Source organism: Nansenia antarctica (genome assembly GCF_963989245.1).
Source record: "Nansenia antarctica genome assembly, chromosome: 1".
Classification (NCBI taxonomy): domain Eukaryota; kingdom Metazoa; phylum Chordata; class Actinopteri; order Argentiniformes; family Microstomatidae; genus Nansenia; species Nansenia antarctica.
The window spans coordinates 90,634,139-90,706,227 of NC_137674.1; the positions used below are offsets into that span (position 1 = coordinate 90,634,139).

Genomic DNA, 72,089 nt, shown 5'->3' on the forward strand with positions numbered 1-72,089 from the left:
TTTCCAGACATTTTTTATAGTGACATTATATTGTGGGCGGCACTATTTCACCCTTCAACCAGCCAATAGTTGATTTGTGTGAGGATTTAATAATGAAGTCGCTGCCATCTTTTCTGCCCCAGCAGTCAATTTGCTTCTGCTTGACAAGCAATGTGCTACTTCACTTAATATATTTCGGCCACGTAAGCATTGATGGTAGACAAGACATAGTTGCTCATTTGATCTAACTGCTATATGCACCACAATACCTCAAACGTGCCGCAAGGGCAGCTGAGTGAGTCAGTCCATCTACTACTTAATAAGATAAAATAAAAATCAAGGTAAACATTTCTCATCCAAATTGTGCTTGAAAAGGCATGTAGCTAACTTTTAATTAGGCTTGACAGTCCACCATTAATTCTAATAATTTAAATTCACCAAGTGCATGCCTCATGCATAAAAAAACAAGTTGTATCTTAAAAGAAAGCACTGCAGTGAAAAACAACCTCACAATTGATTCTAATAAATGCAATAGCTACACTTCTTCAACCTTACCTATGATAATTGTGCAAGCGCTTAAAAGTCCTATTTCTTTTTTCAGTGTCACTCTATCGGGGATATCGTCACGCGTGTTGTTCCCGTCTTTCAAGGACTTCTCTCCGGCCACCTGCTCTTGCCGTGACCAGATACTTCTTTTCCGCTTTTCTCCATCCATGTCTGCGACCATATCAAAGGCTCTCTCGAATCCCTCTCTTTTTCTAAAATTTTGTTTTTCAGATTTTATCCCTTTTTCACCCAATTTGGTAGCCAATTGAACCCAATCTAGCATCCAATTATCCCCTGCCTATTGCGAAGGATCCGCCGCACGACCCCGTGGCCGGCAGTCCCAGAGGAGGCCGCCAGGCAGACTAGCTGACTGGCTCCTCGAGCCCAGCACCGTTATTCCGGCACCCCGGGGGCGCTGTTGCGCGACGGATCCTTGTCCGGAAATACTCCTATACCGCCCTCGGGAGCGGCCGCCCAATATGCCGCTCCCCGTGTGTGCCCCAGCCATATCCGGATCTGGCGAGCTGGGATTCGATCCCAGTCCCCGGTGGGCAGCTTGCACTAGTGGCCAGTGCTTAGACCGCTACACCACCGCGGGGCACCACGAATCCCTCTCTTGAACTCACACACGGCATTGATGCACACTGAATAGCGTGCGCATGCGCAATAATCTGTCGCTGTCCAGGGTAGAATGCTAACTACCCTGCTCTCGTGCCATCAACTACTTGAGCATCACTGCTTTCGAAGGACCCACTGTCGGAGACCCCCTCAATCGGATTTGTTCGAAGTGCGTCGTTTTTCTCTTTTCTCTCAACCGGTTATTGGGATTTTGGAATGCCTTTGAGACTTGCTTGATAGGTTACTCTCCTACTTCTTGTGAATAGATGTCGCCCTCTTGAGAAATTACTTAATAAACAGGTCTGTCAATAGTGTTTGAGATTCATAAAGAGCTTCATCATGCTGTATAGGGTAAGGCCTACAGTATAAACATATCATATACATATCAAACCAAATCACATTTACCTATTGTTGAGGTAGTGGCGGTTGAGGTGAATCAGTTGCGATTTCTAATGGCCTGCGCATAGAAACTGTTCCGGAGCCTGTTGGACCGGGTCTGGATGCTCCGGTACCATTCGCCAGAAGGCAACAGAGAACAGGGAGTGGCTGGGGTCTCTGATGATCTTACCACCTTCCTCTTGCACCTCGAGTAAATGTCCTGAACGGCAGGTAGTTTGCAGCCCATGACATTTCACAACTTAAATATACAACTATTCAAACTGATAAGAGCGGTCTTTAAATTGTGTGAAATAAAGTTTATTGCTTAGACTTTTCATTGAACAACACAATACATATATTGTATGTAGGAAAAAGTAATTTACATGAGAACAGTTTAGCCAAAATGTTCTTGGTTCACCATATATTTCATGTCAGATACACGCAATCACACAACACTGCCCTCTGACTCCTCTTGTATCTAAAATAAATAAGTCCCAGGCAGTCATGTTATATTGATACACCTCTACAGTCTCCCGAGGAGAGGCCGGCCGCATTTGAACTGTTGGGATGGGATCCGAAAGAGAGGAGTGCTCCGTGCATGCATCCAAAAGAGGGCCTTCTTCATGCTTCCCTTCCCTTCTAAAGGACCCTAGTGTGGAATTTAGGAAGTCAAGTTGTGCAGTCGCACCAGGGCTTTTCTTCCCCTCTCTCGCTAACGCCAGACTACACAATAAAGGGCCTGGATTCAGCTGATCCTGTTAGAAGGCCAATAAAACGGGGAGCTGCTTTGTCCTGCGGGCAGGAAAGCTGAACACTGCCAGCAGTGTGCGACACTTTAAAGGAGGAAGCAGAGCAGAAAACCAATACATCACAGGAGGAGCCACTCTGGGTGAGGGGAAGGTGGACACTGGACAGTGTCAGAGGCCGAGAGAAAACCCCATTCGGTGTCTTTTCACTGCAAAGAAGCCATTAGATCATGGTGCAAGTGCGAAAGTTCACACAAGGGTCAAAGGTTTCGATGCGCTGTACCTCCAAAATGAAAACAAAACGACAACAACAGGGAAGACTGTCCCCTCAAATGTAAACACTAATCCCAAAGGAGTCAAGTCAGCACGTCTGAGGTCTCATCCCGTTCACCCTACAGTTTGTAACAATTCGGTTGTTAAGTCTGACGTCAAACGTGACGTTTAGCAATTTCCGGGTCCAAACCAGAACTTTGGACCCGGAAACACGTCACGATTTAACAACCGAATAGGCAAGGTGAGAATGATGTCTAAACATTCCCTCACCCCATGAGAGTTCATGTAGTCAATTCATACTTGGCCAGCATGCCATTATCACTGTCTGTTGTGTTGAGTGTGGAGGGGAAGGGATGTCACAGAGACAGGTCACTACCAGGGTAAACTCCATGCAGCCAGGTCACATGGTACACACTGGTATAAAAGGCAGTCCTGACTGTGGTTGGGGGGAAAAGGGGACTTCAACAGGCTGCCAAGAAAGTGTTCCTTCACTGACAAAATGCTAATTAGTGCAAATGGAATGGATTTAGAAGGATCTGCTGTTTGAATCCCAGGCAGTGAAAATGTACTTAATAGTCCTTTACCAGGAAAAGCCTCTTCTACTCTATCTAGTGGTTAGCAACTGATCCTGTGTACCTCTCCAAAGTCTACACTAGACAGACTTATAGGCCATGATATGGATCTATTGGATTTCTTCCAACTCATGAACAGCATGTAATCTTTGTACATCTCATTTGTGGCCCTCTGTAGCTCAGTTGGTAGAGAATGGCGATAACAACACTTATGTTGTGGGTTCAATTCCCCTTTGGGACCATATATACTGAAAATGTATGCACTCACCGCAATGTAAGTCACTTTGGATAAAAGTGTCAGCTAAACGGCATATATATTTAGGAAGAACTTAAACACAGCTTGTTGTAATGTAACATTTTAAATATCACAATCGCTATTCCTTTCAGACCTTCAACAACTCCCAACTTTTGGGTCCTCTTTAACAGCATTGACACTCGGCTGTACCGTAAAATCAAACCAACGGATTGTGGAAGAAGTTGTGGATGTGCTGGGCTGCAGCCTGGCCCACCAGGGGCTCTAGTTCATGGGTCCCAGCGTTGCACAGCTGGTGGACGTTGGAGAAGTTCTGGAGCAGAGCCATGGCTTTGACCTTCCCCACCCCCGGGATCTGCTGCACCAGGGCCAGGACCACAGGGTCCAACAACCGAGACACACTCTTCCTGCGGAACGGGTTCTCTTTACTCTCTCCATGCACCTGCAGAAAACACCCGCGGAAGTAACCAAAATCACCAATTATTCAGCCACTGAAAGTCATTGATTATTACTCTTTACTTGTTTTCTTATATGGGGTAAAAAAAAAAAAGAGTATGACTTACTATCTGAGAAATGAGTTGGGAGGCTTCTGTTTGACTGCCAACAGGTAGCAGTGTCAGACCGAGTTCAAACACCACAAACTTCTGCATGGCAGGGAAGTACTGCTCACTGATTCTGGTCTTCTCCACTAACACAATCCCCTGGAGACTGCTGTTGGCCTTCAAAACAGGGCAAGAGACACGAGAGAGGCATAATAAGAACACCACTAATGAAAAGTAGGAGTGTAAACAAACCTTTAAAATAGTAGTAGTAGACAACACAACATTGAATTTAAACTTACATTTCTAAACCGAACAAGTTTTCTTTTGTAGTTATTTCCAGCCACAATGTCACACTCAGAGACGTACAGGATACAGCTTTTATTGGACAGATGAAAGTCAACCACGCCAAGCTCATTCTCGAAGATGATTTTCACACTTCCTAGAGTCAAAAAGTCAATGAAAGGTACAATTCTATAGGAAGAAGTTTAGTCTGCAATACATGCTACCCCATAGGCTTATTCTGTCGTTTGTGTTGTCAGGGTCATTTGTGTCCTCCCCCCCAAAAATGTAAAGGCTAAAAAAAGTGCTTCAACAAATGAGTAGTGTTGTCTACCCACAGATCAGACAGTTGTTGTCTTATCCGACTCCATGGCACTTTACCAGTCAGACAACCTTCCCAACTCACTCATCAGTTTAACTTGGATCAAAAGGACATCATTTGAGGTGTTTTTCATCACCTTTGGTCCTGCGTTACTCCGAACTGCTGGGGGATGTTTTATTTATTTAATTTAACCAGATATCAATTGAGACTCAATTGATTGAACATCAAAAGTTCAAAGTTGATGGGTGAGTTGAGAAGGCAAGTACCACCATGCAGTCGTATCACGTGGCTGTTTGTTTTGACTAGGTTGCTTAGCGAGTTTAACTTACCCTTCCAACTTTGCACGAGTACTGTGCCCCTCCACTTCTCATTGGCAATGATGTGTCCATAAGGGGGGACAGCATTTACAAGCACTGCCCTTTTTGTCTCCATTTGGAATTACGAACAGGACGAGTTTCCTGGGATTTGTTTGCCTCCAGAATTGCATCTGTGTTCCGTGAACGACAACAGACAGTCCGACTCTGCCTGTCCACCTCCCTCCTGATACCTGATGTTTTGTTGTATTGTTCTTCCCATGATGGATGTATTTTTATCTTGTAGATAGTAATAGTTATTTGTCTGTATTATCTTGTAGATAGTACTAGTTTTTTTTTTCTCTGTCTGTCTTACATGTAACGATGAATTGAGAATCAAGGACCCCAATTGAAATAAGCCAGTGGCTTTCTTGGGTTTTTATCCTGTTAGTTGACCTTGTATGTAATATGTACTGTCATGTACCTACTTCTGCAAATCTTCTAATAAAGTTTTCAATCAATCAATCAATCCTCGCTTCAAAATAAAAGCGCCAACGTTAAACTTGTTTTTAGCATTTAGTATAGAAATAGTTAATATGGATAAAGGAACGACACATTATATTTAACTTGTCTATGGAAATAAACATCTCAATTATTACTTTTAAGGGTTTGTAATTCTATTTCTAATATCCTAATTAATTTGGTGAAAAACGGCAGGGACTGAAAGTGAAGTTTCTGACGGACGTGAATACATCTATACCGCCATCTGGTGGGCAGCGGAGGGAATACATCTACACCGCCACCTGGTGGCAGTAGAGAGCATTACACATTACCTACCCGAGCTAATTCCGTTGGTTGATTCTACCTGGACGACAAACACACACACAAAAAACTAAAACTAATCCATATACACTTATACTTACACTTCAACTAAAACAGGTACGAAATTCATACAAGTGTCGACAGGGAAGCAGTGGCAACGGGTAAACTACAGCAAGTAGCAGCTCGCTGTGATTGACCAATCACATTGCAGGTGATCCAGTCAGGTCTGTGATTGACCAATCACATTGCAGGTGATCCAGTCAGGTCTGCGTTAGGCGCGTTGGACTTCTTGCTCAGCGAACTAGCAAGCTACTAGCAAAGGTACAAAACTAGTGAAATTGCTAAGCTATCACGATTCAAAGGCATGTGCAAGCGAATATCTGCTAGCTGAAATTATAATTAGACAAGAAAATCTCCGTTTACCATATGAGTTTATTACCAGACTGCGTTTCTCGTGAAGTCATTAGCTAAGCAGGCTAAACGCAGGTGCTTATTTTATTGAGCAAAATCATAAAATGCACGACTATAACTAACTATTTTAACCATTATTATATAGCTTATAGATTTGAAGAACACACCAAGTTGAGTTTGTTGCTGTGTTGTGGAAGCTAGCTCATAGATAAAGCAAGTTTCAATGATATGTAATACAGCCATGTTCTTTGTTTTAACTTGCAGTTGGCCAAGCTGTTGGAGGTTGGAACGATGGTTGACATATCCATTCTGAAGGTAATTATTTCATCATTGCATAAATGTGTAGTATTAATAGTGGCTGATGTCGGTTCAAGTTCTGACCTTGTTAGAAGAAGAATGAATGTTTTATTTGCCATGCAATCAACTTGTCAATCAATTGTTGGAATGTGGTATTTTTTGCTCTAGGCACAGGGTCATCAATAGTCGGCTCCCCTGGAGCAATTAGGGGTTAAGTGCCTTGCTCAAGAGCACATGCAGCTCCCTCATGAGGCGGGGATCGAACCAGTGACCTTCCGATTGCTAGCCGGCCTCTCTAACCACTAGGCTACCGCCTCCCCCATACCATATACCTTGCATCTTTGAGACCTAACCTGTATAGTTGACTTGACATGCTCTCTATCGAAGGCTGAGAATCCGTTCTGTCTCTGGGGCCGGATCGTGAAGGGACCAGGGATCGAACCAGAGAGTCCAAAAGCGTATGAAGACCTGCAGGTGAAGATGAACCTCTTCTATCATGAGGTCAACCAGGATGTGCAGAAGATAAAGCCTTCATCTATACACGAAGGGCAGGTAATGACTGTGAACTGTTGTGCACACATTCTCCATCTACCTGTTCTGGAGACATTTTCATGGTATAAGAAACACATTTTGTAGTTTCTAGTAAAAGTATGCCTGCATTTCTACATGGCTTAGCTCAGTGGTTCTCAAGCCTCTCCTCGGGGACCCCACAACCGCTCCACATATTTGGTCTGTTCCACCACCAGCACACCTGATGAAACTAATCAAGTACAAAGCAATTCTGGTTTGTACTTGATTAGTTGAATCAGGTGTGCTGGTGGTGGAACGGATCAAATATGTGGAGCGGCTGGGGGTCCCCGAGGAGAGGCTTGAGAACCACTGGTTTAGCCCATGCATGACTTGAATGTGGAGGTGAATAGGGATGGTGATTGATAATATGTTATTGATACTAGGGATGCCCTGATACCGTATTTTTTTGCCACCGATCATCTATGAGCAATATCTGTCGATATACTGCCAATACTGATATAAAAAAATAAAGAAAAAGAATAAAATAAAATAAAATAAAATAATAATGAAGATTTGTGTTTTTAATTAACACATAAATAACATTAATCTGGTGTAGTCTAAAGAAATATGAATTCAAGAATACAAATAGTGAATTAAATAACACATATTATTTATTTATTACTAGGCTGGAAAAAAAATAAACAAAAATGACCTTATTATGTCTTGGAACCGCTTTGCATTATTGCAAACAAAATAAATAAATAATATTCAAATCAAATCAAATCAAATTGTATTTGTATAGCGCATTTCTTACAAGATGCAACTCAATGCGCTTCACACAATGAACATTTTCAGTCAATCAGTCAATCAATCAATCAATACTGACAGAGCCGCGAGCAGGCAAAAGTAAAAACCTGTACACTATGTAGCCAGGAAAATTCCCTTGCAGCCCTCTACACATAGAGCGACTACTAGCCAGTTTGCCTACCAGCACATTAAAAATGTCCTGAGTTTTAGACAACCTCAGGCCCTCAGGTAGGGTGTTCCACAATCTAGGAGCATATATGCTAAAAGCTGATCCTCCAAATCTCTTTGTCCTAGCCTCTGGCACTATTAAAAGTTCCGTGCCACTAGACCTTAGGGGTCTAGCTGGTGTGTATCTTATGAGCATGTCCACCATGTAATTGGGTGCATCGCAGTGGAGTGATTTATAGACTAGTAAAAAGATCTTAAAGTCTATTCTATAACTGACAGGGAGCCAGTGTAGTGATCTCAAGACAGGTGTGATGTGCGCTCTTCGTTTGGTCCTAGTAAGGACACGAGCAGCAGCATTCTGAACCATTTGTAGTCTATTAATCATTTTTTCGGGGAGACCTGTCAGGAGAGCATTACAGTAATCTAGCCTACTAGTAACAAACGCATGCATACATTTTTCGGTGTCTGCCTGGGAGAGAAATTATTGTACCTTAGTGATGTTTCTTAGATGGTAGAAGGATGTTTTAATAGTATTATTAATATGAGTTTCAAAATTTAGATCTGGGTCAATTATGACACCAAGATTCCTAGCCTGACACTTAGTGTTAAGAACTAGTGTTTTCAAGTGTGCAGATAATTTCTCTCTCCCAGTTTTCTCGCCAATGATCAATACCTCTGTTTTTTCTTGATTGAGTTGGAGAAAGTTTTGTGTCATCCAAATATTAATATCAGTAATACAATCTATCAGGTGGTCGATCATCTTGTAGTCGTTGGGAGTTACTGAGATATAAAGCTGAGTGTCGTCAGCATAGACGCAACAGAACTGAGGGGTAGCATGTATAGGCTAAAAAGCAACGGTCCTAAAATTGACCCCTGGGGAACTCCACAGGTTGTGCTATAATTTTTTGACTTATGGTGACCAAGTACTACAAAGTAGCCTCGGTCAGCCAGGTAAGTCCTGAACCAGTTTAAGACCGGACCTGAGAGGCCAACCCAGTTTTCAAGTCTCTCAATAATTATGGAATGGTCTACCATATCAAAGGCTGCACTTAAGTCTAAGAGTACAAGAATCGAGAGTTTTTTCGAGTCTGCATTTATCCTAAGGTCATTAGTTACCTTAAGCAAAGCGGTTTCTGTGCTGTGGTATGATCGGAAACCTGACTGGAGTGGGTCATACCTATTATTTAAGACTAAGAATTCATGAAGTTGTTTATACGCTGCCTTTTCTAAAATTTTGCTTAGAAAAGTGAGATTGGATATTGGTCTACAGTTTTTTGGATCAGAAGGATCTAGGTTACTTTTCTTCAGGGTGGGTCTAACCAGGGCAGTTTTAAGCGCCGCTGGAAATATCCCTTTAAGTAGGGAGTGATTTACAATGCCTAGTATGTCATCAGACACAGATTCAAAAATGTCCTTAAAAAAGGTGGTAGGAATAGGGTCAAGAGGACACGTAGACGGTTTAAGCTGTGACACAATTTTACCTAATGTTTCAGTACTAATCATGGTGAACATGCTCATAGTCATGTTCTGTGGTGGCGGGTCTACAGTGTTACACAAACCTAGTCTTTCCTGAGTAATACACATTCTAATATTTGTTATCTTATCCCTGAAGTGGGCTGCAAATTCCTCGCATTTGGTGACAGAGGCTGCGCCGTCTCGTGTTCTAGGAGCAGGGTTTACAAGGCAATCAATTGTCGAAAACAAGACCCTGGGGTTATTCTTGTTTGTAGATATTATATTTGAGAAGTGATTTTTCCTAGCATTTCGCATTGCCAAATTAAAGGCAGATAGATGTTCTTTAAAAATATTCTGATCAACCTGTAATTTGCTCTTTCTCCATCTGCGCTCAGCTTTCCTACATGTTCTCTTCAGGAGATTTATTTAACTGTTACGCCATGGTGCTCTCCTCTTGGCTCCAACCTTTTTTAGTTTGGTAGGTGCCAGGGAGTCTAGGGCCATTTTTACTTTATTGTTAAAGGTAATTACTAAGTCGTTTTCATATAACGTGGGAGTTGTGTGATTACTGTTCATTAAAGCTTTGAAATTCTCAGCCACTGCAAGGGTAAGATAACGTTTTTTAACAACACGTTCAGCATTGCTTTCAGCTTTACGTGTTACAATGGTAAAGAAAATACAGAAATGGTCAGAGAGGGCCAGGTCGCTGATACCTGATATTGAGACCTCAAGACCCTTTGTAATCACAAGATCAAGGGTATGGCCATGATTGTGAGTGGGTTCATTGACATGTTGGATAAAATCCATAGATTTCAAGAGGTCAATAAAATCCCTAGCCCTCAAGTCAGCCTCATTATCAACATGAAAATTAAAATCTCCAGTGATAATAATCCTATCATAATTGGGATGGATAATGGATAGGAACTCAGAGAAGTCAGGTAGGAATGTAGGGGCTGGTTTCGGCGGCCTGTATACAGTTACCGTTAGAATAGGTGGTTGGCATGCCATAACTGTGGCATGATATTCAAAGGAGGAGAATATATCAAAGGATATGCTCTTGCAGTTTAGATTATTTGAAGCTATGGTAGCTGTTCCTCCCCCCTTTTTTCCATTTCTGATTGATTGGAAAAAACTGTAGTTGGGGGGAGATGCCTCAATAAGGACTGCTGCTCCATTTGTATCTAGCCAGGTTTCTGTGAGTAGCATACAGTCGAGTTTTCTATCACAAATGAGCTCATTTATGATAAATGTTTTTTTGTTCGATAGCGACCTGATATTAAAAATTGCCATGGAGATGTCATTTTGACACTGGGACTGATTTGAGGGAATACTTAATGGAATGGGTACTAAATTTCTCATATTTGCGCCATGTGTTACCTTATTTGTGGTGGTGGGAGTCCGGTGGGAGACAATAGTCTGGATGGCATGTTTGGTGTTAGAGAAATGGATCGGACTCATCCCACATCAGCTTCGACAGGACACCGGCCAGGTCCAGGGCTGGACAGCGAGGTCCATGGACATGGACAGCAGGCGGGCGCCATACCTGTTTGGGTGAAACCTATCTCTCGCAAACAGCTCACTACGGTTAAAGAACGTGGTGAAATTGTCTATAAATGGAATTTGCATATGACAGCAGTATCCCTGTAGCCAAAGGTGAAGACTTCGAATTCTACTGTATGTGATGTCGCCATACCTGGGACTCGGGAAAGGGCCCGAGATGATGACCTGTGCCTTTGACGGTGGTGATGAGGGCTCGGAAGTCGTCCTTCAGCTCCTCCGACCTTCGCCGTCCGATGTCGTTGGCACCCACGTGGACGATGACGGAGGTGACCTGGGGGACCTCCTCCACCAGCATCGGGACGACCGAGGCGACGTCCCTCACCTTGGCACCTGGGAAGCAGTGGGTTCTGGCCTCCGGGACTGCAACATGGCGGACCATGGACGAGCCTATTACAAGCACAGAGGGGGGGAGGGGGGGGGGAGAAGAGCGGGGGCGGGGGCGGGGAGGAGACATGAAGTGTAGTTTCCTCGGCTGGCGGTGTGATGGACCTGTAGGGGACACAGGGTGGGAGAGGGAGAGAGAGAGAGGGAGGGGGGGGGTGGTGGTGCAGGCCCTGGCTCTCTTCGCCTTCGGTGTGGACTGGTGGCTCTGCAGCGCCTCGAAGCTGTTCCGCAGCAGGAGGGCCTCAGGGGGGTCGGTGCCAGGGGAGTTGATGGTACGACTCCTCTTCCTGACGGTGGTCCAAGTCCCTGGTGATGTAGGGACAGAGTGAGTTTCACCTAGGATTGGGCTTACAGGTGGAGGTGGAGGCTTTGATGTTGATGTTGATGTTGTGGTCTGTGTGCTTTCTATGTCTGTAATTATTGTTTCACGTAATGTGTCAAAAAGTTAACCAAGAAACGACTCCCCTTGTCTGATCTGGTGTAGAGTCGAGATTCGTCCCTTCATCTCCTCAACCTGGAGGCTAAGCTCCAGGCAGCGCTGGCAGGCCATGAAAGAGAAAAGTGGTGTTATTTGCAGAGAGAGAGAAAAACAATTTGATTATGGAAAAACAATATGATTATGGTGAGCTAGGAGTATTACAGAGATATGTGATATAAGAATATATAAGGTTGTTAGTAGTTCGGGGAGGTATCCCGATAAAAAACGCCCGTTTAAAAAGTGTAAAAGTGGCTAGCTGGTTATCCGCGGTAGCTAGCTAATAACGCTGGTAATCCCGACTCAGCCTCCCGGCGTCGGATACGGAGGAACGAGGTCCCGATGTTATATAGGATAGGAAAGCTATTAATTTACAAAAAATGCTTTCTCAATAGAGCTCGGTATAGATAGCAATTTTTAAGATTCTAGCGCTGTCGAACTAGAGCAGCAAACAAACACTCGTCGTAACGAATATTAATTCAATCAAAGCTCGTTTTCCATGGAGAGTGGCTTATTTAGGTTATTGAGCATGCGACTAGGGTTGGGTACCGAAAATCGGTACCGGTAGGTACCGGTTACTTTACATTCGGTATGTACCCGTACCGAATCGCAAAGGAGATTTCGGTACCTCATTTCGGTACTTTTCTATCTCTTTCTCTATTTTTCTACGTCGTGACGTCACATCGCCTGTTAAATTTCCACTCAGTGAAAGCAGCGAGTACGGAAGGATAACGGGAAGGTTGCTAATAGCAACTTCCGCTAGCGGGTTGGCGTAACGCGACGCTCGACTTATGGATGCGTTCCGTAAACTCGTTCTGGAATTCTGATCACCACTCGTGGAATGCCTTCTGTCCAATCAAATGACTTGCTCCCCTTATGACGTCGGGCCCAGTGTGCGCTGCGACGCTCTCAGAGCGAGTTTACGAACGCAAGCCTTTGATTGGACAGTGCACTCCAGGATTCGACGCGTCTGTTGATGACGTTGTGCGGATGTGTGGCTGCGTCTCTGCGAAGTGGACAACATGATCGGGGATCTCTTGATATTCGGGTACTGTCCTTATCCTACTACTGTGTCTGAAAAATGAATCGTCATGTCATCATGGACCAGAGAGGGGGAGGGGAGTAGTAGTAGCTGAGCGGCAACAGAGTTTGGATTTTGACGAGGTGGAGGGCTCCAGTTTATCAGAGTTATATTTCCTCTTGGTCTTCTTGGTTCTGGGGGCTATGCAGGCCTCTTCACTAGATCCCTTTTCTAAGAATATTCTGATGTCCTTGAGGGGCTGCCGAACAAGTGTGTACTCGTATTCGACATCAGTACCAACGATAGGCACCCCCAGCTTAATGGAGTCCCCAAGGCTCAGGAGTTTTATTTTCATTTATTTTCATTTGAGTGTATATTTAACTAATATATATTGTGCCTCAGCAATAAAAAAGTGAAAAGCTGTTTAATGTTGTCGACCGTGTTATTATTATATATATATATATGTCATTTAAAAAAATCTAAAGTACCGAATTAAGTACCGTTTTGGTACCGGTACCGTTTTTAAAGTATCGGTTAGGTACCGGTACCGGATAAAACCCAAACGGTACCCAACCCTACATGCGACTGTTATGTTGGACACTGTGTTTTGGTGTTTGCGACGTCACTAAAACTACAAACACACCACGGAACGGTGTGGACCTCAATTCTTTCATGCCTCTGAAATATAACATTGGCGAAGAGGATGGCTGAGTTTTCAACACCAACACCTTTCTGGTCTGTGCTCGACAAGCCTCTGACTCCGTGGGGTTGAAGGAGCACAGCTGTCAACGATAATCAAATCATAACAAGAAAACACACTAACGTAATCACAACAAAACACACAATAAAGAGATGCATCTCTGTACCTCAAATAAACACAGCAAAAATAGGCAAAAGGTAGCAAGCTGCACACCACTGCTGCATAAAAGATATAATTCAAAAGCAAACTAAGTCACATCACACAAATACATACTGATAATATTAAACTATGCATTTTACTTTGCATCATTCTGCGGAAACCTTTATTTTCAACTACACTGCACGGGCGAAGGTCCTTGCAAATAAACCCAGCAATAGAATAGTCGTAGCCCTCGGGGAGTTAAAAGGAAGCCTTGCTTTAAAATATAATGGTTCCAGACTTTAGATTTGTATGTCAGAGGTGCTTTTCGTATTAGTTTTTCCCCGCTTTCAGCCATTCATCATCTTCAACGTAGTTGGTTCATCTCCGTTATACAACGCTCGTGCGCAGCTTGTTTCTCCCCTCAATTTCTTTTTTCAAATATCGATATTTGGCGACGTGAACTGATAATTGTATCACAAGAGGCCGTGACACAATAATCGCTGTATCGATATTTTGTCCCAGACAAAGAAACATTAACACATTAGTAGCACTATCTGGCACGGAGCGCAAAGTATCAATGGGCGCATTATTATTCAGTGGCAGCGACGTGCAGTTCGTCTACCATTTAGATTCCACAATGTTGCATTTCCTTTGACTTTGTTTGTCACATTTTAAATAGATAACATGCTACTTTATAATCAGCTTTCTCAAACAACGTTTGGGAACGGATACCAGGTGTTGCAGGGCAGGCATCCCCCTGCAATTTGCATACAGACCCAACCACTCAGCAGACGACGCAGTCAACTTGGCGCTCCACTATATTCTGCCACACCTGGACAATCGGAACACCTATGCCAGAAACCTGTTTGTGGATTATAGTTCAGCCTTCAATACCCTCATTCCTGACCTCCTCCACAATAAACTGGCCCAGCTGAATATCCACCCCTCCATCAGTCAGTGGATTACTGACCTCCTCACCAACAGGAGGCAGTATGTCAGGATGGGCCCTCATCTGTCTCAGCCCCGCACAGTTAACACCGGTGCTCCTCAGGGCTGTTTGCTCTCCCACTTGCTCTACTCCCTGTACACCAACGACAGTACCTCTGGTGACACATCTGTCAAGACCATCAACTATGCAGATGACACCACCATGGTTGGGCTCATCACTAATAATGATGAGACTGCCTACCGGAGGGAGGGAGGTCGGCCGCCTGGTGTCCTCGTCTGCAGCCAATAACCCGGAACTCAACAACACCAAGACAGTGGAGGAGATTATGGACTTCCGTAAAAAGGCTCCAACGCACTCTCCACTGGTCATCAATAACTCCCCTGTCACGATAGTGGATGAATTCAAGTTTCTGGGCACTACCATCTCCAACAAACTAAAATGGGATAACAACATCACCCATTTAGTGATAAAAGGCCAGCAGCGTTTGTTCTCCCTCCGTCAGCTGAAGTCGTCACATCCTGGTCCAGTTCTACAGGGCCGTCATAGAAGGCGTCCTAACATCTTCCATCACTGTCTGGTACGACACTGCGTCTGCCCGAGCCAAGGCCAAGCTACAAAGAGTCGTAAGGACAGCTGAGCGGCCCATCGGCTGCCCTCTGCCTCCCATCACAGACCTCCATAGCTCCAGATCATTGAAGAGAGCACGCAAGATTGTGGCTGACCCCTCACATCCAGCTCACAGCCTGTTTGAATTACTCCCTTCTGGACAGCGGTACAGGGCCAGTGTTTCCTCTACATGCATTTCATCGTGGCGGACCGCCACGATGGAATTTCCTCCGCCACCATTCAGATTTCTCAACCCCCAAAAAAAAAAAATTTAGGCCGCTTTTCAGACCTTCACAGCGCTAGACACACCCACAAGCGCTGAAACTGGACCAGTCCGTGTGTGTCGCGAGTATTGAACTTGAGGCTGCGTTCGTAAATTCGCTCTGAGAGCCCCGGAGCGCACACTGGGTTCAACGTCATAAAGGGACCAAGTCATTTGATTGGACAAGAGGCATTCCGTGAGTGCTGATCAGATTTCCAGAGCGTATTTACGAACGCGCCCTGGCTGTCACCCGAACACCGCGAGCTAGCGTAGTGTAGTGTAGTATAGGATGCGTAGTGTAGTGTAGTGTAGGATGGAGAGAGAGAGGAGAAGCCTCTCTATGTGTTACCTATGTCCAGTGTACTAGAACCACTCTAACAGGAGTGTTTGTCCGTGAATAACACCGGCTATGCCCGGGGTAGAAACACAAGACTATAGCTGGATAAGGTCTACAGGTCTACACGGTCATTTTAAGCCGTCGACCAGCCCTCTACGACCACGGGAAGTCATGTTAAAAGTGAAGATACTTCTGTTAAACTAAGCTAAGCTAAACATCGCTAATCGCTAACTCCCTCCTGGGCTTAAAGTGACAAGTAATAACGTTGTGAAAAAAACCGTCAGATCAGTGTTTTTGTTTTTATTGACAACGGAATTACATGCTGGAAAAACATGCAGACACAGACAATAAGAGACACACGGGAGAAGTACAGGAAAACATTTTATTTTTTTGGGCCAATTGGCTGAAATTACGTCGTTGTTTTGAGCGCGCGTGCGCGTTTCATGCGCGTGCACGCGAAAAAATCACGCGCGCGGTCAGCACTACCCGCCACCATTGTAAAAATTCCTGGAGGAAACACTGAGGGCCATCAGGTCAAAAACATCACACCACTTGAACAGTTTCTTCCCCAAAGCCATAGCCCTCCTCAATAACTCCTGATCATTGCACCTTGCACATTACATGTTTTTGCACTACGTTGTTATTTATTCACCTGTATATATTGTGTGTCTTGAGTATTGTTGTGTTGTCGGCTTGTTGTTGTATGTACTGTAGCTTGTTCAGCTTGGAGAATACCGTGTGCACTGCACATGGCGAATAAAGTTTTGTGGCATAGCCTGAGAGCTTGAATACTGTCTTTTTTGCGACTAAATAAAACTTTACACTTCGGATACCATAGATATTACACACAGTAGATGCCTCGTGCACGACGATAGACAGTCAGACGCATAGCGGCTACATACAGCAGTGTCCGATGAGGTATCTACGTTTCTATATCTACGTCGGATACTACACCACAGAGTTTGCCGCATGGGTTTTTGCAACGCGCAACCGTCAGAAAAAAATGCCGGCATCGATAAAAGAAAGAACAGATTCAGGTTCTCGATTCCCATCCTTAAGAATGACCACAGCTCTTCCTACATGAGATGGAGAAGGTGGGTCTACTGTGTTGCTCCCCCAGGTGTGTGTGGTGTACGTCTCTGGCCTGAAGAACTGGTGCAGAGCCATCGTGGAGTCCCTCTTCCTGGGTACCGTTGGCGGTCAGGCCATGTGCTTCCTGGTCGACCACGGAGAACACACCGTCGTCTGCTCAGATGAGTATGTCTCGACTCTGCTACTGAAACAATACAGAACTAGAAGAACAATGCGTTACTGTAATCAGGGTTCCCACGGGTCCTTGAAATCCTTGAAAGTTTGTGAATTTGAGAGAAAAAAAATCAAGGCCTTAAAAGTTTTTGAAAATTGAGATGGGTCATTGAAAGTGCTTGAATTCCCCTCTCTCTCTCTCTCTCTCTCTCCCCCCCAAAAATATAGGTAACATGTAGAAGGGAATAAAACAACCATACTAGTTGCTGTGGTTAATTAGTTAGATTTGAAAACCGTTCATGGTCATTCCTATTATATAAATTCTCATCTAGATCTGTCTCAAACTATGCTGTGGTGGGCCCTTGAATTTGAAGGAATTGAGTCTTGAAAGTCCTTGAAAGGTGCTTGAATTTGATGTTTCAGAAGGTGAGGGAACCCTGTGTAATGTAAGTAGGGATGCACTAGTATGAAAATTCAGGGCCTTTACCGATTATTCATAACACAATCGGCCAATACCCATACCGATTATTTGTTACATTTACATTGTTAGCTTTTAGCCGGCGCCTGACATTGACCTAAGACCAGTGACACTGCACTCTGCAACGCTTCGGGTTCAGGTGGTGAAACGGGGCTCTGATCTAGAGTCAGTTTACCATAGGGTAATCATTATGTAGGAAAGGGCAAAACTGATCTTAGGTCATTATGGGTAACTTGGCTGAACAACCGTTGCAAGAGTAGGCGCATTAGGTCTGACAGGCCAACAGAGTTGGATAGACCTCTGGAGAGAGAGGCTTCAGATAGGCCTTCACTGTCTAATCTTAACATAATCTCAGTTTACAGCATGCGTTGCCCAATCCATCCCAGCTGGCTGTTATAATCACTCACTCACTCAAAAAAACAAAGATGAGATTAAAACGGATCAAATGATTTGTTACAAATAGGTTTGTTAATGGGCAGGAGCAGATTACTGCCTTTCAGTAATCCCTGAGTTTGTGTGTGTGTGTGTGTGTGTGTGTGTGTGTGTGTGTGTGTGTGTGTCTGGCATCTCTGGACCTATGAGCATTTTGCATCCATTGAATTTCAGAAACTCACCCTTTTGACCACGTACAAGGCTCATTCAGAGGAGCAGAATGTCTGGGTTTACGGACTTGTGATTTCCAAAACTTTTCAGAGAGAATTCACGCTGGTTTTTAGTTACAACAATCAGCCACCAGTGTTTATTAGGATCTATTGTCCTAGACAGTATATTCCTTCGGTGAATTGATCACGCACAGACATTAAGAAAATATTCCTAATCAAATGATCATGCCAGGTTAGATATCGCAATATCGGTTTGAATAATCAGCCATGTCAAAGCATTCGGCTGATCAATTTCCTAACCATTATCGGCCAATACCGATTGCTGCCCAATTAATCAGTACATCCCTAAATATATAATGATTATGACATTGTAATTGTCTCCAAAGAACCCTTATATTTCTTTCTCCAGGGTCCGAGCCCCGTTGGAGAAGTTTCTGCAGCTGCCCTTCTGGGTCAGGAAGTTCCAGCTGGCTGGTATCCAACCTGTGAGGCTCCAGGTGTCCATCTACGAAGAGAAAGCTGAACTAGTGTAAGGGTTGACTAACTACTGAACTAGTGTAAGGCTTGACTAACTACTGAACTAGTGTAAGGCTTGACTAACTACTGAACTAGTGTAAGGGTTAACTAACTACTGAACTAGTGTATGGGTTGATTAACTACTGAACTAGTGTAAGGGTGACTAACTACTGAACTAGTGTAAGGCTTGACTAACTACTGAACTAGTGTAAGGGTTAACTAACTACTGAACTAGTGTAAGGGTTGATAATGGTCTTAAATCACTGTAATTGCAATAGTGCTATTAGATTTGAATTGTGTGGTTATTACTGATCCTTGAGAGCTTACGTTTTCATTCTAGACCGTCAAATCAATGGGACAGCTCTGCTACGCGCTATCTGCACAACCTCTTACAAGGTAAACTAATGTTGTATCATTGCAAGATAATTCTGTAGCATTGTAAAGATAATTCTGTGTCATTGTAAGATGAGAAGCGTGATTTTAACATCTTTGTTGATAGATAGTCTTATACAACTTCAGTGTTGAGATTCTCATATCAGCCCCAAATCAGCACTAACTATATTTTCTGTGTGGCCTGGGGTGGTCCAGTGGTCTAGCTCCATGGTGTACAGTGCACACATATCCCCATGTCGGCATGGGTTCGAATCTGGCCCATGCCCTGCTGAATAAAAAATATGAGTGGGACTGCCCCACTCATAAAAATAACTATATTGTCTGTTCAATTGTTTACCTGAAGCATCCAACCAGATGGAGGCAGTGTTGCGTGAAACACAAGCTGATTCCACTTTCATTGAGCTCTACCTGACCATAAGAAACGTGAAGGTGCGATGGTGCGGAAATGTGGATTTGCAAAAAGAAAGAAAAAGTAGTGAAGTGTGCAGAATTTCTCATGTACATTTGTTTAACGTTAGTCATAGAAGCTAATTCTCCCACTCTCTCTCCCAGATCTGTGTAAATGACGATCTAGTCATCAAGAGGTTTGCATGTTTCCCAAGCGGGAAGAGTCATTCCCCTGCACAGAATGGTGTTGTGGATCGATCCCCTGCCATCCTGACTTGTGACATCTACTCTGACATGGAGAGTTTCCTGGCCACAAATGGCTGCACCATACGATCACTGTCACCCCTGGTCTCACCCAGGCACCCTGCTGTCACTAAAGGTGAATGCACCATTATTATTATTATTATTATTATTATTATTATTATTATTATTTTCCCCTTTTCCACAATGCTAATGCATGTATTTTGAAAGGGGTAGATTTTGATGGTACCACTTATTAAAAAAGCCCTCTATATTGATTTCTTCAGTGACCAATCAGAGACCGGTAATAACATCAGGGCAAGTGGCATTGCAGACTTCCAATGGAGCATCACAGGTCAGTGTCACTGCCCATATCAACGTCTAGGAGAGATTACTGTGATTTGCAATTGAATTTCCCCAATTAATTTAAATGTTCTTTGTGGTTTTATTTAAGGGCCAAGGAAAGGTCAGAAAGCTCTCTGAGGGAGGCGGAATTAACCAAAAGGAGGCGCACCATCCAGAGCTTGACAGTGACGAGGGGTACAAATGTTTTTACATCGTTTTGAGAATAAACTCAGAAATATGGCTGCATTATATGCAGCATGATGTAATTAGATCTGAATTGTTTAAACATGTGTGGGTTTTGGCACAATGGGTTGAGAGAGGACACACAGGACACATAAACTTCTCTGGTGGCAGACTTGTTAAAAAATCTGAATCGGGTCAGGTAAGATATTGACTTTTAGTTTTGTAATAGCTCCAAAGAGAGTCAAGTTAATTCCTACTTTTTCTTAACAGATTCCTGACGTTTCTGAATCCTGCTTCGAGTGCTCAAAGGCCGGTTCCTAATGTGAGTGTGGCTGTTTTTAGTTTTCTAAACTTGCAGTATATTTCACATCCCCTAATGTCTCATTCCTACATATTGGTGATTCATCATCCAAATCCAGGAAGTATACAGTTAGGTCCATATGTGATGGCAGCTGATGAAAGGTGCAACCAGTTGTCAACTGTGAAACCTTGTGAATCCTAAACATAGCTTTCTTTTGAACAAAATGTGATTTTAGTTTTTCATAATACGCAACTTGAAGTACCCACGCGATATAACAAGCAACTGTTTTACGATCACTAAATACGCTTCATTTGTCAGCAAAGTGAGCTTGTTTTTCTATCTGCTAACAGTAGGGTTTGGGGGTGGGGGGCATGTTTTGTTTCCAAGAAACCAAAGTGACAAAGGGGCGGGATAAACAAAAATGTCACAACAAGAAGTTCAGCCGCGAAGTTGTTGCACTGTTGTCCTATATCAGTGCAGACTGGCAGGGTAGGAGCACAGGTTGCATACAGGTTAGAGCACCGTTATTCTGTCATGGTCTGATAATGAAGCATTGTTATTGCTATTATTCGGCCGAATACATTCGGTGGCCGAACCTTCGGTGCATCCCTAGTATCGGCAGATATTGCTCATAGATGACTGTCTTCACTTTTCAGAAAGGCAAACTCAATGTAGAAAGATACCGCACGAGTGAGAGCCGCAGCAGCTCCGCGACACACGCGCTGCTGAGGTAGAGGTAGCCCTGCTGAGGTAGAGGTAGAGGTAGCCCTGCTGAGGTAGAGGTAGAGGTAGCCCTGCTGAGGTAGAGGTAGCCCTGCTGAGGTAGAGGACGTAGAGGTAGCCCTGCTGAGGTAGAGGTAGCCCTGCTGAGGTAGAGGTAGAGGTAGCGCTGCTGAGGTAGAGGTAGAGGTAGCCCTGCTGAGGTAGAGGTAGAGGTAGCCCTGCTGAGGTAGAGGTAGAGGTAGCGCTGCTGAGGTAGAGGTAGCCCTGCTGAGGTAGAGGTAGAGGTAGCGCTGCTGAGGTAGAGGTAGCGCTGCTGAGGTAGAGGTAGAGGTAGCCCTGCTGAGGTAGAGGTAGAGGTAGCCCTGCTGAGGTAGAGGTAGAGGTAGCGCTGCTGAGGTAGAGGTAGCCCTGCTGAGGTAGAGGTAGAGGTAGCGCTGCTGAGGTAGAGGTAGCCCTGCTGAGGTAGAGGTAGAGGTAGCCCTGCTGAGGTAGAGGTAGCGCTGCTGAGGTAGAGGTAGAGGTAGCCCTGCTGAGGTAGAGGTAGCTGCTGAGGTAGAGGTAGCCCTGCTGAGGTAGAGGTAGCGCTGCTGAGCTAGAGGTAGTCCTGCTGAGGTAGAGGTAGCCCTGCTGAGGTAGAGGTAGAGGTAGCCCTGCTGAGGTAGAGGTAGAGGTAGCCCTGCTGAGGTAGAGGTAGCGCTGCTGAGGTAGAGGTAGAGGTAGTCCTGCTGAGGTAGAGGTAGCCCTGCTGAGGTAGAGGTAGTCCTGCTGAGGTAGAGGACGTAGAGGTAGCCCTGCTGAGGTAGAGGTAGCCCTGCTGAGGTAGAGGTAGCCCTGCTGAGGTAGAGGTAGCCCTGCTGAGGTAGAGGACGTAGAGGTAGCCCTGCTGAGGTAGAGGTAGCCCTGCTGAGGTAGAGGTAGCCCTGCTGAGGTACAGGTAGCCCTGCTGAGGTAGAGGTAGAGGTAGCCCTGCTGAGGTAGAGGTAGTCCTGCTGAGGTAGAGGTAGTCCTGCTGAGGTAGAGGTAGCGCTGCTGAGGTAGAGGTAGCGCTGCTGAGGTAGAGGTAGCCCTGCTGAGGTAGAGGTAGCGCTGCTGAGGTAGAGGTAGCGCTGCTGAGGTAGAGGTAGCGCTGCTGAGGTAGAGGTAGCGCTGCTGAGGTAGAGGTAGCCCTGCTGAGGTAGAGGTAGAGGTAACCCTGCTGAGGTAGAGGTAGCCCTGCTGAGGTAGAGGTAGCCCTGCTGAGGTAGAGGTAGCCCTGCTGAGGTAGAGGTAGCGCTGCTGGGGTAGAGGTAGAGGTAGCCCTGCTGAGGTAGAGGTAGTGCTGCTGAGGTAGAGGTAGCGCTGCTGAGGTAGAGGTAGAGATAGCCCTGCTGAGGTAGAGGTAGCCCTGCTGAGGTAGAGGTAGCCCTGCTGAGGTAGAGGTAGCCAGTGTGGCCCTAGTGTAACTGTTAGCCTGTGCTGCGGTAGCAAAGTAGAATCTTTCACTACTGGCTTTTGAGGACAACAAGATGATATTTCACCTGAGCATGAAAATAGGCCGAACCGTCCCTTTAAGTACTGTGGATGTTTTGATGTTTAGACTGATCTTGAGGAAGAGAATGAAGAAGATGATGTTCATGGGATCTCTGGGGCTAAAGATGAAGAGGAGCTGGTTGGTGCAACCCAGCAGACCGTAGATGAAACAGCAGGAGGGTATGAATGCACGTTACACAACTGCTACTACTACCCCCCCCCAAGTAATTGTTAGATTTTAAATTCCAAATTGTTGGAGTATATAGCTAGAAGTATAGAGCTAAAAGAAGACAAAATACTTCCTCTTTCCAATACTTAATAATAATTAAAAAATGACACTGTATTCTATTGACGTGAGGATGACCTGTTGTAATAGTCCAGATCTCTATGTTCTTGCAGTAACGGTGGATGTGAAACTGATGATCCTATTGAACAGCAGGGCACTGAACCAAGGTGTGCCAGTCCTTCTCTATCTGATGTTCTACTTCATGTCTGTCTTCAGCGTGAAGTCCATGTTACTGTTTGAAAAAATACAATTTTAAACATTTGATCGTACTTTATCATATTAAACGCCAAGGAAAGTGATTTGTACATTCTCTGTGTGGTTAACAATGTCGTTCAGTTGGTCATTGGTTTGAAAGGCTCCTATACTGTGTTGTACCTGTGTAAAGGCTCCTATACTGTGTTGTACCTCTCTAATGACAGTACTCCCAGTGACCCACCTGGAGCTCTTACAGATGAGATGAGATGAGATAACGTTTATTGCCATTTATGCATACACATTAAGCATACACATATAGGAATTTGATTTGGCGTTACAGTAAGAGCATTTCTAAATGCAATGCAAACAAACAACACAGGACAGACAGCAGTGCAGACAGAACACAACAAACTGTAAAACCATAGCTGGGGGGGGTAGAGAGATAAGGCGGGGGAAAGTCTCAGGATGTACTGGGTCAGTCCGACCCGTCTTCGTAGAGCAGCAACCAGTGTTACACAGGAGGCTTTTGCTGAGCAGCCAACCATTGAGGACGAGCTAGCCTGTGCACGGTATGGTCATCCTGCCCTGTGCTGCTCTCTTTGGAGTCTTTTAATGCTGCGCTTACTAGAAATTGAAATACACATGTGCTGACAATTCATAACCGTGGCATTGGGCTATGGTGGGAGTTTCAGTGCGTTGAGAATCATACCAGTGACCCGAGCTGCCGCTGTGTCTCTGCAGGTTGTTGCAGTTGCTGAACCCGGACCCTCTGAACCCGGACCCTCTGAACTCAGACGTCGATTCATCAGATGTCACCGTAAGCACTTTGGATCAGCATCTTAGGAATGTGTGAATGCATGCAACTGGCTGTGTGGGTAGCAATAACCTAATACATCTTCTTGGCACCATTACGTCTAAGCGTCATTGACTGACCGTGTTGTCCGTGTCAGGTCATCCATAGTGATCCCAGCAGGAGCGCCGTTGTGGTGCACTCTGCCTTCAGTCTGGACCCGTGCACCAGTCTGGCCAACACTCCCATCACTGACACCTTCCGCAGGGTACGTTCTGCTCTCTGTCAGGCACAGATAGTCCTGACTGAATCTACTGTTCAAATAACATTATATTACTCAATTGCACCTGGAATACAGATGAAGTCAGTTAAATGTATATTACATTTTGTTATGTCCCCAAATAGTATCCAGGGGATGAGGGGAGTAACAATAGAATAGAACCGGGAGACGAGACCAAGAGGCGGACAGGAGCATATAAATAAACCAAGATTTATTGTATAATTTGTCAAATAAACAGGTTTCCGTGAAACTCTTAACTAAAAACGACATTCTATTAAAAAAGGAGAAAGCAAATGAATATTTATAAGCAATGTAACAAGTAAATTATATAGTTAGCAGTTAACTGTAGAAAAGACATGGTTAAATGTAGAAAGTAACTTAAAGTATGGCCAAACACAAAACTAACACACACTCTCAAAGTCAAAGTTACCCACACCGGTACACACTACAACCTGTAGCAACACACAATAGCTGTAGCTAACACTTTAAACACACACACACACACACACACACACACACACACACAAAACTCGGCTCACTCAGGCCGTCACCATGGCGATAGGTAGGGAGGAAGGGCAATCACCTGGGAGAAACACAGAAAACAAACAAAACACACACACACAACACACTACATAACAATTTGATATTAATAAAAATATTGAATGAGGGTTTCTACATGTGATCTGGAAGATGTGAAAATCACATCCATTGATTGTCAGTTGTCTAAGTCAGATGTTGTGGTGACGAATGTGTATAATATATGTGACACAGTCTGATAATTTGGTCCGCATGTCGGCAACCAATCAAAATGTTCAGACTTTTCTTTTGAAACACTACGTTTCAACGTTGTTGAGAATCACAACACAAACTCGCTAGTCAAGCCAAAATACTGCAAGGCAATGGATTGCCGGTGAGTAATCCACCCACTGCCTCCTAGTTAACTATAACACTACTTTACATTGTTAGCAGGCTCACAAAACAAGCTGTGTTAGTTGACTAGCGACATGTGTGTGTCATTGATTTTCAACAACGCGGAAATGGATTCACATTTTTCAAAAGAAAAGTCCGATCATTACATCGGATCCTGACATGAGGACCAAAGCATTAGAATGTGTCACATGTGTTCTCTCCAGATCCTAGTGAGACAGAAGTACACTAGGCCGTCGGTGGCTGAAAGCTATTGCTGGCCAGCAGTCGCCCGGGGCTGTGACACGGTCCTCATCTCCCGCAGCGCAGACGAGCCCCTCACCTACCTCCCCTCGTTACTGGCTCACATGCAGCTGTCCTCAGGCTACAGCACCCTCTCCTCACACACCGGGGTGAGCCCAGCACACACACACACACACACACACACACACACACACACACACACACACACACACACACACACACACACACACACACACACACCAGACTGGAGGATGGAAGCTCAAGCCTGTCTCCTTAGTGTCAATGTAGGAGTGTCTGTGTTATTAACAGACTAGCCTAAAACTAGCTAAAATGTGTACAATACAGTGTTTCCTCTATATGCATTTATTCGTGGCGGGCCGCCACGAATGAATTTCCTCCGCCACTAATTGATTCAGACAGTCCACTTTGATTCAGGCTGCGCAGAAAGGCAGCGAGTTATTATGACCGGAGAACAGAAAAAAAGCAGATTGAAGCTAGATTTAGGCCGCTTCCAGACCAACATTTCGTTACGATTTAGGGCGTAGTTATTTACAATATGTTACAATGTTGCAATTAACCTCGTCGTTTGTGTTCGCACTGCAATCGAGACTGAATCGCTCTCAACAGGCGCGCGGCGCGAGGCGACGCGCTTTCAAAACTGTTTTGTGATTGGTCCGAATTTAGCGGGACATTTGGATTTCTCTCTTCTCCCGTCGCCGGTGCCTTTAATCCCGTAAACGTATCCTAATCGAAAATGCAACATCATCAGCGACGACTGTGGGTTATTGCATTTCTGTTCTCTGGTTCATGTTCTTATACCAGTGCTCCAAGGACGTGTCGTCCATATAAGCATAGTAAGCAGTGCTTACCCAACGAAAAAATAAAAAAGGACAGTGAAAATATTAAAATAAAAGTGCATGTAACCGTTTGTTTGTTTTCATTAAAAGAGTCGTATTTTAGGTCCCAGGGCAGCAGGAGTCATTCATTTTGACGCCACCTGCATGAGTAAGCACTCGCTATTCTGCTTGCTTGCATTGCGTTGCATTATAAGCACTTCTCTCTCTGCTTTCCCTCGCGTACATTCGAATGCGTTTTTTTTTTTTTTTTTTTCCGATGCTTCAGCCCGCTGTTTAATGTGGCCAGGGTAAGCATGCTTACAGCCAATCAGTAGTTCTTTCATTCCGATAAGAGCTACTGATTGGCTCTTATCACTTTCAAGTTCTCTTAAGTTTCACACTACTTTCTCTCGCCCGGCAGAATAGCTTATGCTACCTAGCTCAAACGATCTTAATAATAATAATCAATAAGGATAACTTGCTTGATTTTGTGAATATGGACATTACTGTCAGCGACCTAAAGGGATTTCGTAGACTGGACTGGACTGCTGTTGTTGTTTACCGAATGCTCCATCTGACTGTCACACTGTGATTTTACTTGTGTAAACAGTTAATGAGTAACGTTAGCCGGTTTTGTGCGTGTACTCTCATGTCGGCCTACTTCGTATTGATCTTTCTGTGTGTGTGTGTGTAATGCGCGTTCCGCATGTTCTGCTGCAGCTGTAGGATATATTGGTATTTGATCACCTTCTATATAAAATCACCTGCTCCGCTTTAATGACTTAACCGCTATTTAAGAAATTATAATTGTTGCCACCCTCTAGTTTTTGGTGAAACTACATCTTTGTTTTGAGCGCCAGTGCGCGTCTTATGCGCGTGCACGCGGGAAAAAAATTGCGCACGCTGCGCGCGCAAAAGACAACCGCTCCGCCACTAATGTGAAAAATCCTGGAGGAAACACTGCCTACCCAAGGAAGTTGTGATGGAGGTGTCACGGGCGTCAACAGTCATCACGAGGCGAGGTAAGGGGGTCAGGTTTCTGCGGTCCTAAAATACCAACCGAATGGGATTTATTGCATTTCAGATCGCCGCAAAGATTGGAGGTGATGGCGTTGCCCCACCACCCTCAGCCAATGAATTTGGATATGGGGGTCAGAAGAGGCCTCTGGAAGACGCTGGTAAGTGTTCACGTTACCCAGCCATTGATTAATGGTTTGGATTTGCGTGTCTACTACCCGTCACTTCGTGTGACTTTATGGATATGCATGGATATAGCTGTGTACAGTATACACTTGTTGGCGGTGTGTTGTTTGCTTGAGTGCAAACTTTGTGTTATTGATTAGTTTAATTTGCTGATTTTATATTAATATGTACCTATATTAATATAAAGTATCTTGATTTATGCTTCATCTACCTAATTAATTCTATCCGTGCAATGGAAATGTGTTCAGCACCGGATAGAACACAGTGTGCTCATGTTTAAGTCTTGCTTTGAATTTTATGTTAATGTTAGCTACAATACTGTCCATTTTGCCAACTTATTTCAGTATTACGTAGTTGTTCAGTGAGTGGTGAATGTACCTAAGGCTTTTCAACCAGGTTTCCTAGTGCCGTTTCTGTGTATGACTGTCTTCATTCTATTCGTTCTATGTAGATGACTGTTGGACAAGTCACCGGGAGGGAATGCACTCTCCTTACTCAGGCAGGATTCCTTTGCTCACCATAGGCACCTAGGCCACCGTGTCAGAAACTGAATCTATAATATTATGTGTAGTATTGTATAGTTAGTTTGGTTCGTATGGTAGAAATCATCACTATATTTTAATTGCCATATATCATTTTACTAGCGTGATGTTGTCAGCAGACTCTGCAAAAATGTGCTTGACTTGGCTTAGTTGTGTATTCAGATGTGCTAAAGGGCTGGTGATTAATAATTATTTGGTTTGAAAGAGTGGAACCAACTGTGTATTTAGCCTGAAGATTTTGGATAAAAAACTAAGTACGGTAATGGTTGTTACATTTTATGCGTTAAGCCAAGTGTGTATAGAACATTCTGTATGTGTTGCTTGTTATCCATAAGCTGATGCACTGTTAGGGGTTCTTTAAGAAAGCCCCTTTTCCACAACAGTAATATCAATCCTCATCTCAGCCCCAGCTTTGAGGACCCCGACAGGCCAATAACATGGACACCTTTCACTTGCTTATGTATGTTGTCTTGTTTTCTCTTTACAGACCAACCAGAAACAAAGAAGGTGGCCCCGAATGACCGTAAGTATCTCAAGCCTGTTATTAAAGAACCCTTCAATTGACATACCTGGTTTACCGTTCACCATTCTTCTGTGTCTGAATATCTTTAATTGTTGTCCTTGCAGCGTTTTCAGCAGCGATGGGTAGCATGGGAGGAATGGGTGGTGGTGGTGGTGGTGGTCCACGGTAAGATATCTTTGTTGCTTACGGATGTTGTCTTTCTCACCGGATTAAAATGGTGTAACCAATTCATATTTTGCTTTGACCTGACTGTTTTTCAATTTGTTCTGTTTCAAGATCGGCATCGGAGGAGTTCAAAGTTCCTGACGGAATGGTTGGATTCAGTGAGTGGATTTGAAATATTCATAAGTACAGATACAGGCATAGTCTGACTATATTTACAGACAAATTTCACTTCCCCTCTACTTTTGGTACTAATTTCCAACTGTATTTCTTTTGTTTCAGTTATCGGAAGAGGAGGAGAGCAGATATCTCGCATGCAACAGGAGTCGGGCTGCAAAATACAAATCGCCCCTGGTACGTCTAGGTTATGTAGGTGGGCGGCTGTGGCTCAGGAGGTAGAGCAGGCGTCTAATGATCGCAGGTTCAGCGGTTAGATCCCCGGCTGGTCACGTGTCGAGGTGTCCTTAGGCAAGACACTGAACCCCAAATTGCTTCCAATGAGCAGGCAGGCGCCTTGCATGGTAGCTTGCTGCCATTTGTGTGTGTGAATGAGAGGCCATTGTAAAAAGCTTTGGAATAAGGTGCTATATAAGTGCAGTCCATTTACCATTTTAAGGTTTTTTGATGTTGATGTTTGACTGGGTTTGTGATAAAAGGGGAATTATCATAAGCATCACATTAATGTCCTCTCTCCTTCCGTGATCCAGACAGCGGAGGAATGCCTGACCGGTCAGTGACTTTAACAGGATCCCCAGACGCCATCCAGTAAGTGCACAGATATTCCCTCCTTTCTCAGTTCGGAAGCATCTGTTACAACAATTAAGCAACTGTTTGTTCATTTCTCAGAATATATGTATTTACTGCTAAAACCGTAACATTGTAATAGCATGATTGCTTACACAACCATTCTTATAATAATCTCTGTATGTGGGCTACAGACCCACTGGTCATGCAAGTAGGCGAACTATGTTAATGTTCTTGATGTTCCCTGTCAGAGCTGCGAAGAGGCTGTTAACAGAGATCGTGGAGAAGGGACGACCCACCCCAGCGTTCCACTGCAACGACGGGCCAGGAATGTCAGTCCAAGAGATCCTGGTCCCCGCCTCCAAAGCTGGGCTGGTCATTGGGAAGGGAGGGGAGACCATCAAACAACTTCAGGAACGGGCCGGAGTGAAGATGGTCATGATCCAAGAGGGGCCACAAAACACAGGCGCAGACAAACCTCTCCGGATTTCTGGAGAGCCTTTTAAAGTTCAGGTGTGTGTGTGTCCCAAAAAAGAAAGAGCTGTATACTGATTTGCATAGCATTTTGTTTGCTTGTGTTTTACCTGAATGAGTGGCGCTGTGATGTTGACGGGTCTGTTCTCTGCCCCCCCCAGCAAGCCAAAGACATGGAGAACAGGGCTTTAGGGAGCAGAGGGGAGAGTATGGATCCAGAATGGGGGGAGGCGGAGGAGGTGGTGGTGGTGGTGGTGGTGGTGGTGGTGGTGGTGGCGGCGGCGGTGGCGGTGGTGGCGGTGGAGGCGGCGGCAATGGCAATGGAGGAGAAAGCTTAGACGTAAGTCAACATTTGTTACATCATAGTTTGGGCTAGGAATCTTTCTGACGTTCAAAACCGTGGGCTCGATTAATCGATGTTTATATCCTGACCTTGCTCTTTAAACTCCTTCCTCAGGTCCCTGTCCCCAGGTTTGCAGTGGGAATTGTGATAGGAAGAAATGGAGAAATGATCAAGAAAATTCAAAGTGACACAGGTGTCAGGATCCAGTTTAAACCAGGTAGGTGTTCGTTATCCGTCGTTGCGTACACCGCAGGTAGTAATGATTGTTAACATATTCTGATGACCAAGTCTAGTTATATTGGTTTCTTCAGCTGCTTGTTAGAAGCACATGGACACATGCAGCTTATTAGGACTAAGATTTCTCACCGTGGTCATGTTTAACCCCTCCCCCCCATGTCTCTGTAGACGATGGCAGCACACCAGAGAGGATAGCCCAGATCATGGGTCCTCCTGACCAGTCCCAGCATGCAGCAGAGATCATCTCAGACCTGCTGAGGAGCGTCCAGGCGGGGGGACCACCTGGTCACGGAGGCGGCGGCGGCAGGGGCAGGGCCGCGGGCAGGGCAACTGGAACATGGGAGGCCCTCCTGGAGGCCTGCAAGAGTTCACCTTCACCGTCCCAACCATGAAGACCGGCCTCATCATTGGAAAAGGTGCAAGGCTTCAGATGACCTCTGACCCATCTGACCTCTGACCGCATCTTTCTCAGTTCTTTTCCAATCTTAGTGGTAAAAATACAGCCCATCTTATATTTCGCTCCTCACATCTTCCTCAGTGATGTAGAGCTGACAGTAAGTGTGTGTATACCTTTGGGATGATGGTGAATACTCATTGTCCTCCTCCAACCCCTACAGGTGGTGAGACCATTAAAGGTATAAGCCAACAGTCGGGGGCCAGGATCGAGCTCCAGAGGAACCCTCCACCCAACACCGACCCCAACATCAAGATGTTCACCGTCCGGGGGTCCCACCAACAGATTGACTACGCCAGGCAGCTTGTTGAGGAGAAGATTGGGGTGAGGCACGGGGCTGTGTTGGTGTTAATGAGTGGGTGGTTGCTAGCCTTGTTACCCCAGATCTGCTTGACCGTAGGCCAATGACAATGACCGTAGAATTTTGCTAAACAACACAGACATGGGACAACAGGGCTAGGTGGTTTCCTAGTAAAGCTGTTTACCTAGCCTCATTGCTTTGTGCTCATGTGAATTTTTTAAATGTGTGTAGAATGATTAGACATATCACAGCCTGGACATTGTTTGATCCCCTCCTCTCTTGTCCATATTTTCCAGGGTCCCGTAAGTCCAATGGGAGGCCCACACGGTCTCCCTGGTGGTCCCCATGGTGGTCCGTCACCACACGGGCCCCCTGGCCCACCAGGACCACCTGCTCCTATGGGACCATACAACCCTACAACCAGGGACCCCCCGGGCCACAGTAAGAACAACTATTCACATTTCTCCTCTAACCTCCATATTTAGCCTGGGATTCACCAGCAGGTTGTTTCACGCAGTGTACGATTATTGCCACTTGAAAACATTTATTAAGACCCGGTCGGTTGTCATGGGCAGTTGTGTCCACCGGCAGCCCTCTGCCGTAGAGTGTCTGTCCACACAGCTGCCCCACAGAAAGGCAGAAGGTTTCTGTCCCACCACACGAAGAAAGAGTGGTGGGTTCGTTCCCCTTCCTACACCCCTATGGATATAATCCAGATTTCGCTTCACATCTTTATGTCGGGGGCCAGACTTTTTCGTTTTCCTGTGGAGCATGAAATGTTGATAAAGCAACAGTAGTGTTGTGATTCTGAAAGTTTGTCCCCCCCCCCCCCCCCCCAGGGCAAGCAGCCCCCCAGGCCACAGCACAGGCAGCAGCAGCCGCCTCCCAGCCGGGCGGCCAGCCAGTATACAGCGCTGCCTGGGCAGAGTACTACCGCCAGCAGGCCGCCTACTACGGCCAGGGCAGTCCCCAGGCCATGGGCGCAGCACCACAAGCCCCTCAGGTACACCCCCTCTAAGAGACTTCCCTCTCCCATTCCCCCCCCCCCCCCTCTTCTGTTTGTTCTCTGTATTGTCTCTTCTCTTTTGTTGAAGCTCTCTTAACCCCCATTTCAAAACCCTGTGTGGTCAGACAAATGTATTGAATTGTACCTAATTTGTTTTGCCGTAACCACTTCCTCCCTCAGGTTTTAGAGGGTTCCGGTGGAGCGGACGGCTCAGCAAATTAACCAAACGCTTCCCTCCCTAAACAGGCTTATTTATTTTGGGAGCTGAGTCCAATGTTTCTGCTGTTAACATGCAATGTATCTTTTATGTATTTCTTCTGCACAGGGCCAGTAATGTGAAGTGGACATAAAGTAAATGCTACATTGTCGAAACAAAATCCTTTGTTTAAATGTATGGATGCAGACGTCTTGATGAAGATCTTAAATTTCCTTGGTTTGAAAAGTGTTTCACATAGATGGCAGATTCCCCACGTGTTACGGCTGGGCCGTCACACACGCCCTCCCCCGCCCCCACAGCTCGAGCACCCGCCCCCACAACTCGAGCACAGCGTGCTCTCCGCCGCAGGTGAAGCTCGTTCCCGGTGATTGGAGGGTTATCCAGCCACAGTCAAACCAACACACCTGTCTCCACTCCCAATTAACCCTCTGGCTACATCTACCCTGGACTCCCTTCATTCATCGTCAGTTCTTCCCTAAGAATGACCTGGCAAGTATCCTCTGTGATTAGTTATGAACTTTGCTCTTGTGCCTATTCTTGTGATTCGTTGATATCTTATGTACTGGCCTACCGTGGAGACTTACCCTGCTTTCCTGTTCCTCCACAGCCCATGCCAACCACTACCGCCATCCCGCCAGGTTGAAACCCCCAGCCCGCCAGGCTGAAACCTCCGGACTCATCATCTGTGTTTCCACCCACCTGCACTGTAAATAAATACCCTACGGGGCTAACACTGTATTCTGCCTCCGGTGTCGTGTCCTTGAGCTCCCTCGCCCCCGTGTCATAACACCACGGAGAACAAGTTGTTTTCTTTTTCTTGTATTTTTTTCTTTCTTGTAAATGAAGTTTGTTTTTAGTGAGGTAATAACACGTATGGTCATTCCAGCCCTGTATCTTCATGCTTTGTGGTCTAAAGCTCATGTTTATTAACTGTAGTCATTACCATGTAAATCATCTCAGTTTTAAAATGATATGCCTGTTGTTTTGCAATAAAACAAAATGAAAACTTCTGTGTTGGTAAGTCGAGGTGGCAGATAAATTGGGGAATGAAATAAAAAATCATGTATGTTTTTGTTTTACTGTGGTATATTGAAAGCATAAAAATGCAGACCTCTTCTTTGACTGTCCAAATTTCCTGACTGAAAGTTCCGCTGTCCTGTCTTTGTCTCTCTCCAACTGTCTACACGGCTCCTGGTTATGCTATAGATATGTGCGTGCAATGACTTCAGTGGTCCAAACCAATTGAATATCCTTGTTTTAGACTTTGTTTTTATACTTCCCTCTTATTGATTATTGCCCTGACCTGTAGTGGTAGACAGATATTTCTTATGAGAAGACAGTTAGTACTGGCAAAACGTATGTGACTAATGCATTAACCGCAGTGTGGTGGCATCTCAGTGTACTTGCCTGGTTTGCTGACTTTGCAGAAGTAGTGTGCACTGTTTTTATAATGTGAGAAACTTCCTCCCTCACAGGCAAGTTTAGAAAAGCGGTAAGCAAGTATTTTTTTAAACCAAAAATGTTCGTCAGTAAATGTGGCTGCAAAATGTTGCATACGTTTTTAGTGTATTTTTGCTGCTCTTTTTCAGGACAGGTAATGTGTTCTGCTGTATCGAATATTCATTTTTTTATCCGGGTGAAGTGGGATGCAGAGGTTTCGTGGCTTCTTCCACCGTTAGGCTGCTGAAAGACCTTGGCATCCATGGACAGGCTTTGCGACAGACAATTAGATCACTCTCTGAAGCGGCCGAAAGAAGCAGCCAGTGGATATGGATCAAGCGGAAGGACCCTTGCTGGGCTCAAAGAACAGCAACATGACCCGCTCACTAATCCCCCCCCTACCCCCACTCCCACTTGAGAACCCAGGTCAGAACCCTCCAGGAGGAGGGTGAACAAGGTATGCGGTCTGCTCTAGGCCTGACTCAGGGAAGAGGACACCCCTGCCTTGCATAGTCCCGTGGGCTGCGCCATTTAAACAACCAGGCAATTCTCATGATTGGGCATGGGACACAAGCTCAGGCTTGATCACCCTGTAGCTGGCCGCCTTAGATGAGGGTGTCTAGTGTTGAAAAGGCCGAAACACCCCATGATTCAAAGGTACTCTACTGATGATGTGTCCCGAAATGTAACATCCTTCCCATGTCTGAGATACAGCTCCCATGCCACTCTCAACATCAAGGCAAACCTCATGTGCGTACCATCCATTGGCACAATGGACAGTATAACATCACGTCCCGTGTTTCATAATTCTGCATTCAAAAGTTTGTTTTCTCCCCCCATTACAAAGTGTTTGAAAGCAATCCCTAAAATGTATTACTTTGCTGGCCTTTATATAAAAAAAGAAAAACTTTTATACCATAAAAACGTGATTTGCAAAAGTAGTTTTTTTGCTCTGCCCATCATTTGTTAGCATTTATCCAGTATAAGAACATAGTGTAGCAACCCTGTTACTGTGTTGTGTGCCAATGCACCCCTGTGATTGGTGGAGGTGGGCGCATGCGTGTTGTGGTTGTTGTTGAGACCGTGGAGAGAGGAAGAACTCCGGTGAATTGAGAAAGTTGGTATGCGAGTTAAACAATTAAACGATCAGTTACATGAGAGAAGCTATCTGTTGTTATTCCACCACTGTCCAAGTTGGGACGTTACAATAGGTTTGTAGGGCCGGGAGTGGCTAACCAGTCCTTCGTCCGTGAGTTGAGCCCTCCTATACTGTAAGTACAATACTGTAACTGAGAAACCAAGCAAGTTTCTGTTCCTCTGTCAATGTATTGCTTTGACCGATTGCAAAAAAACTAAACTGTAGTGTTTCTCTCAAATTGCAGCTTTTTCCTTTAAAACATTTGGGTAAGTATCCAAGTTCTGAAAAAGAGAAGTACTGTATTTCTCTGGAATAGTTTGTGATTTCTGAACTATAAACTTGCCGTTGACAATTTGGACTGTTACATTCTCCCGTTGTTTTGCCATGACCACATAACTGCATTTAGATTGTTGAACCCTTCAGTACGTTAAACATTGCATTGTAGCTTGTTATTCTAGACTTTGTGTAGATAGGATCTTGATGCCAGTTGGACTGTTCTGCTTTGAACTCTGAACTGAGGGGTTGTGATATGCTAGAATTCTGTGTGAAACTCTAGTACATGCATTCTTGGTAGATGTTTTGTTACTGAAAGGCAGTTGTACTATACTGATGAGCTGAGTATCTTTGAACTGCGTATGTGCCATTTGCTTAGCTAGAATACAGTGATTTTATTGATTAATTGCTTTACACAAATGCCATTTATAGCCAGAAACAGTTGCCCGTAGTAAAATATGTTTTACTGCAGTAATACCGTGACTTAAGCACTGAAATGTGATCTTTTTGCACAGCATGTGAAGAGGTGTGTGCTGTTTATTGATGTCTATTATCATTAGCATGCGGATGTATCAGTAGTATGTTAAAGACAAGTGCTTCTGATTGGTTGAAAAGTGATGCAGAAATTGCCTTTCTTTAACCTCTGACATAGATAGATAGATAGATAGATAGATAGATAGATAGATAGATAGATAGATAGATAGATAGATAGATAGATAGATAGATAGATAGATAGATAGACTTTATTTGTCATTGCTACAGTACAGGTACCAAACAACGAAATTTAGGAGGGGAGGCTCCCCTGGTGTTTAGGAAAGGAAAAAGAAACACATTTTAGAAAAAGCATAGATGCATAAAATCACAAGAAGGTAAGGAGCTGGTTTACATCAATAAAGGCTATGTACACAATCCACTGTACTATACTGCACAGATAGTCAACTAGGGTTGTCATATTGCACAAGAAAGTATTTTTTCACATTATTTTAAAGTGTCACAGTTTGCAGGCTTGAAAATGTACATGTTTGTGCCTCAGCACTAGCTGCCATACAATCCGTCCGGACTGTCCTGGGCCCAGAACTTAGGCCTTTTCTGTGTTCAGGGCCTTGACGGCCCTGTGGTAGAAGCAGTCCTTCAGTCTGTTTGTCTTAGCGGCCGGGGTCCTGTACCTCCTGTTCGAGGGCAGCTTGACAAAGTGTACGTGCCCAGGGTGGGTCGGGTCCTTGGAGATCTTGGAGGCCCTCCTGAGACAGCGTGTGTTGTACAGTTCCTCCAGAGAGGGGAGGGGGGCGCCGGTGATCTTCTGTGCTGTTCTCACGACTCTCTGTAGCGCGTTTCTCTCCGCTGTTGTGCAGCTGTGGAACCAGTTGGAGATGCCGAAGGTGAGGATGCTCTCCACTGCGCCGTGGTAGAAGGCCACCAGTATCTCCTTCTTGTTGTGTTGTTTCCTGAGGCATCTCAGGGTGTATAGCCGCTGTTGTGCCCTCTTGATGGTGCCTTTAGTGTTGTCCTTCCAGGCCAGGTCATCCCGCATGTTGTGTCCCAGGAATCGGAGGGTTGAGACTATCTCCACGCTCTCTCCGTCGATGAGCAGGGGCAGGATCTCGGACTTTTTCCTCCTGAAGTCTACGATGAATTCCTGGGTCTTTGACTTGTTTAGCAGCAGGTTGTTAACCATGCCATTCAAACGAGCACTGTTGTACCAAAGGCTGTTGAACTGAGTCAAATGAGTCAAATGAATGAGTGAAGTGTTCACTGATGGCACACAGTGCAATTATCTTTGCAGTGTCATCCAAGACCTTGCACCTTAGGTTCTGCTGCAAAAACACAGGTAAGCCAAACCTAAGGAAACCAGTGTTTGACCTGTGACCCAGATATGATCAACAATACACAATGCTCAGCTTACCTGATTTACAGCATCTATCTGTGTAGTTACCTGTTAATTGTAGCTGTGCTCAGAATCTCTCCAGTGATATCAACAGCTCGGCTTGTTTTAGATGTAATAATGTGCTCATCGTAACTGACTTGCATGGTTATGAGTTGTATGACTTAGGAGAAACGTTTGATTCTTTAGCCAATGCAATGTGTTTTTTTTAGCTTCCCATCTGACCTTTTAATAGTACAATTTGCAAAAGATTCTACTACATGTTGTTTAGTTTAATTTCTTCTGAGGTGATTTGTCATTCAAATGTGCTGCTTAGTATTTCCCACAAACAACTATTTATGCCTTCGGGTAAGTTGCAGTGTGACAATAAATGCATAGAGCTTTAGTCTTAATTTTAACCTGAGTTAAAAACGTACTGCATGCAGTGCAATCCTGTTGTCAGAAGTCAGCAACAATGTGCGTACTAATTGGTCTCAACAGAAGTGAAGTACATGCATCTGATGCTCATGCTGTGACATTTGGTGTGAAACCTGTGAAAATGCCCCAATGCAGTGCTAATACCCTTTTCAAAAACTGCTGCCTTCACTTCTCACTCACAGTGTTGGAAGATGCTGCAAGCGTAGGTCATAGAATCAGGCCCTGTGGTAGTTTGTCCCATAAGGCGGAATCCTTTGTCTATCCCACTGCTGAACCTAGACCAATCGAGGGCTCCAGTGATAAGGTAACAAACAAAACAAAAAAAGCAATGCAATGAAATACAGTATATGTGATTGCAAAGTACATGCTGTTAGCTTAGGGACATGTCTTTTGAGCTTAGGTTTCTCTTATTTCTAAAACCGTAACCTAGTCTGTTTGAACGTGCAATAGTTTTGCTTGTTGTCTGATGGCTTTTCCATATTTCATGATTCCCTGGAATGCCTTTGCCACTTACTGTTATGAATAGGGATTGTGCATAGTTGAACCAATGCTTTAGATAGTTGGATGAAGACCAGGAACTGTTGTATGTTGTGACTTTCGATGTCAGGCTCGTTCAACTCTTTTGGCAGTTAATTGGAGAGTATAGTGTTTTGTTCATAGAACCCAATTTGTCCCTGATAGTGAACTGTTGCATATTGTTTTAAGCTGCATATATTTCTCTATGCGTATGAGATGCTCTTTCCCTCTGGAGAGCCTTTTAAAGTTCAGGTGTGTGTGTGTCCCAAAAAAGAAAGAGCTGTATACTGATTTGCATAGCATTTTGTTTGCTTGTGTTTTACCTGAATGAGTGGCGCTGTGATGTTGACGGGTCTGTTCTCTGCCCCCCCCAGCAAGCCAAAGACATGGTGATGGAACTGATCAGAGAACAGGGCTTTAGGGAGCAGAGGGGAGAGTATGGATCCAGAATGGGGGGAGGCGGAGGAGGTGTTGGTGGTGGTGGTGGTGGTGGTGGTGGTGGCTGCGGTGGAGGCGGCGGCAATGGCAATGGAGGAGAAAGCTTAGACGTAAGTCAACATTTGTTACATCATAGTTTGGGCTAGGAATCTTTCTGACGTTCAAAACCGTGGGCTCGATTAATCGATGTTTATATCCTGACCTTGCTCTTTAAACTCCTTCCTCAGGTCCCTGTCCCCAGGTTTGCAGTGGGAATTGTGATAGGAAGAAATGGAGAAATGATCAAGAAAATTCAAAGTGACACAGGTGTCAGGATCCAGTTTAAACCAGGTAAGTGTTCGTTATCCGTCGTTGCGTACACCGCAGGTAGTAATGATTGTTAACATATTCTGATGACCAAGTCTAGTTATATTGGTTTCTTCAGCTGCTTGTTAGAAGCACATGGACACATGCAGCTTATTAGGACTAAGATTTCTCACCGTGGTCATGTTTAACCCCTCCCCCCCATGTCTCTGTAGACGATGGCAGCACACCAGAGAGGATAGCCCAGATCATGGGTCCTCCTGACCAGTCCCAGCATGCAGCAGAGATAATCTCAGACCTGCTGAGGAGCGTCCAGGCGGGGGGACCACCTGGTCACGGAGGCGGCGGCGGCAGGGGCAGGGCCGCGGGCAGGGCAACTGGAACATGGGAGGCCCTCCTGGAGGCCTGCAAGAGTTCACCTTCACCGTCCCAACCATGAAGACCGGCCTCATCATTGGAAAAGGTGCAAGGCTTCAGATGACCTCTGACCCATCTGACCTCTGACCGCATCTTTCTCAGTTCTTTTCCAATCTTAGTGGTAAAAATACAGCCCATCTTATATTTCGCTCCTCACATCTTCCTCAGTGATGTAGAGCTGACAGTAAGTGTGTGTATACCTTTGGGATGATGGTGAATACTTATTGTCCTCCTCCAACCCCTACAGGTGGTGAGACCATTAAAGGTATAAGCCAACAGTCGGGGGCCAGGATCGAGCTCCAGAGGAACCCTCCACCCAACGCCGAACCCAACATCAAGATGTTCACCGTCCGGGGGTCCCACCAACAGATTGACTACGCCAGGCAGCTTGTTGAGGAGAAGATTGGGGTGAGGCACGGGGCTGTGTTGGTGTTAATGAGTGGGTGGTTGCTAGCCTTGTTACCCCAGATCTGCTTGACCGTAGGCCAATGACGATGACCGTAGAATTTTGCTAAACAACACAGACATGGGACAACAGGGCTAGGTGGTTTCCTAGTAAAGCTGTTTACCTAGCCTCATTGCTTTGTGCTCATGTGAATTTTTTAAATGTGTGTAGAATGATTAGACTTATCACAGCCTGGAGCTAAGTGTTTCAAGACAGAGTTCGTGGGGGTCTAGAAGACAAAAACAGAAGTGAGAAATTTGGAGCATGCCTTAGAGAGGTAAACAAAAAGGTTTCATGTGCAGTGTATATTATCGGATGTACTTTTTTGATTTGTTTGGAGATCAGTTTTTTGACTGGCGTTGTCGCCATGTCCAAGAATAAAGTTGTTATACATTGATTGTCTCCTTTCTTTTTTGTACTCTTACAAATGCATCACAGTCAAAGAATCAGACTGAGGTTGAGGAAATGACAGATGGCAGAGGTCTCATCCTGATTATAGACTGGTTGTGTGTATGTAGTGCTGTCCTGTTAGTGGTCCAGTTGTTCTTTATTCAGGCAGATTGCATGCACAAGAAAACACACAATGTATCACCACTTTTTGACAGTCCCTTTTTTCGTTGTTGCTTATTGTGCGTAGACACCAGTGTACTGTAGAAATACTTTTCAGCTCTGTACACACATGGTGTAAATGCAATGCAAGTATGTTTGCTAAAAGCACATGTCTGATGTCTGAATAAGACTACCATATATTGCTCATACAGTTCATAATATACAGTTACTGCTCATAGCATGTCACAGCCATACAATCAGAGTGTATGGTATTGGTCATGTTCACAGATCATGAAAGACAGCTACTGGGCAACACAAACCTGGAGGGAAACTAGGTTTTTACATTGACTGACTACAGATGTTGCTTGCACATTGTTGACAGTAAGGCTTTATATATTTATTAGTTCAATATGAAGAAAATGGTGCATCCACAACAGCCCAGCATGACTACAATGCCACTGTCGACTGACAGTATGTGGAGGTGTTACATAAGTGTTTGGTTCTTTCTAGGCCGAAGGTCAGATATCTGGAGAACTGCAATTCACTGTGACAGGAATATCATTAGGCTATTCAGTCTTACTCTGTTATAACAGTTGTATTGGAAACTTCATTCTGAGTCATTAGTGTTTGAATTGTTTCCATTTCTCAATGCATTGTAGACAGCTGCAGAATATGGTTCCATGGACCCTGCGGTTGGTACATTATTAAGTCGGCTGATACGACAGTTCTCCAATACCATGTTAACTGATCCCCCCCCCCCCCCCAGCACGAGTTGCGCTTTGTGTTTGTTGTTTTAAGGTCAGTAGAGGGGATAACTTTGACAAGGCATGTTAGCAGCAAGGTGTATACAGTAGCCATAGACCAAAGGTGCTCCCGGTACTCCTTGACTTGTTGACTCAGGCGAGCTAGCGCTTGGCTAGAACACAGATGTGCAGCCTGAGGGAGGTCGAAAGACAGGAACTAGAATACACTGAACCAGAGCGATCGCTTATGGCAGATATTTTCAAGCTCTGGTATTTCAGTCCAATTAAACCACAAACATGCCTCGACCCATGATCTGACTACAGTATACTCCTTCTGTTGTACTTTCCCATCACTTGTAGAGGACCCTAGCAAGATAATCCACAATATGCAGTACAACAGTTGCAAACCATAACACTATTATGTAAAGGGAAATGTATAACCTCTAAAAATATATATAGATGTCACATATACCTTTCCAGTACAATAAAATAAATACTAGGAGGATACAACAGTAGTGTTTTAACTGCTCTAAACGGCACTGAAACTAATCTTGTGTTGTGTGCATCGTCCTTTTCAAGTTCTATCTGTATTTACAATGCATACTTTTAGCCCCCTAAAAATATTTTGTCCAAACATCACTGCAAAGGTACATAACTTAATCTCATATGGTGGTGAAAAAAGAACATCCATATAAACGTGCACTGACACGGCACCGTGGTAATAAGGGAATCATGTGAAGATGAATGAAACATCTCCTCTGAGTAGCAGGAAGGTCTTCAGGAGAGCAGCTAGTCACCCTCAGAGCAGGACAGGGCTTCATAAGAGTCAACTAGTCTTTCCAAATGGAAGAACGGATTAGTCTGGAGTCCATGAAGAGGTCGAGGAGTATCGGGGGGGTCATGATGGGTGTCCATGGGAGGAGTCCTAGTATGTGGTGGGGCTTTCAGAGGGTGAGTGGGACTTCGAATGAAGTTTGGGAGTCACCAATATGCTCTGGATAGTAGTTATGATGACTGTCCTGGTGGGAGTCCCGAGAGGAGTCCCAAATAGAGGGTGAGTAGGACTGCCAATGAATGAAATGAGTGGGTTTGAGGCGGTCAGTCAGGTTCTAGTCTCTCCTACTGCACCCGGGCCTCCAGGAGGGCGTTGGGCACCAGGTGCACCTGCGTGGTGACACAGCCGTTGAGGTGGCGGAGGGAGTCGACGCCCAGGTAGGCTAGCAGGAGCTCAGAGCGCCGGTGGAGCAGGTGAAGCATGTCCTCAGCCAGGGTCTCCACCGTGGAGTACCTCACCTTCTCCAGGTCAAAGATGTCCTTCAGGAAGAACAACACCTGGTCCTGGGGGGGCGGGTTGAGATTAGGAGACACAATCACACTTATTACATGAAAATAAGGAACATTCAGTGAAAGTCTTTGTGGCGGATAATAACACAGAGATCCTTATATAATTCTATTTTGAATCGGTTTTTGACCCACTGAAACAGATTTCAAGAGAGAGACATTAGAAATACCCATAAACAAAAAAACACACAAAACATCTTCTCCTCCCCCCTGCCCCCATCTAAAGTACATTAGTGAGAGTTGCTTATTACCTTGAAGAAGCAGCAGAAGTCATGCAGGGTGCTCTTAGGTCCCAGGAAGCCCCAGGCGAGGACAGGACTGATCTGCTCACACACCGCGTAGAAGTGGGCAATGAAACCGTCAGACACCTGTGGCCAACGGAGGACAGAGGTGAATAACAGGCCTATGTATGAAAGAGTTCTGTTAAGGGATAGATGACATTAACAGCACTGTACCTTCATGTGCTGCCTCTTCTGCTTCAGCACAGACCAACAACTTGACGCGACCGCCTGTGAATCCAAAACAGACCTGTCATCAAACATGGAGCCACTAACCAAATCAGATATGACATCGTCAGAGTTAAGTGAACACCTGTTGGGGGCTAGTGTAGGACAGACAGGAGGGTCTACTCATAAGCTCACCGTCTCCTTGAAGGAGCTGTTGAGCCAGCGGTTGTTCACCACGTTCTGGATGGAGACGGGAGGGTTCTCCAGGTCCTCAAAGGAGTCCATGAGGATAAAGTCCAACACAATGTCATAGAAGTTCAAATGCTTGACCTGGGTCGAGAGGAACATTCGAGATACGCATGTTAGGAAAACAGCAGTCGTGTCTTTGAGTGACGATGTACTGTAGGATGACATACTTTCAGCTCCATTGAATCTTTGCAAGTGTCATGGATGTATGGTTGTTCTTGAAAGGCAGCGTGTCAGTTAACAATTTGGTGCAGACAGTATAACTATGTTCTCCATTATGTTTGTATATGTAGATAGGTAGGTAGGTAGTGTGGTAACCTTTAAACGTAATAAAGCCACATGACGCTTGATGTCCTTTCGGTTTGTACTTTATATAGAACGGGAGCATGGAGTCATACATACATGTCTGTGCGTCTTACACTGCGCACCTATAATGCTATACCTGAATACCGGATACGGAAACACATCCTGCCTACATCTCTGTAGTCCTAGAAATAATATCCCTTAACCCATAACTCCCCCTGGTGGGAAAACATAGATATTGCATCTCAAGATAAATCCTAGGTATAATGCTCACATTATAACAGGTAGGCAGGTAGGTAGGTAGGTAGGTAGGTGAGTGAGTCTCACCCCTCGCGTGGCCAGCTCCACCTCCGTGTTCTCCCAGTGCTCCGTATGCTCCATGAAGGAGATCATCTCTTCAAACACTTCCTCAAATCTCTTTGGGCTCTGTACAACCAATCCCAAATCTCAGTGTTATATCAACAGATCAAACTAGTCAACCAGTCAGTCAGTCAGTCAGTCAGAAACCATAATTCCTTCACAATCAACCAAACGTCTCGTCTCACCTTACGTGCTTGTACAATTATGGAAGACAAGATCTTCTTTCCTGTGTCGGCCAGAAACGTCCTTGTTGCCCTTTCACACAGAATGAGCTGTAGGGGGAACACATCAATCATGACTTCAGAAGACCATGGCATTAAAGCATTAAATAATCTATCTTATAATCAACCTTTATTTTGTATTTTTATCTATTTTATTTTAGCCTATTATCCAATTGTCACTTTATATTGTTGTTGTTGTTTTGTGGTCTGAGCTGCCGTAACGTGTGAATTTCCCCTCGGGGATCAATAAAGTACTGTATCGCCACATACCTGGCACGCCTGCCGTACACAATGCAACTTGGCTAGGAAGTCTGTATCCCCCAGACATTCAAGCATCTCAGTCCTGATAAAAAAATTATTTAAAAAAATAACCAGGAAATTCAATGATTAAAATCTTAACAAAGACAAGCTGAAAGACAAGACCTCTGTTTTCAACACCATCGAATCTAGACAGTATGTCCCTCCTCAGGTATACAACAGCCTGCTTGTAGGGTTATCTGTGCTTGTAGGGTTATCTGTGAAGCCTGTTGAGGCACAGCAGGGAGTCCTTCTAACCGGAGCACCCTGCAGGAGATCTTTCCGTCCTCTGCCATCTGCAGAGCGTCCTCGTAGAAGGGGTAATGGCACAGCGTCCCCAGGGCGTAGGCACTCCTCAGCTCCCTGTGCTCAGACAGCTGAGAGAGAGAGAGAGAGAGAGAGAGAGAGAGAGAGAGAGAGAGAGAGAGAGAGAGAGAGAGAGAGAGAGAGAGAGAGAGGGAGAGAAATTGCATATAACCCAATGCAACAGTAATAAAGAGACGGGGGAGGTATCAACAATTGCAGTTGGCTATTATTACGGTTCCATATGTTTAGTACGCCCTGTCTAGACTTGAGATGTCATCTCATTCACTTGTGATTTATTTTTATTATACTAGAGGGGGCGTACTAAACATTTTGTAAACAGCTGAGGCATGGGTTTAATCCTGAACTTGACACACTAATGACACTCAACCAGTTGAGCGGAGGGTCACCTTGGCCTGGCTACTGGCTCAACCGGAGGGCTGAGAATGGAGCTCACAAGCTTGACTTTTAACAGGCAAGTCAGGTTGCCTCAAACACACAGTCACACCATTTTTGCTTCAAGAGAAGTTTCTCCTGCTAGTCCTAGTGCAGGGAAAGGTTTCAACAGAAACAGCTGTACTCCCATGGGTAATAGTACACAAGCTGTATATCCAGAGCACGGATGTGAGAACGTTTAATGCTATTTATAGCGACTCCTCCGTACTTTATACACAGCAGTGACCCACTTTTACTGTTGGAGTTCTGACAGACTTGATGTGGTTATTTGTGGCAAGCAGACTTACTGATCTGGTTATAAGGTAGGCAGCACTTTAGCTGACCCCAGGTCAGGAGGAGAAAGGGATTTCTGATAAGGTTGGAGTATACATAGTGTATACTGCTTAATTGCAGCCAAAAATAAAGATTCTCTATAATGATTTTCTACTAAACTTGAATCCCATTCAGTGAGTGAATTTCAGTCTGCTCACGTCCACCAGAGCCGGATCTCTGGATCAACCTCCTCCTGTGTCTTAATACGGATATGAGATAAGGAAGACACTGTGACAGCTTATCTACCGTCTATTTAAATCACACTCCCTGCAGTTGAGAGCAACGGTTTTGCCACAGGGATTAAATCCCCCTGAGATTATGTGGGCACCACAGTTCTGTCCAGGCACGACAGTGCTATCTAGTGTTCTTATAGAGTTCATATAGAGTTCTAGAGTTCTTATAGAGTTCATATAGAGTTATAATGTTCTTATAGAGTTCATATAGAGTTATAGAGTTCATATAGTTATAGAGCTCATATAGTTATATAGAGTTCATATAGACTTACATAGAGTTCTTATAGAGTTCATATAGAGTTAATGTTTTGTTGGATCAAATACATTTCACCCCAACCTCCACCTCCACCTCTACCTCCTCAGCAGAGAACTAGTACCACAACTATTATCATATCCACTAGACTAGCATCACTCGGTGCATTTTAACACAATACACACATACTGTATATGGATGTTTGGAGAATAGACTGCACAGTAGCTACTGTGTTATAGTGTGTACTGTAGGCTACTGTGCTAGTCTATAGTGTGTGGTCAGTTTAGAGCGCTGTAATGTAGGCTACTGTGCTAGTGTGTAATGTAGGCTACTGTGCTGTAGTGTGTAATGTAGGCCACTGTGCTGTAGTGTGTAATGTAGGCCACTGTGCTGTAGTGTGTAATGTAAGCTACTGTGCTAGTGTGTAATGTAGACTACTGTGCTAGTGTGTAATGTAGGCTACTGTGCTGTAGTGTGTAATGTAAGCTACTGTGCTAGTGTGTAATGTAGACTACTGTGCTGTAGTGTGTAATGTAGGCTACTGTGCTAGTGTGTAATGTAGGCTACTGTGCTGTAGTGTGTAATGTAGGCTACTGTGCTATAGTGTGTAATGTAAGCTACTGTGCTCTACTGCTCTCTACTGCACTACTACACTCTACTGCCCCCTGCTGTTCTCTCTGTAGCGCATTTCTCTCCGCGGTTGTGCAGCTGGAGAACCAGTTGCAGATGCCGTAGGTGAGGATGCTCTCAGTCTCTCCACCAGTGGCGGCTGGTGCTAAACATTTTGGTTGGGGCACAGGTTATGGGGGCATGCTCCACGGGGAAGAATATCAACTTTAAAATCTGGATTTACAGTCGATTTTAGCATGAGAATATACTGTATATAGTACTGTCCAGACAGTTGTCTTGTTTAGCCATTCAACTAGGATCTAGTGTTCTTATAGAGTTCATATAGAGTTCTAGAGTTCTTATAGAGTTCATATAGAGTTATAATGTTCTTATAGAGTTCATATAGAGTTATAGAGTTCATATAGTTATAGAGCTCATATAGTTATATAGAGTTCATATAGACTTACATAGAGTTCTTATAGAGTTCATATAGAGTTAATGTTTTGTTGGATCAAATACATTTCACCCCAACCTCCACCTCCACCTCTACCTCCTCAGCAGAGAACTAGTACCACAACTATTATCATATCCACTAGACTAGCATCACTCGGTGCATTTTAACACAATACACACATACTGTATATGGATGTTTGGAGAATAGACTGCACAGTAGCTACTGTGTTATAGTGTGTACTGTAGGCTACTGTGCTAGCCTATAGTGTGTGGTCAGTTTAGAGCGCTGTAATGTAGGCTACTGTGCTAGTGTGTAATGTAGGCTACTGTGCTGTAGTGTGTAATGTAGGCCACTGTGCTGTAGTGTGTAATGTAGGCCACTGTGCTGTAGTGTGTAATGTAAGCTACTGTGCTAGTGTGTAATGTAGACTACTGTGCTAGTGTGTAATGTAGGCTACTGTGCTGTAGTGTGTAATGTAAGCTACTGTGCTAGTGTGTAATGTAGACTACTGTGCTGTAGTGTGTAATGTAGGCTACTGTGCTAGTGTGTAATGTAGGCTACTGTGCTGTAGTGTGTAATGTAGGCTACTGTGCTATAGTGTGTAATGTAAGCTACTGTGCTCTACTGCTCTCTACTGCACTACTACACTCTACTGCCCCCTGCTGTTCTCTCTGTAGCGCATTTCTCTCCGCGGTTGTGCAGCTGGAGAACCAGTTGCAGATGCCGTAGGTGAGGATGCTCTCAGTCTCTCCACCAGTGGCGGCTGGTGCTAAACATTTTGGTTGGGGCACAGGTTATGGGGGCATGCTCCACGGGGAAGAATATCAACTTTAAAATCTGGATTTACAGTCGATTTTAGCATGAGAATATACTGTATATAGTACTGTCCAGACAGTTGTCTTGTTTAGCCATTCAACTAGGCATTATTTATTCAAATGGAGAAAGACATGGAACACAATGCAATTGTGATAATAAATGTGTTCTTTGTTACTTCTTTAATTAAATTAAAGTGTACCTTTCTATTATCATACAATATTTCCTTGAACATGTAAACTCTATAATCATACAGTTGTCTTTCTATTAGTTGTCTCTGTCATACTGAACTGTTTGTTATCACCTCAGTTCTGTCTCTATTGCTCTCCTCTCCTGTTGTCGTTTCCGGGTCCAAAGTTGGCTGAGGCGCTGTCTTCGAAATGCCGCAATAATAATAATAATTAATTATATTTATATAGCGCTTTTCCGAGGCTCAAATACCCTGACAATATGGGGACAACGTGAAAGTGCTGCTGTGTCCCTTGTTGTATGAATAGATCAGAGTCTTAAAAACGATTGAACTGTCATTCTACCGCTGTAGTACACTGGTACTCTGGTGCGGAGAATTTCTGGTTTGGAGCCGGAAATTGCAAAACGTCACGTTTGACGTCAGATTTAACAACCGGATATTCAGGGATATTCAGGGCATTTTTTAATTTTTACTACCCCTAGTGGTAGTGGCCCTAGGCTGCAGCCTAGGTAAGCCTATAATCTGCGCATGCTCGGGGCTTTTGCGCCTCGGCCGAGAAATAGGAGACAGCCAATTGGAGCGCTGCTACAGCTCACGTGTAAGCCAAAAGTATTTGCAGTGCCATAGACTTGCATTCGGCCGGCGCCCCGACTCCTCCCCTATGTATTTTAACAGTGAATTTTACACACACACAGATAAAATGTTTATTGTATTGGAGGATTTTTAATGAATGCTGATAGGCGGCGACAGAATATCAGCCGCATTTTGTGAATAAACAATGTTTATTTTAAAAAAAACTTTTACAAGCCGCAACTAGGAAGTGAAGGTGGGGGCGGCGCCCCAGCGCCCTCTATTGGCCAGCCGCCACTGCTCTCCACTGCGCCGCGGTAGAAGGTTATGACTTCTAACTTCTCTGAAAGATAAATAGGCTGTACTGAAATTCATATTAGAATAAAACGTGCATTATAACGTTTACGTTAGCCCAATATTGCTAGCTTATAGCAAGGAGTCTGGCTAATTAGATGGTAGACTCGCCAGCCAATGAGGGGGCTCTTCACGAGTGCTTCGCCAACCAATCAGGTAGCGGTATTGCCCTGCCTTCCCCTACCATCCTAGGTTCCGGCCCATATCTGGCAATCGAGAATTAGGCCTCTACTACCATAGACTTTGCATTGGCCCATTCATTGTCTATGGTAGTGCTAGAGATCCCGTTCACTTGCATTGGGCCAATTCATTGTCTATGGTAGTTCTAAGAGGGTGTCATATATTTTCGGCCACCGGATGGTTTTGTGGCGCATTGAGCATTGACGTCACGTCACAACTGAAATCGCCGACAGCTTCGACTCGACTGCAGTATCTTCTTCATCTTCCCAAAGCCAAAGACATCGTACCGTATTTCTCTCGTTCTACAAGTTTACTTTCTTCGTTTGGTTAATAGGTAAGTCACAAACATTATCTGTAATAATCTATAATAAGTAGACATACAAGAGGGGCTGCAGAAAGCGGACAGTTTTCAGTTTACTGTACATTTACTGTACCACTATACTTGACTCGTTATCGGACGTGTCTACGGCAGGCACGTGCCGTGAGCTTTTAGATTGGGTAAGCATAAGATATAGAAATACACATAATTACACATACACGCTATCAGTGAACGCAGTTTCAAGGAAATGCAATTTTGATGCCCTAGAACCCGCTAATCAATCTTTGTGATCAGATTACCAAAAACAAAAAAAACAGTTGCCAGTTTCGACTATATCAGGGGTGCTCATTGTTCAATCTTTTTTGAACCAAGATCTTTTCAAGTAGCCAGCCTGCTGAAATCTACAAGTCCAGTTTCAACATCGCAAACGCACACATGCACAACACAGACACACACCGTTTCCATCCTCCATAGTAAACTCACAACACACTTTCTTTTCACACTTTGTCACACAGGCACTTGACATCACATCACAAACCCTCCCTCTCAAAGTACTCAAACCATATAAACAAGCACAGATCGCCACCAGCCTCGCGAATCATATAAATCATATAAACCGCTCATACCAGGCTTGCTGTAGCCCCTAGCGACTCTCCCTTTCTGGGTGTGAAGATCGGTGAGCAGTGGCTCCAGTCCAGTCCAGTCTTCGAAATCCCTTTAGGTCGCTGACAGTAATGTCCATATTCACAAAATCAAGCAAGTTATCTTTATTGATTATTATTATTTAGATCGTTTGAGCTAGCTAGCATAAGCTATTCTGCCGGGCGAGAGGTGAAATGATAAGTGAACTTGAAAGTGATAAGAGCCAATCAGTAGCTCTTATCGGAATGAAATAACTACTGATTGGCTGTAAGCATGCTTACCCTGGCCACATTAAACAGCGGGCTGAGGCATCGCAAAACCCACACACTGGGTAAAAAATACATTTTCACGCATTCGAATGTACGCGAGGGAAAGCAGAGAGAGAAGTGCTTATAATGCAACGCAATGCAAGCAGAGTAGGAAGTGCTTACTCCTGCAGGTGGCGCTAAAAATGCAACGTCAAAATGAATGACTCCTGCTGCCCTGGGACCTAAAATACGACTATTTTAATGAAAACAAACAAACGTTTACATGCACTTTTATTTTAATATTTTCACTGTCCTTTTTTATTTTTTCGTTGGGTAAGCACTGCTTACTATGCTTATATGGACGGCACGTCCTTGGTCTACGGTAACATATATGTATATATATATACAGTATATATATAGGTAACATATATGTATATATATATAGGTTACATATTCAAAGCTATTTCGATATTGATTTGCCAAGCTACTGTACGGCTACACATCGGACAAGTCTGCTGTCTCAATACTTTGTTCAACAGTTGTTAAATTAACAATGTTAATAACAGTGTGTGGGTTTTGCGAACCGTCTTGCGAGTTGTTCATAGTGTTATATTATTCATGGTTATTATGCAATGTTTTAGATACTACTGCAATGCTAGTCTACACAGTTTTGCACAATGATAGCCTGGCCATACTATACAGCATTAGGCTACTGTACATAATATGTACACCAGTATTGTACATCCTAATGTGCAAATGATATGACTGCTGCCTAGCAGTGCCCACAATGTTGTCATTTAGTAAATCCCCCAGTGTTACACTGTGATATTAACTTTCAAATAGGCCTAAATCAAATCAAATCAAATCAATCAAGTGTAATTTATTTTATAGGACAATTAAAGTGTAAATGTATACAGTTTATTTATTTACAATGTATTTATATTCCATATTGTGTGTTTCTTTTTTTCCCATCTATTAGTGTTTCACTTATCTAATCAGCATGAACAAGACCAACTTCTTCCCGGGAAGAATTCCTGTTTCTTTCCGTAAAAACGACTTTGGTTATTTACGTCAGGACCCCTCTGACTTGGCCAAGAGGATCAAAGACAATCCCGCCCTGCAAGACAAATCTGCTCCTCAGAGTGAGGGGGTTGTGAAGGCCAATGCCCACAAAACTGTCTGTCAAAGATGGGTCGGACAGGCAGGAGGTGTTAGGTGAATACGTCCTCCAGTTTGGAAAATATAAGGGCAAGTCTTTCCGGTGGCTTCTGGGAAGTGATGTGGGATACACCCTGTACCTCCACAAGAAGGTGGAACAGGAGGAAACTATGGGACAGTTTAACCCAGTGGGCAACAGTAAGGACAGCCTATTGTCCATCCTGTCCTTTTCAAGGATGTTTAAGGAGATCATGGATCTCCTTCAGTATCAGACTATGAAGTCGGCTGCGATGGAACGGGAGGAGGACAACCGTGTTGGCTTTGGGACCCGGCACAAAAGCACCTGGAGGGAGGTTTGGGAGAGTAGGGCTGATGGTTATGCTGCCTTCATCCTCTCAAAGAAGCCTGTGCCAGGCACTAAAATGCACCAACTTCAGCAGTACCTGTTGCAGCAAGCAGCAAAGCCAGGTAACAGCTGCCCCTGCTCCACCCTCAACATTACCTGACATGGCAGCTTCAACACCAGCAGCAACCTCTGCCCCTGCCTCTGATCTTCCAGGTCAGTTAATAACAAACATATTCATAATTATTGGTTTACTTGAATAGAACATGCTATTTGTAATGACACCTTTGTTTCATTTCACAGTAATGGAGGAAGACGAGGATTTGGAAAAGGCGATGCTGAGTCTGTCTCCATCTAAGTACATGACCCAGCTGAGTGAGTGTACTGATACATCTTTGAACTCATGTCGACATGTCCAGATCAGTAATTTATTAAACTGTACTTCATGCAATGATAAAATACACATTTCCTGTGCTTCTAGGTCCACCAGCAGCAGCAGCAGCAGCCATTGGAGCCCCGTCCACAGCTAGAGGTTTCTTCTCCATACGTCTGGGAGGATAATTCTGTGACCCACATTATTATTCTGCCATAATATCGTTTATTATTTTGGCCGTGTTCTGGCCTGTTTTGATGTGTGTGTTCTTCTGTCCTACTAACCACTATTATAAGGAATTAACATGTCAGCGATGTGGGTAAGTATCATGAATTTTATGATTATATTATCATGAATATGAATTCAATTTTTGCATGCTGTGCATGTTGTGCATGTTGGTATTGTCACTGATGTGTTACCTGTTTTTTTTAAAGTCAACATTGAACTAAATATTAATTCATAACAAGTGTAAACCGTAGTAATTCTCATCAGATGAGACATATTGAGACACATAGATCTTATTCATGTTCAAATCAGCTTGACAGACAATAACAGGTAATGACAGAATGTGTCTAACCCATTTATAAGCATGATTAATAATTACTAATGAAGCCAGGCATTAGTGAGGGAGAGAATAACACTTTATTTTCCTTTACAGTGAGGAGAAAACTGACTGCTTCAGCTACACACTCGAGACCAGCTGAGGATGATGAATCCGATATGACTGCGTCTCCTTTGCAAGGTAAATACAGTACTGTGTCCCCCATCTTTATTCACTGTCAAAAGTGATTTCCAGTTGTGTGAAGTTTCATGTTACCTGCTCCTTCAGCTCCAGTGAAGGTCCTGCTGCCCATACCTCCTCAGCTGCTTGCCTTGATCCCATCCTTAGGCCTACAGCCTAGCTCAAGACAGCAGGAACCTGCCGTGTGGGAACATAGTATGTAATTTCATTTTATTTATATTGCACACATGTACTATAACTTATAACATAACAATATAATAGTATTTACCTAATTCTAAGGAATCAATTTAAGCCAAGTCTGTTATTTTGATTGAAAGTCATGAGTGAATTGCTGTGGATATTTAACCATTGACACTTTTACATCGTATTACCTTAGATCCTACATTACACGTGAGGCACCCTGCCCCTACCAGAGTAGAGCAGGATACAGTGCTGCCTCAAGGTATGTACAGTATATCTCAAAAGTGAGTACACCCTTTAGATTTTTGCAAATATTCTGTCATATCTTTTCAGGGGATCTTTTCAGGGGATAACACTAAGTAGTCAGTGTGCTGCTTGAATAACAGTATAGATTTATTGTCCATTGAAAATTACTCAGTACACAGCTGTTAATGTCTAAACAGCTGGCAACAAAAGTGAGTACACCCCATAGTGAATATGTCTAAATTGGTGGGACACATAATGACAGAACGGACATTGTAGGAGGTAACTGCCTCCAGCAGAGGGCAGTAATGCAGCATCAAGGACGCACGCTGCCGTTAAAACCAAAAGAAGAAGAAGAAGAAGACGACGACGACGTGGTCTATTCCCGCGATACCAGGGAACGAGAAGTCGATCTAAGATGGCGGAGTCAGTAAACACACACCGTGCTGAAGACCTTACGAGTGATTATTAAGTTTACAACTGTGACAGAGGGCAAACATTAGTAAACATCTAGTTAAATCGATAGATAGTTAAATCTCTGTATTTGGTTTCCTTTACTGCGTATGAAAACATCTCAACAGTCAACAAGGAGAACGGGAGACTCTGAGTGTCGGAGGTCAGTAGAATGAATGAATGAATGAATGAAACCTTTATTGTCCCCAATGGGGAAATGTTGTTGTCAAACAGCTTAGTAGGGCAGACAGAAAACATTCAATAAATAAATAAATAAAACAGTGCAGGCTCAATAAGTAAATAGTGCAAGATAAAGTGCTCAAGTGCATGTATAGTCCAAGTAGCAGTCTTAACGGCCTCTCAGCTCCAGGTCTCCCCCACCCTGCAGGGCCTGGTTGTAGAGTCGGAGTGCAGCTGGAATAAAGGACTGTCCAAATCTTTTTGTACTTTGACGGGGGAGAACAAATCTGTGGCTGAACTTGCTCCTCATCCCCGCCAGCTCGCAGTACATCGGGTGGGAGGGATTGGCCAGCATGGCCGCCAGTTTTTTCCCCATCCTCTGTTCTGCCACCACCTCTAGGCTGTCCAGCCCGGTCCCCACCACAGAGCTGGCCTTCTTCACCAGTTTGTACAGCTTCGCAGCATCCCTGGCACAGATGTTTCCACCCCAGCAGGCCAAGGCGAAGAACAGAACGCTGGCGACCACCGACTGGTAAAACATTCGCAGCAGCTTGTTGCAGACGCCGAAAGACCTCAGCCTTCTCAGGAAAAACAGTCTGCTCTGCCCTTTCCTGAGAAGAGCCTCGGTGTTGTCGGTCTAGTCCAGTTTGTTATTAATTTGTACTCCCAGGTACCTGTAGGAGTCCACCCTCTCGACTTCCACCCCCTTGATGGTGATGGGGGCTGGGGTCCTTCTCTTCCTCCTAAAATCCACCACCAACTCCTTTGTTTTGCTGGTGTTAAGCAAAAGGTAGTTGGTGTCGCACCACTGCACAAAGCTCTCCACCAGGGCCCTGTACTCCTCATCCCTGTCGTCTGTGATGTAACGATAGAGGAGTCATCAGAAAACTTCTGCAGGTGGCACTGGTCGGAGCTAAACTGGAAGTCGGAGGTATAGAGGGTGAAGAGAAAGGGTGACAGAACAGTTCCCTGGGGGGCGCCGGTGTTGCACACCACCACCTCAGACTGACAGCCCTGCAGTCTCACATACTGACGTCTGTCTGTGAGGTAGTTGTGGATCCAAGCCGTCAGGGAGTCCTCCACACACATCACTGCTAGTTTGTCAGCCAGCAGTGATGGCTTGATGGTGTTAAATGCACTGGAGAAGTCGAAGAACATGGTCCTCACCATGCTCTGTGGCCTCTCCAGGTGTGTGTAGGCCCTGTGCAGCATGTAAATGATGGCATCCTCCACCCCAATACTCTCCTGGTATGCAAACTGCCGGGGGTCCAGGAAGTCCTTCACCTGGGGCTTAAGGTGTTGCAGCACTAGAAGAAGCCTTTGTCTCAGCTCGCTGCCTCACTGTAACATGTTACTACTGACCACTTCTGTCTGCAGAGATAGGCTATTCTGTCACTATACAATGTTGTTATTTGTATATATATACTATACAATGTTGTTATATATATAACAATGTTGTTATATATATATAACACTATAGAATGTTGTTATGGGTCATTGACGGATAAGACTTTTGAACAGGCCAATTTTTAAATACTAAAAATAAGGATATATTTGGCCATTGTTCAAACATTTGGAATGTAGTGTACATATACATTTATGCAAAAACTCAAAATTAAGAGATTTTAGTGTTTTTAAAGTTGAATTAATAGGACACAGCCTTAAAAAAAAGTCATTTGGGGCGACCGTAATTTATCTAAAAATTAATATATTTCCTCAACATTACTAATATTTTAACCAGTATCAGTAATTAAATAAACAGTTTAAGAAAGACAGGCTTGTGTGCCCTTTCATTTTTTGTGAACCACGATTTGACAAGTTTATTCTATAATGGCAGTGTCTCCCTTGTAATGCAGTTACAATACCAATTTTCGCTCTAAAGCCCATAAAACTGATTTAAAATGTGTACAGATAATATCCACTTAAGCATGGTATACAGTTGATTAATATTTGAGCCAAAACTGATGGATATTCTATTTTGAACTTAGTACAGTTATTGCCAATCGTTGGTTACCCCACATGACAGATGGTCGCCCCAAATGATGAGAAAACTGCAGGCAGTTAAAAGTCTATTTGAAATGTACACAATACAGTTCAGACGAAAGAAAACTGAACAAAGTTTTTATTACAATCTTTTCAAGTGGTCAAGTCAAAAATATTATTCAATTCATTCAAATATCACAGAACTAAAAAGTTTTAAAACGTGAAACGCATGGTATGTTACAAGCTTCGTCAGGAACATTCAAATATCACAAATGTTAAAAACATTAAACATTTAAAAAGTTAAAGTGCAATGGACATTACATGCTTCAGGAACTTCTTCAAGAACAAACATTTCACAAATGTCAATTTTCATGTCCTTGTCATCTCATCTTTGGTTTTGTCAATCTATGAGAGAGAGAAGGAGGGTTAAGTAGCATCACTTTTGTGGACCCTGGTAGTCACATTGAACAGGGATTAACAATTTCAGTCAATAAAAAGTAAACAGTTGTATGTATGTATGGAATAAAAATGAAACACCAACACTGTTCTATAGAGTCAATAAACAATAAACACCAACATAGTTGCATGGATGAAATCAACGCTAAACAACTACAACACAGTTGTATCAGTTCCCCATATATGACCTACAACACAGGCTGGTTGGAGCAGTGGATCATTTGTTACATTAAAACAATGTTTAGGAACATCAGCATTTAACAAACTAGGCTATTTCCATTTCATTGTTACTGTAATTTCATTGTCTTTGCTATTGTCATTTCATTCTCATTTGTCACCTCCATTTTCTTTTCGTTCCTTTATTTCCCCATTTTATTGCCATTTCATTTTCCTTACTCATTGCATTGTGACCAATGACCATGTAATCATTGTGACCAGACTCATGGTAAACTGCAGGCATTTCTTTAACACCAGGGGCCTCATTTATAGAATATGGATAAAATGTGATCTTACCCTTGGCGTACGTAGAAAACCATGTAAAAATAGTGAATCATAACATTTCAACGTGAGTCAATTTGACAGTGGAAACGATCGTAGCTCTACGTCAGGTCTTGACTTGACGTACGCACATTACCTACTAGTTATGCAAAGTTATTACAGGCATGTGAGCCGCACTCGAACACGTTAATGCCTACTTAACTGTAATTCATGCGAAGTGAAAGTGGCTCGTAATACAATTAACAATGTTGTTATCAGCCGAGAAAATTTGTTTAATTCAAGATTTAAAGGGAACTGATGTTTATGATTGTATTTCAGTCTTCCTTTATATGCCATTAGGCTATTGTATGGTGTAATCATTCTAAATTGAGGCGTGATAAAGGCAGTCAGGTATATCCCAGCCCTACTTCTGCCGCATCCTGCCTGATGTGATCGGGGGAATTCGGGGGCGTGCGTTTGCGACCGCGCGTCTATTTCTGATAAGACAGTCGATCTCCTCCTCAGTAAAGTTTATCTTCTTTTGTTTGTCTACCATCGTGTGAACTCGTCAAAGGTGCTGCTCAACACCTCAATCAAGCCTATTTATTAGGGATGCACGATATTATCGGCACCGATATTTATCGGCCCGATAATGGGAAATTAATGTTTATCGGTTTTTATCGGTTTTATAAAAATGTTGCCGATATAGAGCCGATAATATGAAGCCGAAAATATTTCTGCTTCCGGTTGTCGCGTTCATGCTGCTGCGCCTGCTTACAGCCACGCAGTGTATAGACGAGAGCGAAACATGAGAGCTTCCCCGGTGTGACATTCTGCACAGTTTCTGAGGCAGATAGTGCGTTTGCAATTTGCAACACATGTTCGACAAAAGTTCGGAGAGGAGGGCAAAGGTCTACGAGTTACAACACAACAACACATCTTGTAGCGGGTAGATAGTAATATCCCTCCCCTGGCCCCTCTGTTTTCCCTTGATAGCTGACAAGCTAACGGGTGAAGTAGCGAGGCCTGCTAGCAGCTAGCCTACAACCCCTAGCCAGCAATGGCTAACGTTGAGGCTAGCGGACCTAGCACAGCTAGCGGACCTAGCACAGCTAGCGGACCTAGCACAGCCGAGACGTCAATGGCTAGCTGGCACACCCACTCTAAGTGCGCAGCGTGTCTAGCGGACCTAGCACAGCTAGCGGACCTAGCATAGCCGAGACGTCAATGGCTAGCTGGGACACCCACTCTAAGTGCGCAGCGTGTTTAGCGGACCTAGCACAGCTAGCGGACCTAGCACAGCCGAGACGTCAATGGCTAGCTGGGACACCCACTCTAAGTGCGCAGCGTGTCTGGGATTAATCCACGCCCAGGCCGCTGTTATCTCTACCGATGAGTGTATCCACTGTGCAGTGTTCCCCAAGAAACTTCTCCGCTGACGGCTAAGTCGCATGGCTAGCCTGTCGGGAGAAGATCCGCTTCTGTGGGGCAGCCGAAACGCTGCCATCACAGTCTAACGCGGACATGTCTCCAGGTTTACCGACACCATGCTGGGCGGACTTAGTGCCACATAGCCCTGACATCGGTTTCCCGGTACTGGGTGACAAGGGAATTGACAGCTTTACCGCTGCTCGCTATGACCCTAGGAGAGACTCGGACAATGATGAGGGAGGGTCGCACAACGCATCTAATTACTCTTAGGTGAGCCTTTTTTGTTTTCATAAAAGGAGGCCAGATCTTGGCTAAAAAAAGCATTGTGCACTGTCTATAACAGATTCTGTTTGTTAGAGGAAATAATAAATGAACATTTGAAGAGTCAGAAGTGTTCTCTTTGTTGTGTTAACAATAGTGATGCAAGTTAGATTTGGTGAGATCACTATGGAATATTAAATCATCAATCTTTGCTCACTACATAGCCTTTCTTACCTTCAGGTGTGCATGAACTACAGGTTATCAACTGTGAAATTATATCTGAATGGTCTTTATTGTCATTGATATAGTACAGGTACCAAACAACGAAATTTGGGAGGGGGGGCTCCCCTGGTGCTAGGAAAAAATAAAAAATATCGGTTATCATATCGGTTATCGGACACGAGAAGCGGGTAAATATCGGTATCGGTATCGGTTGGAAAAAATGCATATCGTGCATCCCTACTATTTATAGCACTTGGCTTAATTCAGCCTCTATTATTGAGCCGCTATCACAGGGAGTAAATACAAAGCTCATTCACCTGCGTTCAATTTCAAGTATATTTGTTATTTATAGACGGAAGTACGTACGACAGACGTACGCAATTTTAAACTAACACAGCCCGTTTTATAAATGATGCTTACGTACATTTAGAAAGATGTGCTTACGTGCAAGTTAAAGATGACGTTCAAGTACATTTTTATAAATGAGCCCCCAGGCATTTCTGAACTTTACCCAGTCTTGGCAAGTCAGCTTTGAGACGCGAGAAGCATTCTGGTGGCCTAAATTACATACAAACTTAAGTTCAAGATATTACAGAAAAGGTCATTCCTAATCCTACTAACATGACAGTTTCAAATACACCAGAGAAAGATATAGCATGTTACCTATAGTTTTTTACCTTTCTTTTTTCCTGGCAAGATAGTCGGCTCTTGCTGCAGGGTCTGCGTTGACCCGCTGCCTGTATCGAGCAGTCTTCTGTTTGCTTGTTTGTGGTGCCATCTAGAAGATAGGTTAAACTAGTTAAACATAACTAATACATCTACAATTACCTAAATGGAATGTCATGCTATACAATGCTTTTACATTTCTTTCATAAGATTGCACAATAATCAAAAAGAAACGTTAATTCCTAAATAGGAATGGAAAATGACTGAAATGTAGACAAATATGTGTTAAAGTATACAAAGAGTTATGCTAAAATAAAGAACTGTATGTATATACAGTGTTTCCTCCAGGAATTGTTACAATGGTGGCGGGTGGGCGTGACCGCGCGCGATTTTTTCGCGTGCACGCGCATGAAACGCGCACGCGCGCTCAAAACAACGTTTTTTTTTTTTTTTTTTCTAATCACAGCCGAAACTAGAGGATGGCCAAAAAAAAGAAAAAATGAATATACAGAATATAAACTTGTGACTGACAGTCACATACACACACAAAGATCATCAGCTATAATATAATACGAAGTAGGCCTACATGAGCACAAAAGCGGCTAACGTTACTGATTAACTGTTTACTGTAGTGCAGAGAGATGGTAGTCGTAGGCGGCGTATCAAATGACAAAGCTAAACGTTTAATGAAGGACATGAACGATTGTCAACAACACACTCAAGCAGTAAATAGAACAGTCTAAACAACTTGGGTACTACGGACGGAACAATAGTCTCAACCTATAGTTCCGTGCGTGAATTATGTCAACCCACCACATTACAGAAGTAAAATCACAGTCAGATGGAGCATTCGGTAAACAGCTGAGTATCAGCTGAGTTAAAGAAAACAAACTCTTACCTTTGATGAGACCCACATGAGCCCTGTTTTCCCGTACTTCTCCCGTGTGTCTCTTATTGTCCAAATGTTCCCTGAATTTTAGCTGCATGTTTTTCCAGCATGTAATTCCGTTGTCAATAAAAAAATCGTCTCCCCTTCTTTTCCCTTGACAATACTGTGTCGTTGCTAAAGTGACGGCACATAAGAATCGTTTTTTGACTTGCAAATGTCTGCTAACGTAGCACTTGAAACTGGCACCGTTCTCTGGACTGCAGCTGCTCCCGCGTTAGCATTAGCATCCATCTTTTCTTCTCCCTTCTCACCGTCACGAGCTCAAATGACACTTGTCGGCCGATCTAACTCTTAACACTCACTTACAGGACTTCTGACACCATGTCGTGTTATTCTATTAAACATACACGTGAGTCCTTCTGTATTTCAATGTAAGTGTCTTTATTTTAACTCGCTCTGTAAGCTCTACAATACCGGTCTCTTGTTGTCTCGTCGTAACCTGCCCACCTGACCTGGGGGGTATTCCATCAACGTCGCTAAAGGAAAATCCTGGCTTATTTTTGATAACTCTCGCGAGACCTATCAGAATATGCCTGGATATTTGTAAGAACTCTCGCGAGATTTATCAGACTAAACCTGGATTTTCCCTTTAGCGATGTTGATGGAATACCCCCCGGATGTCACTACGGTGGCCTGTACACAATAACAATAATACCACAGTTCACATTTAGACCAATCTTGTCTAAATCTTGTCTAAATCTTGTCTTGCCCTTGTGTCACGTCGTCAACTGAATGTCATTAATCTGATTTTGGATCAGCGGTTAGAGAGAGATGGGCGTGGATTTAGGTGCACTTTTAGTCAATATCCATTATAGCGCTGATCTAGGATCAGATATATTTTAATCAGCTAAAATGTATTTTTTTTTATTTTTTTTTTTTTTTTTGTGTGACTGAATCAATTCGTGGCGGAGGAAATTCCATCGTGGCGGCCCGCCACCAATAAATGCATGTAGAGGAAACACTGATATAAATCATTAATAAAATATAAATATGTGACGCGATCTGGTGGAATGATCAAGGAGGGGGCAAAGTCATTTGTCTGTTTTTTACATATGCTTAAACTACAGATTGTAAGCTTTCAAATGATGCGTCATACATAGACATCGGGAAAAAATGTAAGACGACATGAGTATTTGAAACTTGTTAACCCTGAAAACTAAATCCTGAGGAAACGGCCTTCCAAGATTGGGACTTTTTCACACCTTCACACCGGCAGGTAATGGGCGGTAACAATAGCTGGTCAACCCCACCCCCAACCACTCCCCCTCTAGATTGACAGCTATCAGCTGTCAATAGTGGTCACTGGGTCAGACAGCTATAGTTATACAGCTATAACATTATTACCTAGCAAGGTATTACCTAAGCTAATTACCCAGCTTATTATTATTTATGGTTGTTGTAACTGTTATTGTTAGTCTTTTAATGATACAAAAAAGTCTTCAATCAGAATCAGAATTTATTTTACAGTACACAAGAATACAAATATTTCGCTTTGGTTCTTCAACAAGGTACATAGTCACAATTAGGGGTGTAACGGATCACGGATATCCGTGATCCGTTCGGATCGCCCTCCACGGTTCGGAACGCATGTGTACCGCGGATCAATTGCAAAATCTTAACAAGTAATAATATTACTTAATATCTTACTTAATATCTCTTGTAAAGCACAATGTCGAGTTTCCATGAAAAGATAGACGCGACAGTTGCGGGTTTGTTTTACTCTAAAGCGCAATGATAGGTTGATAATGCGAAAGAAAAAGAATCCGTTGTTTGCTCACTACACGTGAAGCTGGGAACCCACAACAACAAGGCTGCGTTCGTAAATCCGCGTTCGTAAATCCGCTCTGGAATCTGAGCACTGAGCGCTCTTGTCCAATCAAATTACTTGGTCCCTTTATGACGTCGGACCCAGTGTGCGCTCCGGCGCTCTCAAAGCGAATTTACGAACGCGGCCCAAGTGTGTCATGTTACGTTGTTCGGCAGAGAAGAACTCGAATTGCCTCCCTCGTCATTTAAATCCCATGTACTGGAGCACTTTGGCTTCTCTGTCAACTATGACGGGAGGCACGAAAAAGGTAGCTCGACAACTTCTGATAATGTAGGCATTTTTTTCATACCATGTTCAAAATAAGGGTTCACTTTATTATTTAGTTAAAAGTGGCATAAAACATGTTTATTCATCTGCTTTAAAGAGCCCAGTGATTCACTGCTGCAACCAGGCGCCTCCTCCCTCTCTCCTATCATTTAAATTGAGTGTATTTCAGTATAATTATGTAATGTTTGAGTGTAGAATATGTTATATATATATATATATATATTACCAGTTTTGACATCTTGAATGTTGTTGGTTTTTGTCACATAGTAAAAGTGGTGTTTTTACAGAATTCAAGGAAAAAGCAGTTTTTATAAAAACAAAAATGTTTTGTGTTGATCCGAAAAATGATCCGATCCGTGACTCAAAAACCGTGACACGATCCGATCCGTGAGTTAGGTGATCCGTTACACCCCTAGTCACAATAATAAGTAATAAAGTGATAAGTATAAGTGATGGTAGTCGCACTACAGCAGAACAATAGTGCGACAAGCTGTGCAAAGTACAATCAGTGTGCAAACATTAGTGTTAGTCACTGGGTCAGATAGACTTTTCAAAGATAACTTTACAGTACTTAGCTAGATATTGCTAACATTATCACCTAGCAATGTTATTACTGTAGCTAATTAGCCAGCTTATTATTATGGAGGCATTAAGAGTAATTTGCTGATGTCTTGTGCTGGAAATAGTGTAGTGCTCAGTAGTCAATGTCCAGCCTTATAGTTCAGTTTCAAGTTTCAAGTATAGTTGGAACTGAGAACATACAACAGACTATACACAGGTAAGCATGCAAGGTCTGTGAATTGACTATCAATAGATAATAAATCATGACACAGTTCAAAATGCTGTATCTATGCCCAACTGTTCTTGTTATTCAACAAAATATTGCCAGTGAGTTGTTGAGCTGCTGTGTCTGGTGGGGCGGGGGGCATCAAAGCTGCAACAGAAAGAAGATAGTACATTAAAATATTGCGTACAGTTACTGGCACTCCATATTCATAAAATACTACCATACCATGTTCATAAAATAGCTAGCCTAATACATGACAATGATAATTACCTAAAGTGCTCAGAGTAGTGTGTTTGGCGTTAGCCAACTAGCGGCTAGCTCGTTCATAACAAACAAAGGAACACATGTTTTTAAACTTTTAACATTTCTGTAATCTATTACACTTGACATGTTACAGTATTCCAGTATTACACACTGAACATGAGTCTTACACACAACTTTTACAACGTAGACATACTAACCGTACTTACAACTTAGACCAGGGGTGCTCACACTTTTTGGAACCAAGATCTACTTTTCAAGTAGCCAGTCTGCCAAGATCTACCAGTCTAGTTTCAACATCGCAAACGTACATGCACGTACTACAAACACACACACACACACACACACACACACACACACACACACAGTTCCCAGCCTGCATAGTAAACTCACAATACACTTTCCCTCTCTCTGTCGCACAGCCACAGTAGTCAGGTTCACTATGTTTCAATTTAAACTTTCGTGGGAATTTTTGGGGGATTTGCTAATCTATACATTTTTGGAAAGGGCATTGTATGAGGAATCAGAAAATATATGTTTCCATTTGCACAGATGTCTGAAAGGCGGCCATCTTGGCATTTAAGAAATGGCCGCCATAATACACACGTTTTGTAATATCTTGGCTTCTAAATAAGCTAAAACATTTTAACTGCTAAACCTACATTTTCAGGGTCAAGGAATCCAATGGTTGTAGTTACAAAGCTATTTTTTGTATTCTTTTTTTTTTATATCATCACATAAAAATGTGTAACTTATACTTTAAGAAATTGTTGTTTTTCTATTACTTCCATACGTGAGTCCACAGACCATAGTATGATCACGACAACCTCCTGCATTAGATAGTCTCGATGTTATGATTTAAACTTTTGTTGGCTTTTTGGGGGGATTTGCTAATCTATACATTTTTGGATGTTATGGCAACAGCCAGCAACCAGTAAGGCAATACAGAGGCAGGTAAATCTTTAGCCTAATGGCATATTTAATGATCTTCTTTCGGCGTATGGGTAGTTGTTTTCCTCTCCACTCCACCATGCTCGGGGCCGAGGGGCTACCCTTTTACCACCCCGAGACCTGGTTGAGGGGCTCACCCGGGCTATATTTCTGGACACCCCTCCAGAAGCCACGTCATCGTCTCGTCATCTAGTACCGACAGAACATGCATCCCGTTGGGTGGGTGGTACACCGGGCAATCCAGGATAACATGGTCTGCGGTTTGGTCCTCTGCGCCACACTCGCACGACGCATTTGGGGCCAAGCCCCATCTGTGCATTGATGAGCGGAAACGCCCGATGCCGGTCCGGAGACGATTGAGCCTCACCCAGGATAGCCTTGGCAAGTCCATCCCGAGGGGCTCAGGGCCGGCGACTGGGATATGGTCGCGGAGTTTGGAGGTGTTTGCCTCCCACTCCGCGCGCCACATATAATCCGCCCATCCTGCCGCACTGATGTTAAGATCTCTGCATTGCTGCCTGAGATCCTGTGAGGCAGGCACAAATTGGTGTCTCGACTTGAGACGCTGGGAGGGCTCCGCTGTTATAGTGAGCCTATCGTGGAGCAGATGGTTATTAAGCTCCACGGCCCGGCAGGCGAGACGTGCTGTGGCTCCCATGCGGCGGAGGCCTGCGGGCTGGATGCCTGCTAGGATGGGAAGGTTGTCCACGGGGGTAGGACGCAGGCATCCTGTCACATCCTGTCGTTTATAGGCGAGTCGATGAGGCGGGTGTGGGCACTGCGACACCATACTGGGGCGCAGTATTCACTAGTTGAATAAAGGAGGGCTAGGGCTGCCGTGTGCAAGGTCTTTGCGCCGGCGCCCCAGCCTGAGCCAACCAGTCGCCTCATCAACGCCACACGAGCTGTTAACTTCTTGCGCTGTGACTCGAGGTGCCGGCGAAACGTGAGCGTCCTGTCCAATGTCACGCCGAGATAGATTGGCTCAGCGGAACATGGCAGGGGAGTTCCATCTAGGTATACTCTAAGCTCACATTTAGCCTCCCTGTTGTTAAGGTGGAAGGCAGCCGACACCGTCTTTGCCTCGCTAAGCTTCAATCTCCATTTCCGGAAGTATGCCACTAGTGTCTGCATGTCCTGGCTCAGAATCCCCTCCACAGACTGCCAATTTCCAGCAGAGTACACCACTGCGAGGTCGTCTGCGTAGGCGTACTTCCGCGAGAGTGTGTTGGGCAGGTCATAGGTGTAGATATTATAGAGGAGGGGGGCCAGGACCGATCCCTGAGGGACGCCGTTCTTAAGGCGTCGAAGCCTGCTTAGCTGTCCGCAACCGGTGGTAAGGGTAAAGCTGCGGTTACGGATGAGCTCCATGATCATTCTGACCATGTGCCTGTCCGGCAGCAGGCGGAGCAGCTTGCAGGTGAGGCCGCGATGCCATACGGTATCGTAGGCAGCCGTCAGGTCTATAAAGACGGCCCCGTCTCGAGGATCTTGAAGGGGATGCATAACAGAGAGATGGGACGGTAACTCTTAGGGTCCCCTTCAGGCTTATTCGGTTTAGGGATCGCAACAACTAGGGCTCTTCGCCAGATTTTGGGGATCTTGAGTTCGCGCAAACAGGAAGTGAGGAACGCTCTCAGGCAAGACTTCAAGGCGGGTGCGGCATGGAGAATAAGCTCCGTATATCATATTTAATTATAAAAATAGCGAATGAAACAAAATAAATGAATGGGAGGAATGTGGGGAGTGTATGGTGTGCTGGTTGTTCTGTTTGTGGGATGTGTATTTACTCTATGTGTAATGACAGGCGGGTTGTGTCTCTTGACTATGTATAAGCGTTTATGCTATGTGTGATGTGATATGTGAATGGCGAGTCCAATGCGTGCCAATGTGAGCTGGGCTGTTAGATTAGTTCATCATCATCACTTTCGTGCGTCACAGCTTGGGAATCGTCATCGTTCTGGCACTGGCTGCTGCACATGTCGGTACAGGCTAAGTTCTTAGCTCTGCATGAACCAGGGTTTCCGTTAACCGGTAATTACCGGTCTTTGTCCGGTAAAATGTGTTGAAGTCCGACAAATTGAAAACTCGTCGGACATAATGTCCGGTGAAAATAATTCCCTCTAAGCACAATTTGGCTTCGGGCCACCATTTTCAGCTGAGCACCAAACACACACACACTCATACACGCACAACACTGCCCGAGAGAGAAGGACCCGCCCCCTTTAGTTAGCCTGCCCGAGAGAGAAGGACCCGCCCCCTTTAGTTAGCCTGCCTGAGAGAGAAGGACCCGCCCCCTTTAGTTAGCCTGCCCGAGAGAGAAGGACCCGCCCCCTTTAGTTAGCCTATAGCCTATAGGCTAACTAAAGGGGGCGGGTCCTTCTCTCTCGGGCAGTGTTGTGTGTGTGTGTTTGGTGCTCAGCTGAAAATGGTGTCCCGAAGCGGAGCGGATAACAAACGAAACGGACAACATTTACACTATGGAGACAAACTTCAGCGATATGATCTAACAGCCGGTCTTCAGGACGACATACAAAAACAGTTATGTTCTCCTCATTGTCATACTCCCGAGTCCGATTAAGTATGATTTGACAGGCAGCTAAACGAAATGCCTTCCCAACCAGCGAGACCTGGTTATAGAAATGACGTTGTTTTATTGATAAAAAAAAAAGGGTAAAACTGGAAAGAGAAAATAGAAAACTCACATTAATCCCAAACAATTTAACAAACTTCAGTTAACGTAATGTGGAGTCCGTTCATTGATCGATGCTGTCTGTTCAGTTCCCAGTGAGGCGCCCGTTCAGCGCTGGACATAATGGCATAGCGCGCATGCGAATCATGTTATATTATTTGATTGATTGATTGAAAACTTTATTAGAAGATTTGCAGAAGTAGGTACATGAAAGTACATATTACATACAAGGTCAACTAAAAGGATAAAAACCCAAGAAAGCCACTGGCTTATTTCAATTGGGGTCCTTGAACTATTATATATTATATAGCTCGCATCTAATCGTATCGGATGAGAAATAGACATTAAATGGCATATATAGGCCGCTACACAACAGTAATCACCGCGACAAACAGCTATATTAGATTTGGAGAAAAAAAATATGATTTAGAATTTTTTTTTTTTTATTATATTTTAATATGATGACCGGAATATATCACGTTTGTCCGGTAATTCGAAATCTTCCCGGACACGATGTCCGGCGGCAAATTTTTCTAACGGAAACCCTGGCATGAACATCTGCCAGAAGAACAGTCAGTTTTGCATTTGCAATGTACCATCTCAATGATGGACTTTGGGGCTGGGAGGACGTCTGTGGTTGTTGGTTTAAGCATGCCATCCTCATGTTTGGAGTACCAATTTTGCAGGGGATCCAATTAGCCTATGGATCCTGCAGAGCAATGGCTGCCTGTGCCCATATACTTTTTTTTTTTAAGAGGAAGAATACAAAAAATTGCTTTGTAACTCCAACCATTGGATTCATTGACCCTGAAAATGTAGGTTTAGCAGTTAAAATCAATGTTCTAGCTTATTTAGAAGCCAATATATTACAAAACGTGTGTATTATGGTGGCCATTTTGTAAATGCCAAGATGGCCGCCTTTCAGACATCTGTGCAAATGGAAACATATATTTTCTGATTCCTCATACAATGCCCTTTCCAAAAATGTATAGATTAGCAAATCCCCCAAAAATTCCCACGAAAGTTTAAATTGAAACATAGTGAACCTGACTAATAGCACAAACCCTCCCTCTCTCTCCCCCTCTCTCTCCCTCTCTCTCTCTCACTCTCTTACACATGCACACACACACACACACACACACACACACACTCACTTTCTCTCACTCACACACTGACAGCCAGTCTGCAGTACCATAGCCAACTACTGATCCAACAAACAGAAAAGTAAACCAGATACAAAACAGGTAGTTCCCTAGTTTGAAAGGAGGAAATAAATGCATTTCTCTACCTTAGTGGGAGACCTGGCACTGGGAGGAGGCAGCTAGTTTCTAATAGTCAGGGCTGTAGGAGCTGGTTGCAAGGTGTCATCAGCCACTGTGGATCTGTCATCGAAAAGGCAATCTGCAGCCTCGAGAAACTTTTTTCACAATTTCGCCATCTTTGAATGACTTCTTGTGTTTAACAAGAACGTGACTGATGCGATAAGAAGCTATCGTTGCAGCCGTACGTTTTCGCTCTTTTGCCACATTTCCCTTCTTCGAAACAGCCATCTTAGATTTGCTGATCAGACAGACGCATTTCCAATATCACATCGTGTAAAAAAGTCCTCCTCCCATTCTGGATGGAAGTTATACGTTATTGGTTTCTTACTTGGTCCAGCTTCCCCACTCATTTGTATAGCCTTTATTTAGTATTATATAGTAAATAGTAGAAATTGGAAGGCTAACTAGGTAATTAGTCTCGCCGGTATTTTGTATTTTGTAGTTGGTGCTGTTGACTGCGCATGCGTGGTGAACCGCGTGTTAGGTGTAGGTGAAAAGATCAGATCGCAGACTGGCTTACCTGTACATCAATCAAGTGGCAAAAGCCATAGTGAGGATGGATGATAGGCGAACTTTTTTTTTTCTTTTTCGTTTTATTTAAAAATTATTTTATTTTTATTTTTCGTTTTGTTCAATGCCATGCGATCTACCCATACTACCTTTGCGATCGACCTGACTTAGACAGACATTTCCGAGCTACAATGCTAGAATGCTAACAACAATGGTGGCCAGCAGACTGAACAATGTGCTTTCAGTTAGTTGCTAGTGGGTAATAATAAAGAAATGTCTAAATACACGAACACACTGGTTTCAACTAGTAACTAACTTAACTAACAAATTCGCTATGTACATAAATAGATCTGGCTCATAATAGATCTTACCTTACGAGTCTTAGTGGAGTGAACAAACAAGCACTCAATCGATCGACCAATGAGAAACAACCTGGAACCAGTTCCTCCCCTCCCACAAGGGAGGATTTCTCAGGAGGATTCCTGCGAAAAATAAGCTTATTTTGTTGACTAAGTACACGTATTTAACTATCGTAAAACTGCTCGAAAAAATAACGAGTGGGTAGTTCAAAACCTTAACTTGTGTCTGGTGACAAAAAAACGAAATCAGATTTTTTTGGTCTAAAAAACTTAGCAAATTTGAAGCCTTTGCACTTTGCGCCCACATCGCAGTTCGATGACGTTGCGTCACATATACAGAAACTACAAATACAGGACGTACATCTATCATGTAAGACACTCAGCAGTGGTCGCCCCACATGATACTAGGTCACCCCAGATGATGTTTTCAAGTTCAGTCAAATATTACAGGCTAACAGTTAGCTACAGAAACCAAACTAGCTACTTCTTACCACATGTCACTATCAAATTTATCATCAAAATATAGATTTGCAGATAAAACTTATTATTCACAGTTTTGGGGGGGTCGTCCCACATGATATCCAAAAGTGGCAAGTACATGACAGCAGTTAAAAAAGAGATTTATTTGCAAATATGAGAGAGACTTACTAACCTGCCAGTTGTTTCTCTGGGTCCCTCACATGTGGCTGGCGGATGCAACATCTGTCCTTGAGGTGGTTTCAAAATAAAAGTCCCACAATTGTGTTTTCTTGATAGTCGCCCGAGATGATATTTCATAAAATGAACATATTCGGACAACATTCGTTTGTATATTATGATGGAAATATATGTGCAAATGCTTCATAGTTTTGTCAATAAATGTAAAACATGTTTGAAATTATGCCAAATAGGGCGAGGGATATATTTAAATTGATTTTAAGTGATTTTAAACCGGTTGTCCAAATATAAGTCAAGGCTGGACGGTCGCCCCAGATGATGTTTTGACACTTCAGATAGCTGAAAAATTACCAATAACTAAAATGTTTGGAGAAGTTAGAGTGGGTATGTATATGGGGAAGGTATTAGACATACATTTGATCTTTTTATGTATTTTGATGCTTTTTTTAAGGTAAAAAATTCAGTTGGACAGAAAAAGTAGGCGTCACGTCATTGACCCTTATATATATATAACACTATATAATGTTCAGTGTTTCCTCTATATGCATTTATTGGTGGCGGGCCGCCACGAATGAATTTCCTCCGCCACAAATTGATTCAGTCCACAAAAAAAAGAAAAAAAGAAATCCACCTCTGAACATTTTAGCTGATTAAAATATATCTGATCCTAGATCAGCGCTATAATGGATGTTGACTATAAGTGCACCTAAATCCACGCCCATCTCTCTCTAACCGCTGATCCAAAATCAGATTAATGACATTAAACATTCAGTTGACGACGTGACACAAGGGCTACTCCTGATTGGTCTAAATGTGAACCGGCATGAGAACCGTGCAGACTCAACCATCCCTGCTGAAAAACTGTCGCAAATTGAAGAACTCGCGCAAGTTGGAAACACTGGGAAACTTTCGCCAAGTTGGACATACTTTTCCAGTTGTGTTTGAGACGGAGCCAAGACTGCTCGTTTGGAAGGACATTGGATCCGTGAGTAACGTAAACCTTCAGAGCTGATGGATGGAAACCGGTATCACAAGTTTATATTCTGTATATTATTTTTTTTGTTTTTGCCATCCCCTCTAGTTTTGGTTGAAATTAGGTCGTTGTTTTGAGCGCGCGTGCCTGGAGGAAACACTGCCCTGCGCTCCCTGTCTAACGTTATATATATATCTAACATTACATGTTATAAGTAGGGTTGGGTACCGTTTGGGTTTTATCCGGTACCGGTACCTAACCGATACTTTAAAAACGGTACCGGTACCAAAACGGTACTTAATTCGGTACTTTTGATTTTTTTAAATGACATATATATATAATAATAACACGGTCGACAACATTAAACAGCTTTTCACTTTTTTATTGCTGAGGCACAATATATATTAGTTAAATATACACTCAAATTAAAATAAATGAAAATAAAACTCCTGAGCCTTGGGGACTCCATTAAGCTGGGGGTGCCTATCGTTGGTACTGATGTCGAATACGAGTACACACTTGTTCGGCAGCCCCTCAAGGACATCAGAATATTCTTAGAAAAGGGATCTAGTGAAGAGGCCTGCATAGCCCCCAGAACCAAGAGGAAATATAACTCTGATAAACTGGAGCCCTCCACCTCGTCAAAATCCAAACTCTGTTGCCGCTCAGCTACTACTACTCCCCTCCCCCTCTCTGGTCCATGCTGACATGACGATTGATTTTTCAGACACAGTAGTAGGATAAGGACAGTACCCGAATATCAGGAGATCCCCGATCATGTTGTCCTCCTCGCAGAGACGCAGCCACACATCCGCACAACGTCATCAACAGACGCGTCGAATCCTGGAGTGCACTGTCCAATCAAAGGTTTGCGTTCGTAAACTCGCTCTGAGAGCGTCGCAGCGCACACTGGGCCCGACGTCATAAGGGGAGCAAGTCATTTGATTGGACAGAAGGCATTCCACGAGTGGTGATCAGAATTCCAGAACGAGTTTACGGAACACACCCATAAGTCGAGCGTCGCGTTACGCCAACCCGCTAGCGGAAGTTGCTATTAGCAACCTTCTCGTTATCCTTCCGTACTCGCTGCTTTCACTGAGTGGAAATTTAACAGGCGATGTGACGTCGCGAGATAGAAAAGTACCGAAATGAGGCACCGAAATCTCCTTTGCGATTCGGTACGGGTATATACCGAATGTAAAGTAACCGGTACCTACCGGTACCGATTTTCGGTACCCAACCCTAGTTATAAGGCTGATCTGT

The 72,089-nt window shown here is 43.9% G+C and overlaps 3 protein-coding genes and 2 pseudogenes across 5 annotated transcripts in view; 2 read left to right on the top strand and 3 right to left on the bottom strand.

Annotated features, from left to right (window-relative positions):
- Nucleotides 1-706, bottom strand: part of LOC308153936 (asc-type amino acid transporter 1-like) — an 11,667-nt pseudogene extending 10,961 nt beyond the window's left edge. The window contains exon 1 of the transcript in view: nt 535-706. The product of the transcript in view is annotated as an asc-type amino acid transporter 1-like (transcript). The remainder of the gene's footprint in view (nt 1-534) is intronic.
- A 2,858-nt stretch (nt 707-3,564) lies between these two features.
- LOC308175815 (Fanconi anemia core complex-associated protein 24-like) lies at nt 3,565-4,940 on the bottom strand (the record flags this gene model as incomplete). The annotated part of the gene is made up of 4 exons (XM_080550371.1): nt 3,565-3,807; nt 3,929-4,084; nt 4,207-4,346; nt 4,838-4,940. The coding sequence occupies 4 exons, from the start codon at nt 4,938-4,940 to the stop codon at nt 3,565-3,567; spliced, it is 642 nt and encodes a 213-aa protein (XP_080406497.1).
- A 6,888-nt stretch (nt 4,941-11,828) lies between these two features.
- LOC308153947 (far upstream element-binding protein 1-like) lies at nt 11,829-32,636 on the top strand (annotated as a pseudogene). The gene is made up of 21 exons: nt 11,829-11,837; nt 16,827-16,963; nt 18,441-18,560; nt 23,851-23,926; nt 24,060-24,167; nt 25,313-25,498; nt 27,270-27,363; nt 27,840-27,887; nt 28,418-28,453; nt 28,558-28,618; nt 28,730-28,776; nt 28,898-28,969; nt 29,323-29,380; nt 29,611-29,872; nt 29,995-30,173; nt 30,291-30,393; nt 30,582-30,829; nt 31,031-31,191; nt 31,465-31,609; nt 32,008-32,171; nt 32,500-32,636. The product of its transcript is annotated as a far upstream element-binding protein 1-like (transcript).
- Nucleotides 32,637-38,788: 6,152 nt separating this feature from the next.
- LOC308157873 (far upstream element-binding protein 1-like) lies at nt 38,789-39,880 on the top strand. The gene is made up of 3 exons (XM_080531470.1): nt 38,789-38,825; nt 39,014-39,261; nt 39,463-39,880. Exons 2-3 carry the CDS (start codon nt 39,183-39,185, stop codon nt 39,705-39,707), a joined length of 324 nt encoding a protein of 107 aa, XP_080387596.1. The 5' UTR covers nt 38,789-38,825; nt 39,014-39,182; the 3' UTR covers nt 39,708-39,880.
- A 2,191-nt stretch (nt 39,881-42,071) lies between these two features.
- Nucleotides 42,072-45,055, bottom strand: LOC308153959 (mitoguardin 1-like; the record flags this gene model as incomplete). Its single annotated transcript, XM_080527140.1, has 9 exons — nt 42,072-42,290; nt 42,545-42,661; nt 42,749-42,802; nt 42,935-43,069; nt 43,616-43,714; nt 43,834-43,920; nt 44,140-44,212; nt 44,425-44,543; nt 45,050-45,055. 9 exons carry the CDS (start codon nt 45,053-45,055, stop codon nt 42,072-42,074), a joined length of 909 nt encoding a protein of 302 aa, XP_080383266.1.
- Nucleotides 45,056-72,089: the final 27,034 nt, after the last annotated feature.

What these genes read in the sequence shown, in the direction of transcription:
- LOC308157873 (XM_080531470.1), top strand. Translation starts at nt 39,183, where the DNA reads ATGGGAGGCCCTCCTGGAGGCCTGCAAGAGTTCACCTTCACCGTCCCA. An exon ending in CGGCCTCATCATTGGAAAAG is followed by an intron (nt 39,262 to 39,462) that starts GTGCAAGGCTTC and finishes CAACCCCTACAG; the next exon opens with GTGGTGAGACCATTAAAGGT.